We start from the raw sequence: 72,089 nt of genomic DNA, 5'->3' as shown, positions 1-72,089 counted from the left end.
ATATGAACAAAGTGTGTAATCTTATTTTCTGTGGATATTCAACTGTGTATTTGAATATGCTTTTGGATTAAAACGTGCACTACCATGACAATGAATGTTTTTAATGGAGCTATTTCACATTAAAAGTATTGCATTATAATTTAATACATTATGTATTATGTGCAATACTTTGATTGTTTTTAAGTAATGAAATCAGGTCTGTACCTGGAGTCAGTGTTCAGTCTGGTTGGATTCAAGTTGTGTGTCAAGTTGGACCTTCTAGAGGAACATGAAACCAATACACAGATATGTAAAGTCATACATGGGCCAGGTTAAGTAATTAACAGACTTTTAAATGGTAAAAATAAAATATTAGTTCAAAGTTAATCAGAGCATAATCATTTCAGATTAGGAAATAGGTAGTGCATATAAACCCACAACTCTGTATGACACTGTCTGTTCTAGTAAAGTTACAAGGCTATGACTTACTCATATTTAACAAAAGAATTCAGTGAAGTCTGTCTGAGATTAACGATTTAAATACTGAAGGTGGGAGACACGGTTATTTTTCACTGTAACACGTGACAGGACATCAACACCGTTACTCTGAATAAAGAGCCTTAAAAGACGTAGTGCTCCTTTGAACAGCTGCTCTTACAATGTGTAGCAAGTGCTAAATCTCCATTAGTATAATAGTAACAAAAATCACCCTTTACATAATTGAACATATATTTTCCATGTGAACCCCTTTAACACAGTTCAATTCAGGAGCAAAATATAATTTATACAGTATTTATTAGAGCTAGTATTAGTAAACAGATCAAACAAATGCAGTACAACACATCACACATCCACAGTGTCTCTTTTGCTTATCATCACAGTCAGTCAGAAGTGTCCGTTTAACTTACGTAGCAGTTGAGAGATGCTTCGTTGGAGGTAGCAGGAGCTAGCTCATAGCCAGTGCTGCTGTTGAGAGCGGCAGAGTTCACACAGGAAAAGACACGACGGACGGGGGAAAAAAGCTTTGAGTCCCACACTCTAACCTGCTGAGCGAACAACGTCCACAGTGACTCCGCCGCCGTCCTCTCATCCAGACTCGCCAACCGTTCTCCGGTTCTTCGTGATACACAGCTCCGCAGCTTGTGACGACGTAACTCATGAGGCGTTCACTTGCAGCTGTGTTAAATGCAGCTTCGTTTGTCATGGCGAGTTGAAGAAGTCTGCTGCAAAGCTATGAATAATCCGCATGATGAAAACTCACAGCAATGTTATGCCTACATTATCAATATATTGAGACCCATGTGACACAGTTTGACATGGTTTAGCAAAGTGAATGAGGAGAAATACATCCAAGTGTGAGACGTAACAAACCGAAAGCGGTCTCATGCTGCGTTCAGGGTAACTCTGTTAAAATGGGTTTCATAGGTCATGATGAGCTGATGAACTTTGATGCCACGCCATTAACAATCTGCATGATGAAAAGTCACAATAATGTTATGCCTACATTATCAATATCTTGAGACCAATTTGACACAGTTTGACATGGTTTAGTAAAGTGGCTGGAGGGAAATACATCAAAGAGTAAGATGACCAAAACAAGACATTTCCTGATGCCACCAGGGGGCGCTTTCCTTTTAAGTCATGATTTCTAGGTAGATGTCTTCCGGTCGCGACTCTTGTCTTATATGTGTAGTTTGGAGCCGATTGGACAAAATATGTCTAAGTTACAGAAGCTTGCTTATATTGGCGTTTAGTCGAACTTTGAGACCTCACCACGGTCACACGGTGTGATGAAAAGTTTAAATATTGATAACTTTAGATCTTCATCTTGTTTTGTAGAGTCTCATCTAATTTTTAAGTTGATCTGATGAAAGCTCTTCGAGTAGTACATAAAAACATAACACGTCTTAAAAACAAGACATTTCCTGTTGCCCCCAGGGGGCGCTGTGATTGTAAGTCACAATTTCTGCACCGATGTCTTCTGGTCGCGATTCTTGTCGTATGTGTCTAGTTTGGACTCAATTGGACAAAATATGTCTGAAATATGGAAGCTTGTGTTTTGATGGCGTTTCATCAAACTCTAACGCCACACCACGGTCAGACGGTTTTGCTAAAACGTAATCCTTCAATAACTTTAGATCTCCAATTTGTTGTGATGACGATCGTCTAAATTTGAAGTTGATCTGATGAAAGCTGTACGACAAGTACATCAAAGAAAAAATATGGAATATGACCGAAATGGCCACTAAAGTCAAACTGGCGGGCTTCCTGCTGCGTTATTCATAATGCACTGATGGACTTTTTTGTGCATCTTGTCATGAGACACAATAGTCTATGTTTTTTTTGAGGATCGGTGAATGCTAAATGAGGGGCTTTTCCGTAGGTGGCGCTCTTGAGCCATTTTGCCACGCCCTTTTCAAAATACTTCAGAAAACGTAAACTTGCGCACATTTGTAATTTACTGTACACTTTAGAAACTTTTTGAGCATGTTAAAGCCCTCAAAAAGCCAATTCACTGAGCGAAGAAAAATAATAATAACTAGGGCTACGTTGTAGCACTTGCGGGCCCGAGCACCCGCACGTTGAAGCCTGTTGCGGTCGGTGGAGAGAGCGATCGATGACCAAGCGCACATCATCGATCGAGCATGCACTTCTCCACGTTGCATGCGTTTTGCGCTCTGCGGCAGTAGGTTTGCCAGTAGGTGGCGCCATCACTATTATTACGCAAAGACATATATATCTGTTCATGTAGGCGCTCTGATGTAGTGTGAGCAATTTTGTGTCAATTGGACAATGTTAACACAACTTAATTTTCACACTGATCAGTAGGTGGCGCTATGACCCTGAACTAATATTTATATGTGGAGCTGTTCAGATCAGTATTGTGATCATAGGTCAGTAGTTTGGAGCCGGTTGGATAATGCAGAGTGGATTAACAAAGTACTTCCTGTTTCCTGGCGAATCAGTAGGTGGCGCTATGACACTGAGGAAATATTGACACATAGATCTGTTCAGGCTTGGACTCTGACCATGTGACAGAAGTTTTGTAGTGATAGGACAATGCACAGTGGAGTTATGATAACATCGTGTCCTTTGGCGAAGGAAAATCCTTCGCCGCACATCAATGTTTACACGGTTTGAGGAAACGTCACAATTCTGACCATGATCTAATGACTTGACTGATCTGATTTGAGCTGTATATTGTAAATCAGCCAGGAGCAGTTCATCAAAGTATAAAACATGTCACTTCCTGTAGCCACCAGGGGGCGCTGTAATTTCAAGTCATAATTTCTGTGTAGATGTCATCAGGATGGCACCCTTGTCTTACATGTCTAGTTTGGACTCGATTGGACAATGTATGTCCGAGATACAGAACCTCGTGTTTTGATGGCGTTTAATCAAACTCAAGACGCCACGCCACGGTCACACGGTGTGACGAAAGGTCAATCTCTTAATCACTTTTTATCTCCATCTTGTTGTGATGGCACTGATCTTAATTTGAAGTTAATCTGATGAAAGCCCTGGGACAAGTGCATCAAGTAAAAATGTGGAATATGGAAAAAAAATGGCCACTTAATCCAAAATGGCGGCCTCCCTGTTTGGTCAAGCATACCTATCCAAGATATTTTTTTGTTTGTTATGAAACGACACATGTCCCGATAGATTTGTATAAATGTCGGCCATCGTAGTGCCGGGGTTGCCCTATAGGGGGCGCTGGTCAGTTTTTTTGCCACGCCCATTTCTTAATACCATATGAATATCTTCAGGGGGGGGCTGTTGTTACACACATGTAGTTTGAGAGAGATAGAATCATGAACACTGAAGTTACAGCAATTTCGTGTTTCACGGCGAGTTGATGAACTTTAATGCCACGCCATTCATATGGCGTTTGACGAAAAGTCACGGTAATCTTATGTCTTCATTGTCAATGTCTTGGGACCCATTTGATACAGTTTGACATGGTTGAGGTCAGTGGATGAGGAGAAATTCATCCAAGTGTAAGACAAGCAAAAAACAAGACATTTCCTGTTGCCACCAGGGGGCGCTGCGGTTTTAAGTCATCATTTATGCATAGATGTCATCAGGCGGGGACTATTGTCTTACATGTCTAGTTTGGACTTGATTGGAACATGTATGTCCGAGATACAGATGCCCGTGTTTTGATGGCGTGTAACCAATTTTTAACGCCATGCCACGGTCACACGGTGTGATAAAAAAAAAATCCCTCAATCATTTTTTATCTCCATCTTGTTGTGATGACACTCATCTGAATTTGAAGTTGATCTGATGAAAGCCCTGGGACAAGTACGTAAAAGTAAAAATGTGGGATATTGCCAAAATGGCCACTAAAAGCAAAATGGCGGACTTCCTGTTGCGTTTTTCATAATGCTCCTTGAGACTTTTTTTCATGACTGGTCACGATACACCTATATCCAGATTTTGATGAAAATCCGTTATGTGGAAACCTAGGGGCTGGTTCCAGGGGGCGCTGTAGAGCCATTTTGCCACGCCCAATTCCAATTACTCCAGAATACTAAAATATCCGCAGACCTTGAATTTCCTGCAAAGTTTCATAACTTTTTGAGCATGTCTAGACCCTGAAAAAGCCCCCCAAAGGGAAATAATAATAACGAGCACCCGCACGTTGAAGCCTGTTGCGGTCGGTGGAGAGAGCGATCGATGACCAAGCGCACATCATCGATCGAGCATGCACTTCTCCACGTTGCATGCGTTTTGCGCTCTGCGGCAGTAGGTTTGCCAGTAGGTGGCGCCATCACTATTATTACGCACAGACATATAGATCTGTTCAAGTAGGCGCTCTGATGTAGCGTGAGAAATTTTGTGTCAATTGGACAATGTTTCCGCAACTTAATTTTCACACTGATCAATAGGTGGCGCTATGATCCTGAACTAATATTCATATATGGAGCTGTTCTGTTCAGGATTGTGATCATAGGTCAGTAGTTTGGAGCCGGTTGGATAATGCAGAGTGGATTAACAAAGTACTTCCTGTTTCCTGGCGAATCAGTAGGTGGCGCTATGACACTGAGGAAATATTGACACATAGAGCTGTTCAGGCTTGGACTCTTATCATGTGACAGAAGTTTTGTAGTGATAGGACAATGCACAGTGGAGTTATGATAACATCGTGTCCTTTGGCGAAGGAAAATCCTTCGCCGCACATCAATGTTTACACGGTTTGAGGAAACGTCACAATTCTGACCATGATCTAATGACTTGACTGATCTGATTTGAGCTGTATATTGTAAATCAGCCAGGAGCAGTTCATCAAAGTATAAAACATGTCACTTCCTGTAGCCACCAGGGGGCGCTGTAATTTCAAGTCATAATTTCTGTGTAGATGTCATCAGGATGGCACCCTTGTCTTACATGTCTAGTTTGGACTCGATTGGACAATGTATGTCCGAGATACAGAACCTCGTGTTTTGATGGCGTTTAATCAAACTCAAGACGCCACGCCACGGTCACACGGTGTGACGAAAGGTCAATCTCTTAATCACTTTTTATCTCCATCTTGTTGTGATGGCACTGATCTTAATTTGAAGTTAATCTGATGAAAGCCCTGGGACAAGTGCATCAAGTAAAAATGTGGAATATGGGAAAAAAATGGCCACTTAATCCAAAATGGCGGCCTCCCTGTTTGGTCAAGCATACCTATCCAAGATATTTTTTTGTTTGTTATGAAACGACACATGTCCCGATAGATTTGTATAAATGTCGGCCATCGTAGTGCCGGGGTTGCCCTATAGGGGGCGCTGGTCAGTTTTTTTGCCACGCCCATTTCTTAAAACCATATGAATATCTTCAGGGGGGGGCTGTTGTTACACAGATGTAGTTTGAGAGAGATAGAATCATGAACACTGAAGTTACAGCAATTTCGTGTTTCACGGCGAGTTGATGAACTTTAATGCCACGCCATTCATATGGCGTTTGACGAAAAGTCACGGTAATCTTATGTCTTCATTGTCAATGTCTTGGGACCCATTTGATACAGTTTGACATGGTTGAGGTCAGTGGATGAGGAGAAATTCATCCAAGTGTAAGACAAGCAAAAAACAAGACATTTCCTGTTGCCACCAGGGGGCGCTGCGGTTTTAAGTCATCATTTATGCATAGATGTCATCAGGCGGGGACTATTGTCTTACATGTCTAGTTTGGACTTGATTGGAACATGTATGTCCGAGATACAGATGCCCGTGTTTTGATGGCGTGTAACCAATTTTTAACGCCATGCCACGGTCACATGGTGTGATAAAAAAAAAATCCCTCAATCATTTTTTATCTCCATCTTGTTGTGATGACACTCATCTGAATTTGAAGTTGATCTGATGAAAGCCCTGGGACAAGTACGTAAAAGTAAAAATGTGGGATATTGCCAAAATGGCCACTAAAAGCAAAATGGCGGACTTCCTGTTGCGTTTTTCATAATGCTCCATGAGACTTTTTTTCATGACTGGTCACGATACACCTATATCCAGATTTTGATGAAAATCCGTTATGTGGAAACCTAGGGGCTGGTTCCAGGGGGCGCTGTAGAGCCATTTTGCCACGCCCAATTCCAATTACTCCAGAATACTAAAATATCCGCAGACCTTGAATTTCCTGCAAAGTTTCATAACTTTTTGAGCATGTCTAGACCCTGAAAAAGCCCCCCAAAGGGAAATAATAATAACTAGGGCTACGTTGTAGCACTTGCGGGCCCGAGCACCCGCACGTTGAAGCCTGTTGCGGTCGGTGGAGAGAGCGATCGATGAGCAAGCGCACATCATCGATCGAGCATGCACTTCTCCACGTTGCATGCGTTTTGCGCTCTGCGGCAGTAGGTTTGCCAGTAGGTGGCGCCATCACTATTATTACGCACAGACATATATATCTGTTCATGTAGGCGCTCTGATGTAGCGTGAGAAATTTTGTGTCAATTGGACAATGTTTCCGCAACTTAATTTTCACACTGATCAATAGGTGGCGCTATGATCCTGAACTAATATTCATATATGGAGCTGTTCTATTCAGGATTGTGATCATAGGTCAGTAGTTTGGAGCCGGTTGGATAATGCAGAGTGGATTAACAAAGTACTTCCTGTTTCCTGGCGAATCAGTAGGTGGCGCTATGACACTGAGGAAATATTGACACATAGAGCTGTTCAGGCTTGGACTCTGACCGTGTGACAGAAGTTTTGTAGTGATAGGACAATGCACAGTGGAGTTATGATAACATCGTGTCCTTTGGCGAAGGAAAATCCTTCGCCGCACATCAATGTTTACACGGTTTGAGGAAACGTCACAATTCTGACCATGATCTAATGACTTGACTGATCTGATTTGAGCTGTATATTGTAAATCAGCCAGGAGCAGTTCATCAAAGTATAAAACATGTCACTTCCTGTAGCCACCAGGGGGTGCTGTAATTTCAAGTCATAATTTCTGTGTAGATGTCATCAGGATGGCACCCTTGTCTTACATGTCTAGTTTGGACTCGATTGGACAATGTATGTCCGAGATACAGAACCTCGTGTTTTGATGGCGTTTAATCAAACTCAAGACGCCACGCCACGGTCACACGGTGTGACGAAAGGTCAATCTCTTAATCACTTTTTATCTCCATCTTGTTGTGATGGCACTGATCTTAATTTGAAGTTAATCTGATGAAAGCCCTGGGACAAGTGCATCCAGTAAAAATGTGGAATATGGAAAAAAAATGGCCACTTAATCCAAAATGGCGGCCTCCCTGTTTGGTCAAGCATACCTTTCCAAGATATTTTTTTGTTTGTTATGAAACGACACATGTCCCGATAGATTTGTATAAATGTCGGCCATCGTAGTGCCGGGGTTGCCCTATAGGGGGCGCTGGTCAGTTTTTTTGCCACGCCCATTTCTTAAAACCATATGAATATCTTCAGGGGGGGGCTGTTGTTACACACATGTAGTTTAAGAGAGATAGAATCATGAACACTGAAGTTACAGCAATTTCGTGTTTCACGGCGAGTTGATGAACTTTAATGCCACGCCATTCATATGGCGTTTGACGAAAAGTCACGGTAATCTTATGTCTTCATTGTCAATGTCTTGGGACCCATTTGATACAGTTTGACATGGTTGAGGTCAGTGGATGAGGAGAAATTCATCCAAGTGTAAGACAAGCAAAAAACAAGACATTTCCTGTTGCCACCAGGGGGCGCTGCGGTTTTAAGTCATCATTTATGCATAGATGTCATCAGGCGGGGACTATTGTCTTACATGTCTAGTTTGGACTTGATTGGAACATGTATGTCCGAGATACAGATGCCCGTGTTTTGATGGCGTGTAACCAATTTTTAACGCCATGCCACGGTCACACGGTGTGATAAAAAAAAAATCCCTCAATCATTTTTTATCTCCATCTTGTTGTGATGACACTCATCTGAATTTGAAGTTGATCTGATGAAAGCCCTGGGACAAGTACGTAAAAGTAAAAATGTGGGATATTGCCAAAATGGCCACTAAAAGCAAAATGGCGGACTTCCTGTTGCGTTTTTCATAATGCTCCATGAGACTTTTTTTCATGACTGGTCACGATACACCTATATCCAGATTTTGATGAAAATCCGTTATGTGGAAACCTAGGGGCTGGTTCCAGGGGGCGCTGTAGAGCCATTTTGCCACGCCCAATTCCAATTACTCCAGAATACTAAAATATCCGCAGACCTTGAATTTCCTGCAAAGTTTCATAACTTTTTGAGCATGTCTAGACCCTGAAAAAGCCCCCCAAAGGGAAATAATAATAATAATAATAATAAAAATCCTTACAGATTCAATAGGGCCTCTCACCATTCGGTGCTCGGGCCCTAATAATAAAAATCCTTACAGATTCAATAGGGCCTCTCACCATTCGGTGCTCGGGCCCTAACTAGGGCTACGTTGTAGCACTAACGGGCCCGAGCACAGGCAATTTCAAGTCTGTTGCGGTCGGGGAAGAGAGAACGTTCGATGACCAAGCGCTCGTCTCCACATTGCCTGCGTTTGCCCTGTGCGGCAAGGAAGATCGCTCCACTTCTTCTGGCCAGCCGCTGGTGCTGAACTAGAGGTAAGTAACCTTGAAACTATCCAACATAACCTATTGCTTTATCTATCATCATATGCTTACATGCCTCAAGTTTTTTGTAATATGTAATTGTTATAAAAGTTACCGTTTATTTACCACGTCTAATGAACAGATTGAAGCAAGATAACTCGACAGTCTTGTTTTGGTTGTGACATTATTTTTTTTAATGAGTTACTATCAATACGCTACACGTGTACGTTTCATGTGATAGTAACTGTTTCACCAATATTCTGATACAGGATGGTATATCCGCCATTACTATTTTCACATTGTTTATTTAGTCTGTCATGGAGTTGTAGAGTGAATTAGACAGTAGTGATAACATTATAATGTCCACACATCAGTGTTGTAAACACTTCTCCAATTAATTATATAATTATGTTTTCACACTGAGGGAAGTGGAGAGACTTGATGTGGACTGTTATCAACAGCTCTGTGGGAGATCATCACCTTGAATATTACAGATGAGGTAGAAAGACATTTTATCTATGTGTACAATGTTGTATTTCTTTGTCACGTTTTATGAAAAGCGATTTAAAGTATGTGCATTTAACCATTAGGATACAAACCCAGACCCTAGTACATCGGTTCTAGCTGAAATAAGTAGTGCTTCATAAACAACACAAAACATTCATAACAGTACGCTTCTGCTCCTCATTAATGCAGCTCCTGATGTCCCCAGCAGCAACATGGTGGAGATCTGCAGCTTCATGCTGGTCAACTGGAAGACAACTGATTAAGATTAAAAGATTAAGATTAAAATCCATTTATTCATCCCAAACACATGCACAGACATGCAAAGGCACACTCATGCAGGTAGGGAAATTTAATCGCTGCTTTTTACCCATCTGGTGCAGGACACACAGAGCAGTGAGCGACCATGTACGGCGCTCGGGGGAGCAGATGTTGGGGGAGTGAGGTGCCTTGCTCATGGGCACTAGAGAGGGTAGGGAGACTCTTGGATTTTTGGACAGATCAATCCAGGTGCGACTTTTGTTGTCTCTCCATGGAGTCGAACCAAAGACGAACCAGAGACCTTCTCTGCCCATAGTCCAAGTTTCTGCCACTCGACCACCGCCTCTCCTCATGCATCATCAAACTAGTAATCTACACATCACTCCATGCGTTGCTCCCTTAACTACAGATGGCCTGCGAATGTCATGGAGTTTTACAGTGAATTAGACAGTTTAGGTATGATTTTAATCTCCACACATCAGTGTTGTAAACAGTTCTCAAATTAATTATAGAATTATGTTTTCACACTGAGAGAAGTGGAAAGACTTGATTTGGACTGTTATCAATAGGTCTGTGGGAGATTATCACCTTGAATAGTACTGATGAGGTAGAAAGACATTTTATGTATTTGTACAATGTTGTATTTCTTTCAGCACTTTTATCAGAAGGGACTTAAAATATGTACATTTCACCATGAGGATATAAACCAAGACCACAGTACAACAGTTCTATCTGAAATCTGTTGTGCTTTATACACAACACAAAACATTCTTTAACAGTGCGTTTTTTCTCTTCATAGATGAAGAACTGCAGCACACTGATGTCCTCAGCAGCAACATGGTGGAGATCTGATTTGAAACACTTTAGATAAGAACCCAGTGTTTTATATTTCTGCTTTGCCATAAGAGACAGAACATGGTCATCACAGCTGTGTCCTTCAGGCTCGTCTGTCCCTAATAAAATGATAGGAAACATGAAAGTGATCGTCATTATTGTAGAGGAAGAGTTACATATGAACAAAGTGTGTCATCTTATTTTCTGTGGATATTCAACTGTGTATTTGAATATGCTTTTGGATTAAAACGTGCACTACCATGACAATGAATGTTTTTAATGGAGCTATTTCACATTAAAAGTATTGCATTATAATTTAATACATTATGTATTATGTGCAATACTTTGATTGTTTTTAAGTAATGAAATCAGGTCTGTACCTGGAGTCAGTGTTCAGTCTGGTTGGATTCAAGTTGTGTGTCAAGTTGGACCTTCTAGAGGAACATGAAACCAATACACAGATATGTAAAGTCATACATGGGCCAGGTTAAGTAATTAACAGACTTTTAAATGGTAAAAATAAAATATTAGTTCAAAGTTAATCAGAGCATAATCATTTCAGATTAGGAAATAGGTAGTGCATATAAGCCCACAACTCTGTATGACACTGTCTGTTCTAGTAAAGGTACAAGGCTATGACTTACTCATATTTAACAAAAGAATTCAGTGTAGTCAGTCTGAGATTAACGATTTAAATACTGAAGGTGGGAGACACGGTTATTTTTCACTGTAACACGTGACAGGACATCAACACCGTGACTCTGAATAAAGAGCCTTAAAAGACGTAGTGCTCCTTTGAACAGCTGCTCTTACAATGTGTAGCAAGTGCTAAATCTCCATTAGTATAATAGTAACAAAAATCACCCTTTACATAATTGAACATATATTTTCCATGTGAACCCCTTTAACACAGTTCAATTCAGGAGCAAAATATAATTTATACAGTATTTATTAGAGCTAGTATTAGTAAACAGATCAAACAAATGCAGTACAACACATCACACATCCACAGTGTCTCTTTTGCTTATCATCACAGTCAGTCAGAAGTGTCCGTTTAACTTACGTAGCAGTTGAGAGATGCTTCGTTGGAGGTAGCAGGAGCTAGCTCATAGCCAGTGCTGCTGTTGAGAGCGGCAGAGTTCACACAGGAAAAGACACAACGGGAGAGGGGACAAAAACCTTTGAGTCCCACACTCTAACCTGCTGAGCGAACAACGTCCACAGTGACTCCGCCGCCGTCCTCTCATCCAGACTCGCCAACCGTTCTCCGGTTCTTCGTGATACACAGCTCCGCAGCTTGTGACGACGTAACTCATGAGGCGTTCACTTGCAGCTGTGTTAAATGCAGCTTCGTTTGTCATGGCGAGTTGAAGAAGTCTGCTGCAAAGCTATGAATAATCCGCATGATGAAAACTCACAGCAATGTTATGCCTACATTATCAATATATTGAGACCCATGTGACACAGTTTGACATGGTTTAGCAAAGTGAATGAGGAGAAATACATCCAAGTGTGAGACGTAACAAACCGAAAGCGGTCTCATGCTGCGTTCAGGGTAACTCTGTTAAAATGGGTTTCATAGGTCATGATGAGCTGATGAACTTTGATGCCACACCATTAACAATCTGCATGATGAAAAGTCACAATAATGTTATGCCTACATTATCAATATCTTGAGACCAATTTGACACAGTTTGACATGGTTTAGTAAAGTGGCTGGAGGGAAATACATCAAAGAGTAAGATGACCAAAACAAGACATTTCCTGATGCCACCAGGGGGCGCTTTCCTTTTAAGTCATGATTTCTAGGTAGATGTCTTCCGGTCGCGACTCTTGTCTTATATGTGTAGTTTGGAGTCGATTGGACAAAATATGTCTAAGTTACAGAAGCTCGCTTATATTGGCGTTTAGTCGAACTTTGAGACCTCACCACGGTCACACGGTATGATGAAAAGTTTAAATTCTGATAACTTTAGATCTTCATCTTGTTTTGTAGAGTCTCATCTAATTTTTAAGTTGATCTGATGAAAGCTGTCTGAGTAGTACATAAAAACATAACACGTACCAAAATAAGACATTTCGCGTTACCACCAGGGGGCGCTGTGATTGTAAGTCACAATTTCTGCACCCATGTCTTCTGGTGGCGACTCTTGTCGAATGTGTCTAGTTTGGACTCAATTGGACAAAATATGTCTGAAATATGGAAGCTTGTGTTTTGATGGCGTTTCATCAAACTTTAACGCCACACCACGGTCAGACGGTTTTGCTAAAACGTAATCCTTCAATAACTTTAGATCTCCAATTTGTTGTGATGACGATCGTCTAAATTTGAAGTTGATCTGATGAAAGCTGTACGACAAGTACATCAAAGAAAAAATATGGAATATGACCAAAATGGCCACTAAAGTCAAACTGGCGGGCTTCCTGTTGCGTTATTCATAATGCACTGATGGACTTTTTTGTGCATCTAGTCATGATACACAATAATCTTTGTTTTTTTTGAGGATCGGTGAATGCTAAATGAGGGGCTTTTCCGTAGGTGGCGCTCTTGAGCCATTTTGCCACGCCCTTTTCAAAATACTCCAGAATACGTAATTTTACGCCGCCTTCGAATTTACTGCAAACTCCTACAACTTTTTGAGCACATTAAAGCCCTCAAAAAGCCAATTCATTTAAGCTAAGAAAAATAATAATAACTAGGGCTACGTTGTAGCACTAACGGGCCCGAGCACAGGCAATTTCAAGTCTGTTGCGGTCGGGGAAGAGAGAACGTTCGATGACCAAGCGCTCGTCTCCACATTGCCTGCGTTTGCCCTGTGCGGCAAGGAAGATCGCTCCACTTCTTCTGGCCAGCCGCTGGTGCTGAACTAGAGGTAAGTAACCTTGAAACTATCCAACATAACCTATTGCTTTATCTATCATCATATGCTTACATGCCTCAAGTTTTTTGTAATATGTAATTGTTATAAAAGTTACCGTTTATTTATCACGTCTAATGAACAGATTGAAGCAAGATAACTCGACAGTCTTGTTTTGGTTGTGACATTATTTTTTTTAATGAGTTACTATCAATACGCTACACGTGTACGTTTCATGTGATAGTAACTGTTTCACCAATATTCTGATACAGGATGGTATATCCGCCATTACTATTTTCACATCGTTTATTTAGTCTGTCATGGAGTTGTAGAGTGAATTAGACAGTAGTGATAACATTATAATGTCCACACATCAGTGTTGTAAACACTTCTCCAATTAATTATATAATTATGTTTTCACACTGAGGGAAGTGGAGAGACTTGATGTGGACTGTTATCAACAGCTCTGTGGGAGATCATCACCTTGAATATTACAGATGAGGTAGAAAGACATTTTATCTATGTGTACAATGTTGTATTTCTTTGTCACGTTTTATCAAAAGCGATTTAAAGTATGTGCATTTAACCATTAGGATACAAACCCAGACCCTAGTACATCGGTTCTAGCTGAAATAAGTAGTGCTTCATAAACAACACAAAACATTCATAACAGTACGCTTCTGCTCCTCATTAATGCAGCTCCTGATGTCCCCAGCAGCAACATGGTGGAGATCTGCAGCTTCATGCTGGTCAACTGGAAGACAACTGATTAAGATTAAAAGATTAAGATTAAAATCCATGTATTCATCCAAAACACATGCACAGACATGCAAAGGCACACTCATGCAGGTAGGGACATTTAATCGCTGCTTTTTACCCATCTGGTGCAGGACACACAGAGCAGTGAGCGACCATGTACGGCACTCGGGGGAGCAGATGTTGGGGGAGTGAGGTGCCTTGCTCATGGGCACTAGAGAGGGTAGGGAGACTCTTGGATTTTTGGACAGATCAATCCAGGTGCGACTTTTGTTGTCTCTCCATGGAGTCGAACCAAAGACGAACCAGAGACCTTCTCTGCCCATAGTCCAAGTTTCTGCCACTCGACCACCGCCTCTCCTCATGCATCATCAAACTAGTAATCTACACATCACTCCATGCGTTGCTCCCTTAACTACAGATGGCCTGCGAATGTCATGGAGTTTTACAGTGAATTAGACAGTTTAGGTATGATTTTAATCTCCACACATCAGTGTTGTAAACAGTTCTCAAATTAATTATAGAATTATGTTTTCACACTGAGAGAAGTGGAAAGACTTGATTTGGACTGTTATCAATAGGTCTGTGGGAGATTATCACCTTGAATAGTACTGATGAGGTAGAAAGACATTTTATGTATTTGTACAATGTTGTATTTCTTTCAGCACTTTTATCAGAAGGGACTTAAAATATGTACATTTCACCATGAGGATATAAACCAAGACCACAGTACAACAGTTCTATCTGAAATCTGTTGTGCTTTATACACAACACAAAACATTCTTTAACAGTGCGTTTTTTCTCTTCATAGATGAAGAACTGCAGCACCTGATGTCCTCAGCAGCAACATGGTGGAGATCTGATTTGATACACTTTAGATAAGAACCCAGTGTTTTATATTTCTGCTTTGCCATAAGAGACAGAACATGGTCATCACAGCTGTGTCCTTCAGGCTCGTCTGTCCCTAATAAAATGATAGGAAACATGAAAGTGATCGTCATTATTGTAGAGGAAGAGTTACATATGAACAAAGTGTGTAATCTTATTTTCTGTGGATATTCAACTGTGTATTTGAATATGCTTTTGGATTAAAACGTGCACTACCATGACAATGAATGTTTTTAATGGAGCTATTTCACATTAAAAGTATTGCATTATAATTTAATACATTATGTATTATGTGCAATACTTTGATTGTTTTTAAGTAATGAAATCAGGTCTGTACCTGGAGTCAGTGTTCAGTCTGGTTGGATTCAAGTTGTGTGTCAAGTTGGACCTTCTAGAGGAACATGAAACCAATACACAGATATGTAAAGTCATACATGGGCCAGGTTAAGTAATTAACAGACTTTTAAATGGTAAAAATAAAATATTAGTTCAAAGTTAATCAGAGCATAATCATTTCAGATTAGGAAATAGGTAGTGCATATAAACCCACAACTCTGTATGACACTGTCTGTTCTAGTAAAGTTACAAGGCTATGACTTACTCATATTTAACAAAATAATTCAGTGAAGTCTGTCTGAGATTAACGATTTAAATACTGAAGGTGGGAGACACGGTTATTTTTCACTGTAACACGTGACAGGACATCAACACCGTGACTCTGAATAAAGAGCCTTAAAAGACGTAGTGCTCCTTTGAACAGCTGCTCTTACAATGTGTAGCAAGTGCTAAATCTCCATTAGTATAATAGTAACAAAAATCACCCTTTACATAATTGAACATATATTTTCCATGTGAACCCCTTTAACACAGTTCAATTCAGGAGCAAAATATAATTTATACAGTATTTATTAGAGCTAGTATTAGTAAACAGATCAAACAAATGCAGTACAACACATCACACATCCACAGTGTCTCTTTTGCTTATCATCACAGTCAGTCAGAAGTGTCCGTTTAACTTACGTAGCAGTTGAGAGATGCTTCGTTGGAGGTAGCAGGAGCTAGCTCATAGCCAGTGCTGCTGTTGAGAGCGGCAGAGTTCACACAGGAAAAGACACGACGGACGGGGGAAAAAAGCTTTGAGTCCCACACTCTAACCTGCTGAGCGAACAACGTCCACAGTGACTCCGCCGCCGTCCTCTCATCCAGACTCGCCAACCGTTCTCCGGTTCTTCGTGATACACAGCTCCGCAGCTTGTGACGACGTAACTCATGAGGCGTTCACTTGCAGCTGTGTTAAATGCAGCTTCGTTTGTCATGGCGAGTTGAAGAAGTCTGCTGCAAAGCTATGAATAATCCGCATGATGAAAACTCACAGCAATGTTATGCCTACATTATCAATATATTGAGACCCATGTGACACAGTTTGACATGGTTTAGCAAAGTGAATGAGGAGAAATACATCCAAGTGTGAGACGTAACAAACCGAAAGCGGTCTCATGCTGCGTTCAGGGTAACTCTGTTAAAATGGGTTTCATAGGTCATGATGAGCTGATGAACTTTGATGCCACGCCATTAACAATCTGCATGATGAAAAGTCACAATAATGTTATGCCTACATTATCAATATCTTGAGACCAATTTGACACAGTTTGACATGGTTTAGTAAAGTGGCTGGAGGGAAATACATCAAAGAGTAAGATGACCAAAACAAGACATTTCCTGATGCCACCAGGGGGCGCTTTCCTTTTAAGTCATGATTTCTAGGTAGATGTCTTCCGGTCGCGACTCTTGTCTTATATGTGTAGTTTGGAGTCGATTGGACAAAATATGTCTAAGTTACAGAAGCTCGCTTATATTGGCGTTTAGTCGAACTTTGAGACCTCACCACGGTCACACGGTATGATGAAAAGTTTAAATTCTGATAACTTTAGATCTTCATCTTGTTTTGTAGAGTCTCATCTAATTTTTAAGTTGATCTGATGAAAGCTGTCTGAGTAGTACATAAAAACATAACACGTACCAAAATAAGACATTTCGCGTTACCACCAGGGGGCGCTGTGATTGTAAGTCACAATTTCTGCACCCATGTCTTCTGGTGGCGACTCTTGTCGAATGTGTCTAGTTTGGACTCAATTGGACAAAATATGTCTGAAATATGGAAGCTTGTGTTTTGATGGCGTTTCATCAAACTTTAACGCCACACCACGGTCAGACGGTTTTGCTAAAACGTAATCCTTCAATAACTTTAGATCTCCAATTTGTTGTGATGACGATCGTCTAAATTTGAAGTTGATCTGATGAAAGCTGTACGACAAGTACATCAAAGAAAAAATATGGAATATGACCAAAATGGCCACTAAAGTCAAACTGGCGGGCTTCCTGTTGCGTTATTCATAATGCACTGATGGACTTTTTTGTGCATCTAGTCATGATACACAATAATCTTTGTTTTTTTTGAGGATCGGTGAATGCTAAATGAGGGGCTTTTCCGTAGGTGGCGCTCTTGAGCCATTTTGCCACGCCCTTTTCAAAATACTCCAGAATACGTAATTTTACGCCGCCTTCGAATTTACTGCAAACTCCTACAACTTTTTGAGCACATTAAAGCCCTCAAAAAGCCAATTCATTTAAGCTAAGAAAAATAATAATAATAATAATAATAATCATTTCAATTTCAATAGGGCCTCCCACCGATTTCGGTGCTCGGGCCCTAACTAGGGCTACGTTGTAGCACTAACGGGCCCGAGCACAGGCAATTTCAAGTCTGTTGCGGTCGGGGAAGAGAGAACGTTCACTGACCAAGCGCTCGTCTCCACATTGCCTGCGTTTGCCCTGTGCGGCAAGGAAGATCGCTCCACTTCTTCTGGCCAGCCGCTGGTGCTGAACTAGAGGTAAGTAACCTTGAAACTATCCAACATAACATATTGCTTTATCTATCATCATATGCTTACATGCCTCAAGTTTTTTGTAATATGTAATTGTTATAAAAGTTACCGTTTATTTATCACGTCTAATGAACAGATTGAAGCAAGATAACTCGACAGTCTTGTTTTGGTTGTGACATTATTTTTTTTAATGAGTTACTATCAATACGCTACACGTGTACGTTTCATGTGATAGTAACTGTTTCACCAATATTCTGATACAGGATGGTATATCCGCCATTACTATTTTCACATTGTTTATTTAGTCTGTCATGGAGTTGTAGAGTGAATTAGACAGTAGTGATAACATTATAATGTCCACACATCAGTGTTGTAAACACTTCTCCAATTAATTATATAATTATGTTTTCACACTGAGGGAAGTGGAGAGACTTGATGTGGACTGTTATCAACAGCTCTGTGGGAGATCATCACCTTGAATATTACAGATGAGGTAGAAAGACATTTTATCTATGTGTACAATGTTGTATTTCTTTGTCACGTTTTATCAAAAGCGATTTAAAGTATGTGCATTTAACCATTAGGATACAAACCCAGACCCTAGTACATCGGTTCTAGCTGAAATAAGTAGTGCTTCATAAACAACACAAAACATTCATAACAGTACGCTTCTGCTCCTCATTAATGCAGCTCCTGATGTCCCCAGCAGCAACATGGTGGAGATCTGCAGCTTCATGCTGGTCAACTGGAAGACAACTGATTAAGATTAAAAGATTAAGATTAAAATCCATGTATTCATCCAAAACACATGCACAGACATGCAAAGGCACACTCATGCAGGTAGGGACATTTAATCGCTGCTTTTTACCCATCTGGTGCAGGACACACAGAGCAGTGAGCGACCATGTACGGCACTCGGGGGAGCAGATGTTGGGGGAGTGAGGTGCCTTGCTCATGGGCACTAGAGAGGGTAGGGAGACTCTTGGATTTTTGGACAGATCAATCCAGGTGCGACTTTTGTTGTCTCTCCATGGAGTCGAACCAAAGACGAACCAGAGACCTTCTCTGCCCATAGTCCAAGTTTCTGCCACTCGACCACCGCCTCTCCTCATGCATCATCAAACTAGTAATCTACACATCACTCCATGCGTTGCTCCCTTAACTACAGATGGCCTGCGAATGTCATGGAGTTTTACAGTGAATTAGACAGTTTAGGTATGATTTTAATCTCCACACATCAGTGTTGTAAACAGTTCTCAAATTAATTATAGAATTATGTTTTCACACTGAGAGAAGTGGAAAGACTTGATTTGGACTGTTATCAATAGGTCTGTGGGAGATTATCACCTTGAATAGTACTGATGAGGTAGAAAGACATTTTATGTATTTGTACAATGTTGTATTTCTTTCAGCACTTTTATCAGAAGGGACTTAAAATATGTACATTTCACCATGAGGATATAAACCAAGACCACAGTACAACAGTTCTATCTGAAATCTGTTGTGCTTTATACACAACACAAAACATTCTTTAACAGTGCGTTTTTTCTCTTCATAGATGAAGAACTGCAGCACCTGATGTCCTCAGCAGCAACATGGTGGAGATCTGATTTGATACACTTTAGATAAGAACCCAGTGTTTTATATTTCTGCTTTGCCATAAGAGACAGAACATGGTCATCACAGCTGTGTCCTTCAGGCTCGTCTGTCCCTAATAAAATGATAGGAAACATGAAAGTGATCGTCATTATTGTAGAGGAAGAGTTACATATGAACAAAGTGTGTAATCTTATTTTCTGTGGATATTCAACTGTGTATTTGAATATGCTTTTGGATTAAAACGTGCACTACCATGACAATGAATGTTTTTAATGGAGCTATTTCACATTAAAAGTATTGCATTATAATTTAATACATTATGTATTATGTGCAATACTTTGATTGTTTTTAAGTAATGAAATCAGGTCTGTACCTGGAGTCAGTGTTCAGTCTGGTTGGATTCAAGTTGTGTGTCAAGTTGGACCTTCTAGAGGAACATGAAACCAATACACAGATATGTAAAGTCATACATGGGCCAGGTTAAGTAATTAACAGACTTTTAAATGGTAAAAATAAAATATTAGTTCAAAGTTAATCAGAGCATAATCATTTCAGATTAGGAAATAGGTAGTGCATATAAACCCACAACTCTGTATGACACTGTCTGTTCTAGTAAAGTTACAAGGCTATGACTTACTCATATTTAACAAAAGAATTCAGTGAAGTCTGTCTGAGATTAACGATTTAAATACTGAAGGTGGGAGACACGGTTATTTTTCACTGTAACACGTGACAGGACATCAACACCGTGACTCTGAATAAAGAGCCTTAAAAGACGTAGTGCTCCTTTGAACAGCTGCTCTTACAATGTGTAGCAAGTGCTAAATCTCCATTAGTATAATAGTAACAAAAATCACCCTTTACATAATTGAACATATATTTTCCATGTGAACCCCTTTAACACAGTTCAATTCAGGAGCAAAATATAATTTATACAGTATTTATTAGAGCTAGTATTAGTAAACAGATCAAACAAATGCAGTACAACACATCACACATCCACAGTGTCTCTTTTGCTTATCATCACAGTCAGTCAGAAGTGTCCGTTTAACTTACGTAGCAGTTGAGAGATGCTTCGTTGGAGGTAGCAGGAGCTAGCTCATAGCCAGTGCTGCTGTTGAGAGCGGCAGAGTTCACACAGGAAAAGACACGACGGACGGGGGAAAAAACCTTTGAGTCCCACACTCTAACCTGCTGAGCGAACAACGTCCACAGTGACTCCGCCGCCGTCCTCTCATCCAGACTCGCCAACCGTTCTCCGGTTCTTCGTGATACACAGCTCCGCAGCTTGTGACAACGTAACTCATGAGGCGTTCACTTGCAGCTGTGTTAAATGCAGCTTCGTTTGTCATGGCGAGTTGAAGAAGTCTGCTGCAAAGCTATGAATAATCCGCATGATGAAAACTCACAGCAATGTTATGCCTACATTATCAATATATTGAGACCCATGTGACACAGTTTGACATGGTTTAGCAAAGTGAATGAGGAGAAATACATCCAAGTGTGAGACGTAACAAACCGAAAGCGGTCTCATGCTGCGTTCAGGGTAACTCTGTTAAAATGGGTTTCATAGGTCATGATGAGCTGATGAACTTTGATGCCACGCCATTAACAATCTGCATGATGAAAAGTCACAATAATGTTATGCCTACATTATCAATATCTTGAGACCAATTTGACACAGTTTGACATGGTTTAGTAAAGTGGCTGGAGGGAAATACATCAAAGAGTAAGATGACCAAAACAAGACATTTCCTGATGCCACCAGGGGGCGCTTTCCTTTTAAGTCATGATTTCTAGGTAGATGTCTTCCGGTCGCGACTCTTGTCTTATATGTGTAGTTTGGAGTCGATTGGACAAAATATGTCTAAGTTACAGAAGCTCGCTTATATTGGCGTTTAGTCGAACTTTGAGACCTCACCACGGTCACACGGTATGATGAAAAGTTTAAATTCTGATAACTTTAGATCTTCATCTTGTTTTGTAGAGTCTCATCTAATTTTTAAGTTGATCTGATGAAAGCTGTCTGAGTAGTACATAAAAACATAACACGTACCAAAATAAGACATTTCGCGTTACCACCAGGGGGCGCTGTGATTGTAAGTCACAATTTCTGCACCCATGTCTTCTGGTGGCGACTCTTGTCGAATGTGTCTAGTTTGGACTCAATTGGACAAAATATGTCTGAAATATGGAAGCTTGTGTTTTGATGGCGTTTCATCAAACTTTAACGCCACACCACGGTCAGACGGTTTTGCTAAAACGTAATCCTTCAATAACTTTAGATCTCCAATTTGTTGTGATGACGATCGTCTAAATTTGAAGTTGATCTGATGAAAGCTGTACGACAAGTACATCAAAGAAAAAATATGGAATATGACCAAAATGGCCACTAAAGTCAAACTGGCGGGCTTCCTGTTGCGTTATTCATAATGCACTGATGGACTTTTTTGTGCATCTAGTCATGATACACAATAATCTTTGTTTTTTTTGAGGATCGGTGAATGCTAAATGAGGGGCTTTTCCGTAGGTGGCGCTCTTGAGCCATTTTGCCACGCCCTTTTCAAAATACTCCAGAATACGTAATTTTACGCCGCCTTCGAATTTACTGCAAACTCCTACAACTTTTTGAGCACATTAAAGCCCTCAAAAAGCCAATTCATTTAAGCTAAGAAAAATAATAATAATAATAACTAGGGCTACGTTGTAGCACTAACGGGCCCGAGCACAGGCAATTTCAAGTCTGTTGCGGTCGGGGAAGAGAGAACGTTCGATGACCAAGCGCTCGTCTCCACATTGCCTGCGTTTGCCCTGTGCGGCAAGGAAGATCGCTCCACTTCTTCTGGCCAGCCGCTGGTGCTGAACTAGAGGTAAGTAACCTTGAAACTATCCAACATAACCTATTGCTGTATCTATCATCATATGCTTACATGCCTCAAGTTTTTTGTAATATGTAATTGTTATAAAAGTTACCGTTTATTTATCACGTCTAATGAACAGATTGAAGCAAGATAACTCCACAGTCTTGTTTTGGTTGTGACATTATTTTTTTTAATGAGTTACTATCAATACGCTACACGTGTACGTTTCATGTGATAGTAACTGTTTCACCAATATTCTGATACAGGATGGTATATCCGCCATTACTATTTTCACATCGTTTATTTAGTCTGTCATGGAGTTGTAGAGTGAATTAGACAGTAGTGATAACATTATAATGTCCACACATCAGTGTTGTAAACACTTCTCCAATTAATTATATAATTATGTTTTCACACTGAGGGAAGTGGAGAGACTTGATGTGGACGTTATCAACAGCTCTGTGGGAGATCATCACCTTGAATATTACAGATGAGGTAGAAAGACATTTTATCTATGTGTACAATGTTGTATTTCTTTGTCACGTTTTATCAAAAGCGATTTAAAGTATGTGCATTTAACCATTAGGATACAAACCCAGACCCTAGTACATCGGTTCTAGCTGAAATAAGTAGTGCTTCATAAACAACACAAAACATTCATAACAGTACGCTTCTGCTCCTCATTAATGCAGCTCCTGATGTCCCCAGCAGCAACATGGTGGAGATCTGCAGCTTCATGCTGGTCAACTGGAAGACAACTGATTAAGATTAAAAGATTAAGATTAAAATCCATTTATTCATCCCAAACACATGCACAGACATGCAAAGGCAAGGCACACTCATGCAGGTAGGGAAATTTAATCGCTGCTTTTTACCCATCTGGTGCAGGACACACAGAGCAGTGAGCGACCATGTACGGCGCTCGGGGGAGCAGATGTTGGGGGAGTGAGGTGCCTTGCTCATGGGCACTAGAGAGGGTAGGGAGACTCTTGGATTTTTGGACAGATCAATCCAGGTTCGACTTTTGTTGTCTCTCCATGGAGTCGAACCAAAGACGAACCAGAGACCTTCTCTGCCCATAGTCCAAGTTTCTGCCACTCGACCACCGCCTCTCCTCATGCATCATCAAACTAGTAATCTACACATCACTCCATGCGTTGCTCCCTTAACTACAGATGGCCTGCGAATGTCATGGAGTTTTACAGTGAATTAGACAGTTTAGGTATGATTTTAATCTCCACACATCAGTGTTGTAAACAGTTCTCAAATTAATTATAGAATTATGTTTTCACACTGAGAGAAGTGGAAAGACTTGATTTGGACTGTTATCAATAGGTCTGTGGGAGATTATCACCTTGAATAGTACTGATGAGGTAGAAAGACATTTTATGTATTTGTACAATGTTGTATTTCTTTCAGCACTTTTATCAGAAGGGACTTAAAATATGTACATTTCACCATGAGGATATAAACCAAGACCACAGTACAACAGTTCTATCTGAAATCTGTTGTGCTTTATACACAACACAAAACATTCTTTAACAGTGCGTTTTTTCTCTTCATAGATGAAGAACTGCAGCACCTGATGTCCTCAGCAGCAACATGGTGGAGATCTGATTTGAAACACTTTAGATAAGAACCCAGTGTTTTATATTTCTGCTTTGCCATAAGAGACAGAACATGGTCATCACAGCTGTGTCCTTCAGGCTCGTCTGTCCCTAATAAAATGATAGGAAACATGAAAGTGATCGTCATTATTGTAGAGGAAGAGTTACATATGAACAAAGTGTGTAATCTTATTTTCTGTGGATATTCAACTGTGTATTTGAATATGCTTTTGGATTAAAACGTGCACTACCATGACAATGAATGTTTTTAATGGAGCTATTTCACATTAAAAGTATTGCATTATAATTTAATACATTATGTATTATGTGCAATACTTTGATTGTTTTTAAGTAATGAAATCAGGTCTGTACCTGGAGTCAGTGTTCAGTCTGGTTGGATTCAAGTTGTGTGTCAAGTTGGACCTTCTAGAGGAACATGAAACCAATACACAGATATGTAAAGTCATACATGGGCCAGGTTAAGTAATTAACAGACTTTTAAATGGTAAAAATAAAATATTAGTTCAAAGTTAATCAGAGCATAATCATTTCAGATTAGGAAATAGGTAGTGCATATAAGCCCACAACTCTGTATGACACTGTCTGTTCTAGTAAAGGTACAAGGCTATGACTTACTCATATTTAACAAAAGAATTCAGTGAAGTCAGTCTGAGATTAACGATTTAAATACTGAAGGTGGGAGACACGGTTATTTTTCACTGTAACACGTGACAGGACATCAACACCGTGACTCTGAATAAAGAGCCTTAAAAGACGTAGTGCTCCTTTGAACAGCTGCTCTTACAATGTGTAGCAAGTGCTAAATCTCCATTAGTATAATAGTAACAAAAATCACCCTTTACATAATTGAACATATATTTTCCATGTGAACCCCTTTAACACAGTTCAATTCAGGAGCAAAATATAATTTATACAGTATTTATTAGAGCTAGTATTAGTAAACAGATCAAACAAATGCAGTACAACACATCACACATCCACAGTGTCTCTTTTGCTTATCATCACAGTCAGTCAGAAGTGTCCGTTTAACTTACGTAGCAGTTGAGAGATGCTTCGTTTGAGCTAGCAGGAGCTAGCTCATAGCCAGTGCTGCTGTTGAGAGCGGCAGAGTTCACACAGGAAAAGACACGACGGACGGGGGAAAAAAGCTTTGAGTGCGTCCCACACTCTAACCTGCTGAGCTAACAACGTCCACAGTGACTCCGCCGCCGTCCTCTCATCCAGACTCGCCAACCGTTCTCCGGTTCTTCGTGATACACAGCTCCGCAGCTTGTGACGACGTAACTTCTTTCAGAGTCTCATGAGGCGTTCACTTGCAGCTGTGTTAAATGCAGCTTCGTTTGTCATGGCGAGTTGAAGAAGTCTGCTGCAAAGCTATGAATAATCCGCATGATGAAAACTCACAGCAATGTTATGCCTACATTATCAATATATTGAGACCCATGTGACACAGTTTGACATGGTTTAGCAAAGTGAATGAGGAGAAATTCATCCAAGTGTGAGACGTAACAAACCGAAAGCGGTCTCATGCTGCGTTCAGGGTAACTCTGTTAAAATGGGATTCATTGGTCATGGTGAGCTGATGAACTTTGATGCCACGCCATTAACAATCTGCATGATGAAAAGTCACAATAATGTTATGCCTACATTATCAATATCTTGAGACCAATTTGACACAGTTTGACATGGTTTAGTAAAGTGGCTGGAGGGAAATACATCAAAGAGTAAGATGACCAAAACAAGACATTTCCTGATGCCACCAGGGGGCGCTTTCCTTTTAAGTCATGATTTCTAGGTAGATGTCTTCCGGTCGCGACTCTTGTCTTATATGTGTAGTTTGGAGTCGATTGGACAAAATATGTCTAAGTTACAGAAGCTCGCTTATATTGGCGTTTAGTCGAACTTTAAGACCTCACCACGGTCACACGGTATGATGAAAAGTTTAAATTCTGATAACTTTAGATCTTCATCTTGTTTTGTAGAGTCTCATCTAATTTTTAAGTTGATCTGATGAAAGCTGTCTGAGTAGTACATAAAAACATAACACGTACCAAAACAAGACATTTCGCGTTACCACCAGGGGGCGCTGTGATTGTAAGTCACAATTTCTGCACCCATGTCTTCTGGTGGCGACTCTTGTCGAATGTGTCTAGTTTGGACTCAATTGGACAAAATATGTCTGAAATATGGAAGCTTGTGTTTTGATGGCGTTTCATCAAACTTTAACGCCACACCACGGTCAGACGGTTTTGCTAAAACGTAATCCTTCAATAACTTTAGATCTCCAATTTGTTGTGATGACGATCGTCTAAATTTGAAGTTGATCTGATGAAAGCTGTACGACAAGTACATCAAAGAAAAAATATGGAATATGACCAAAATGGCCACTAAAGTCAAACTGGCGGGCTTCCTGTTGCGTTATTCATAATGCACTGATGGACTTTTTTGTGCATCTAGTCATGATACACAATAATCTTTGTTTTTTTTGAGGATCGGTGAATGCTAAATGAGGGGCTTTTCCGTAGGTGGCGCTCTTGAGCCATTTTGCCACGCCCTTTTCAAAATACTCCAGAATACGTAATTTTACGCCGCCTTCGAATTTACTGCAAACTCCTACAACTTTTTGAGCACATTAAAGCCCTCAAAAAGCCAATTCATTTAAGCTAAGAAAAATAATAATAACTAGGGCTACGTTGTAGCACTAACGGGCCCGAGCACAGGCAATTTCAAGTCTGTTGCGGTCGGGGAAGAGAGAACGTTCGATGACCAAGCGCTCGTCTCCACATTGCCTGCGTTTGCCCTGTGCGGCAAGGAAGATCGCTCCACTTCTTCTGGCCAGCCGCTGGTGCTGAACTAGAGGTAAGTAACCTTGAAACTATCCAACATAACCTATTGCTTTATCTATCATCATATGCTTACATGCCTCAAGTTTTTTGTAATATGTAATTGTTATAAAAGTTACCGTTTATTTATCACGTCTAATGAACAGATTGAAGCAAGATAACTCGACAGTCTTGTTTTGGTTTTGACATTATTTTTTTTAATGAGTTACTATCAATACGCTACACGTTTACGTTTCATGTGATAGTAACTGTTTCACCAATATTCTGATACAGGATGGTATATCCGCCATTACTATTTTCACATCGTTTATTTAGTCTGTCATGGAGTTGTAGAGTGAATTAGACAGTAGTGATAACATTATAATGTCCACACATCAGTGTTGTAAACACTTCTCCAATTAATTATATAATTATGTTTTCACACTGAGGGAAGTGGAGAGACTTGATGTGGACTGTTATCAACAGCTCTGTGGGAGATCATCACCTTGAATATTACAGATGAGGTAGAAAGACATTTTATCTATGTGTACAATGTTGTATTTCTTTGTCACGTTTTATCAAAAGCGATTTAAAGTATGTGCATTTAACCATTAGGATACAAACCCAGACCCTAGTACATCGGTTCTAGCTGAAATAAGTAGTGCTTCATAAACAACACAAAACATTCATAACAGTACGCTTCTGCTCCTCATTAATGCAGCTCCTGATGTCCCCAGCAGCAACATGGTGGAGATCTGCAGCTTCATGCTGGTCAACTGGAAGACAACTGATTAAGATTAAAAGATTAAGATTAAAATCCATTTATTCATCCCAAACACATGCACAGACATGCAAAGGCACACTCATGCAGGTAGGGAAATTTAATCGCTGCTTTTTACCCATCTGGTGCAGGACACACAGAGCAGTGAGCGACCATGTACGGCGCTCGGGGGAGCAGATGTTGGGGGAGTGAGGTGCCTTGCTCATGGGCACTAGAGAGGGTAGGGAGACTCTTGGATTTTTGGACAGATCAATCCAGGTTCGACTTTTGTTGTCTCTCCATGGAGTCGAACCAAAGACGAACCAGAGACCTTCTCTGCCCATAGTCCAAGTTTCTGCCACTCGACCACCGCCTCTCCTCATGCATCATCAAACTAGTAATCTACACATCATTCCATGCGTTGCTCCCTTAACTACAGATGGCCTGCGAATGTCATGGAGTTTTACAGTGAATTAGACAGTTTAGGTATGATTTTAATCTCCACACATCAGTGTTGTAAACAGTTCTCAAATTAATTATAGAATTATGTTTTCACACTGAGAGAAGTGGAAAGACTTGATTTGGACTGTTATCAATAGGTCTGTGGGAGATTATCACCTTGAATAGTACTGATGAGGTAGAAAGACATTTTATGTATTTGTACAATGTTGTATTTCTTTCAGCACTTTTATCAGAAGGGACTTAAAATATGTACATTTCACCATGAGGATATAAACCAAGACCACAGTACAACAGTTCTATCAGAAATCTGTTGTGCTTTATACACAACACAAAACATTCTTTAACAGTGCGTTTTTTCTCTTCATAGATGAAGAACTGCAGCACCTGATGTCCTCAGCAGCAACATGGTGGAGATCTGATTTGATACACTTTAGATAAGAACCCAGTGTTTTATATTTCTGCTTTGCCATAAGAGACAGAACATGGTCATCACAGCTGTGTCCTTCAGGCTCGTCTGTCCCTAATAAAATGATAGGAAACATGAAAGTGATCGTCATTATTGTAGAGGAAGAGTTACATATGAACAAAGTGTGTAATCTTATTTTCTGTGGATATTCAACTGTGTATTTGAATATGCTTTTGGATTAAAACGTGCACTACCATGACAATGAATGTACAGTATGGAGTTATTTCACATTCAAAGTATTGCATATATTATTTAATACACAATGTATTATGTGCAGTACTTTGCCATGGTTGTTTGTAATTAATGAAAAGAGGTCTGTACCTGAAGTCGGTGTTCAATGTGGTTGAATTCCAGTTGTCTCATGCTGGACATGCTAGAGAAAATTTCAACATAAATATACAAATGTGTAAAGTCATACATGTGCCAGGTTAAGTCCTTAACACACTTTAAATGGTAAAAAAGGAAGTGTATTACTTCAAAGTTAAACAGATCATAATCATTTCAGCTTAGGAAATAGTTAGTGTACATCAGCATCAAATTCTCTATTACACTGTCTGTTCTAATAAAGATACAAGGCTATAATTTATTTATATTTAACAGAACAATTCAGTGAAATCTGCCTGAGATTACAATGTAAACAGTGCAGGCAGCAGAACGTTTAGCTTTCTCTGTAAGACATCATAACAATACTCTGAATAAAGAGCTTTGGAAGTTGAATTCCCCTTTAAACATCTGCTCTTAAAATACAGATGTGACTTTAAATACGCACGTTTCAATTGATCACTGTAAGTCTGTTTCAGTAGAATAACTAACTGTGTAACATTGTCAAGTCAAATGCCTTGGCGAGTGAAACCATTTTATAGCAATAGATATCCTGATGGAGCTAATTCACCGGACACACACAGTCTCCTGTCTCAGATTTAACCTCATAAACTAACGCATGCCACTGCTGGGCGGACCTACTCATGTCGGTTCATATCGGTGTGTGTCTGTAAAAGTGCCGTTCGCATTAAACAGGAGTTAATGCCCCAGATCGGAGTTCGTATTTAGCCTCCATGCTAACGGACGTTAGCTCGAATGCATGGTACTAAAACACCCTGCGAATCACTTCTACACATCTAAATAAAATACTGAGCTTGACTTACCACAGAAACGGGAGCGCAGACGTCTTTAACGTGTCCGTCAGCAGAACAAGCAAAACATCAAACTGTGTTATTCATCCGATACTGAGTGGGAGGTTTCGAAAGTCTCGAGTTGTGTTCAATGACACAGGAAAAAGTAAGGAGAAGGGAGGGCGCAGCTCACTGTGACGTCACGTAAATTTCAAACCACTATATCGCTTATTATAGCGATATAGAGGTAGTTACGAAAAAGTTCACCCCCTCAGAGTTTTAATGAAGGAAGAACATAGCGATTGAGACTAAAACCAAAGTTTGAATAATGCTGTAAACAGGTTTAATTCTACTCTAAAATTGGGCATTTTAACATGGGATTCAATGGGACTCTCTCCGACGAGCTGATGAACTTTCAAGCCATGCCATTAATAAACCGCATGATAAAAAGTCACAATAATCTTATGGCTACATTATCAATGTCTTGAGACCCATTAAACAAAGTTTGACATGGTTTTGCATATTGGATGAGCAGGAATACATCAGAGTGTCAGCTATACATTTCCTGCTGCCACCAGGGGGCGCTGTCATTTTAAGTCACGATTTCTGTATAGATGTCTTCATATCGCAACTATTGTCTTATGTGTCTAGTTTGGACTTGATTAGACAAAATATGTCCAAGATACAGAAGCTCGTGTTTTAGTGCGTTTCACCGAAGTCTCATCAAACTTTAGCGCCACGCCACAATCACACGGTTTGACGAAAAGTCGATCTTTCAATAACTTTAGATCTTCATTTTGTTGTGATGACAGTCGTCTAAATATTAAGTTGATTTGATAAAAGCTGTACGACTAGTATATAAAAACATAAAACGTGACAAAAACAAGACTTTTCCTGCTGTCACCAGGGGGCGCTGTCACTTTAAGTCACGATTTCTGTATAGATGTCTTCATATCTCTACTCTTGTCTTATGTGTGTAGTTTGGACTCGATAGGACAAAATAAGTCTGAGATATAGAAGCCTGTGTTTTGATGGCGTTTAATCAAACTTTAACGCCACACCACGGTCAGACGGTTTTGCTAAAACGTAATCCTTCAATAACTTTAGATCTCCAATTTGTTGTGATGACGATCGTCTAAATTTGAAGTTGATCTGATGAAAGCTGTACGACAAGTACATCAAAGAAAAAATATGGAATATGACCAAAATGGCCACTAAAGTCAAACTGGCGGGCTTCCTGTTGCGTTATTCATAATGCACTGATGGACTTTTTTGTGCATCTAGTCATGATACACAATAATCTTTGTTTTTTTTGAGGATCGGTGAATGCTAAATGAGGGGCTTTTCCGTAGGTGGCGCTCTTTAGCCATTTTGCCACGCCCTTTTCAAAATACTCCAGAATACGTAATTTTACGCCGCCTTCGAATTTACTGCAAACTCCTACAACTTTTTGAGCACATTAAAGCCCTCAAAAAGCCAATTCATTTAAGCTAAGAAAAATAATAATAATAATAATAATAATCATTTCAATTTCAATAGGGCCTCCCACCGATTTCGGTGCTCGGGCCCTAATAATAATAACTAGGGCTACGTTGTAGCACTAACGGGCCCGAGCACAGGCAATTTCAAGTCTGTTGCGGTCGGGGAAGAGAGAACGTTCGATGACCAAGCGCTCGTCTCCACATTGCCTGCGTTTGCCCTGTGCGGCAAGGAAGATCGCTCCACTTCTTCTGGCCAGCCGCTGGTGCTGAACTAGAGGTAAGTAACCTTGAAACTATCCAACATAACCTATTGCTTTATCTATCATCATATGCTTACATGCCTCAAGTTTTTTGTAACATGTAATTGTTATAAAAGTTACCGTTTATTTATCACGTCTAATGAACAGATTGAAGCAAGATAACTCGACAGTCTTGTTTTGGTTTTGACATTATTTTTTTTAATGAGTTACTATCAATACGCTACACGTTTACGTTTCATGTGATAGTAACTGTTTCACCAATATTCTGATACAGGATGGTATATCCGCCATTACTATTTTCACATTGTTTATTTAGTCTGTCATGGAGTTGTAGAGTGAATTAGACAGTAGTGATAACATTATAATGTCCACACATCAGTGTTGTAAACACTTCTCCAATTAATTATATAATTATGTTTTCACACTGAGGGAAGTGGAGAGACTTGATGTGGACTGTTATCAACAGCTCTGTGGGAGATCATCACCTTGAATATTACAGATGAGGTAGAAAGACATTTTATCTATGTGTACAATGTTGTATTTCTTTGTCACGTTTTATCAAAAGCGATTTAAAGTATGTGCATTTAACCATTAGGATACAAACCCAGACCCTAGTACATCGGTTCTAGCTGAAATAAGTAGTGCTTCATAAACAACACAAAACATTCATAACAGTACGCTTCTGCTCCTCATTAATGCAGCTCCTGATGTCCCCAGCAGCAACATGGTGGAGATCTGCAGCTTCATGCTGGTCAACTGGAAGACAACTGATTAAGATTAAAAGATTAAAATTAAAATCCATTTATTCATCCCAAACACATGCACAGACATGCAAAGGCACACTCATGCAGGTAGGGAAATTTAATCGCTGCTTTTTACCCATCTGGTGCAGGACACACAGAGCAGTGAGCGACCATGTACGGCGCTCGGGGGAGCAGATGTTGGGGGAGTGAGGTGCCTTGCTCATGGGCACTAGAGAGGGTAGGGAGACTCTTGGATTTTTGGACAGATCAATCCAGGTTCGACTTTTGTTGTCTCTCCATGGAGTCGAACCAAAGACGAACCAGAGACCTTCTCTGCCCATAGTCCAAGTTTCTGCCACTCGACCACCGCCTCTCCTCATGCATCATCAAACTAGTAATCTACACATCATTCCATGCGTTGCTCCCTTAACTACAGATGGCCTGCGAATGTCATGGAGTTTTACAGTGAATTAGACAGTTTAGGTATGATTTTAATCTCCACACATCAGTGTTGTAAACAGTTCTCAAATTAATTATAGAATTATGTTTTCACACTGAGAGAAGTGGAAAGACTTGATTTGGACTGTTATCAATAGGTCTGTGGGAGATTATCACCTTGAATAGTACTGATGAGGTAGAAAGACATTTTATGTATTTGTACAATGTTGTATTTCTTTCAGCACTTTTATCAGAAGGGACTTAAAATATGTACATTTCACCATGAGGATATAAACCAAGACCACAGTACAACAGTTCTATCAGAAATCTGTTGTGCTTTATACACAACACAAAACATTCTTTAACAGTGCGTTTTTTCTCTTCATAGATGAAGAACTGCAGCACCTGATGTCCTCAGCAGCAACATGGTGGAGATCTGATTTGATACACTTTAGATAAGAACCCAGTGTTTTATATTTCTGCTTTGCCATAAGAGACAGAACATGGTCATCACAGCTGTGTCCTTCAGGCTCGTCTGTCCCTAATAAAATGATAGGAAACATGAAAGTGATCGTCATTATTGTAGAGGAAGAGTTACATATGAACAAAGTGTGTAATCTTATTTTCTGTGGATATTCAACTGTGTATTTGAATATGCTTTTGGATTAAAACGTGCACTACCATGACAATGAATGTACAGTATGGAGTTATTTCACATTCAAAGTATTGCATATATTATTTAATACACAATGTATTATGTGCAGTACTTTGCCATGGTTGTTTGTAATTAATGAAAAGAGGTCTGTACCTGAAGTCGGTGTTCAATGTGGTTGAATTCCAGTTGTCTCATGCTGGACATGCTAGAGAAAATTTCAACATAAATATACAAATGTGTAAAGTCATACATGTGCCAGGTTAAGTCCTTAACACACTTTAAATGGTAAAAAAGGAAGTGTATTACTTCAAAGTTAAACAGATCATAATCATTTCAGCTTAGGAAATAGTTAGTGTACATCAGCATCAAATTCTCTATTACACTGTCTGTTCTAATAAAGATACAAGGCTATAATTTATTTATATTTAACAGAACAATTCAGTGAAATCTGCCTGAGATTACAATGTAAACAGTGCAGGCAGCAGAACGTTTAGCTTTCTCTGTAAGACATCATAACAATACTCTGAATAAAGAGCTTTGGAAGTTGAATTCCCCTTTAAACATCTGCTCTTAAAATACAGATGTGACTTTAAATACGCACGTTTCAATTGATCACTGTAAGTCTGTTTCAGTAGAATAACTAACTGTGTAACATTGTCAAGTCAAATGCCTTGGCGAGTGAAACCATTTTATAGCAATAGATATCCTGATGGAGCTAATTCACCGGACACACACAGTCTCCTGTCTCAGATTTAACCTCATAAACTAACGCATGCCACTGCTGGGCGGGCCTACTCATGTCGGTTCATATCGGTGTGTGTCGGTAATAGTGCCGTTCGCATTAAACAGGAGTTAATGCCCCAGATCGGAGTTCGTATTTAGCCTCCATGCTAACGGACGTTAGCTCGAATGCATGGTACTAAAACACCCTGCGAATCACTTCTACACATCTAAATAAAATACTGAGCTTGACTTACCACAGAAACGGGAGCGCAGACGTCTTTAACGTGTCCGTCAGCAGAACAAGCAAAACATCAAACTGTGTTATTCATCCGATACTGAGTGGGAGGTTTCGAAAGTCTCGAGTTGTGTTCAATGACACAGGAAAAAGTAAGGAGAAGGGAGGGCGCAGCTCACTGTGACGTCACGTAAATTTCAAACCACTATATCGCTTATTATAGCGATATAGAGGTAGTTACGAAAAAGTTCACCCCCTCAGAGTTTTAATGAAGGAAGAACATAGCGATTGAGACTAAAACCAAAGTTTGAATAATGCTGTAAACAGGTTTAATTCTACTCTAAAATTGGGCATTTTAACATGGGATTCAATGGGACTCTCTCCGACGAGCTGATGAACTTTCAAGCCATGCCATTAATAAACCGCATGATAAAAAGTCACAATAATCTTATGGCTACATTATCAATGTCTTGAGACCCATTAAACAAAGTTTGACATGGTTTTGCATATTGGATGAGCAGGAATACATCAGAGTGTCAGCTATACATTTCCTGCTGCCACCAGGGGGCGCTGTCATTTTAAGTCACGATTTCTGTATAGATGTCTTCATATCGCAACTATTGTCTTATGTGTCTAGTTTGGACTTGATTAGACAAAATATGTCCAAGATACAGAAGCTCGTGTTTTAGTGCGTTTCACCGAAGTCTCATCAAACTTTAGCGCCACGCCACAATCACACGGTTTGACGAAAAGTCGATCTTTCAATAACTTTAGATCTTCATTTTGTTGTGATGACAGTCGTCTAAATATTAAGTTGATTTGATAAAAGCTGTACGACTAGTATATAAAAACATAAAACGTGACAAAAACAAGACTTTTCCTGCTGTCACCAGGGGGCGCTGTCACTTTAAGTCACGATTTCTGTATAGATGTCTTCATATCTCTACTCTTGTCTTATGTGTGTAGTTTGGACTCGATAGGACAAAATAAGTCTGAGATATAGAAGCCCGTGTTTTGATGGCGTTTAATCAAACTTTAACGCCACACCACGGTCAGACGGTTTTGCTAAAACGTAATCCTTCAATAACTTTAGATCTCCAATTTGTTGTGATGACGATCGTCTAAATTTGAAGTTGATCTGATGAAAGCTGTACGACAAGTACATCAAAGAAAAAATATGGAATATGACCAAAATGGCCACTAAAGTCAAACTGGCGGGCTTCCTGTTGCGTTATTCATAATGCACTGATGGACTTTTTTGTGCATCTAGTCATGATACACAATAATCTTTGTTTTTTTTGAGGATCGGTGAATGCTAAATGAGGGGCTTTTCCGTAGGTGGCGCTCTTTAGCCATTTTGCCACGCCTTTTTCAAAATACTCCAGAATACGTAATTTTACGCCGCCTTCGAATTTACTGCAAACTCCTACAACTTTTTGAGCACATTAAAGCCCTCAAAAAGCCAATTCATTTAAGCTAAGAAAAATAATAATAATAATAATAATAATAATCATTTCAATTTCAATAGGGCCTCCCACCGATTTCGGTGCTCGGGCCCTAATAATAATCATTTCAATTTCAATAGGGCCTCCCACCGATTTCGGTGCTCGGGCCCTAACTAGGGCTACGTTGTAGCACTAACGGGCCCGAGCACAGGCAATTTCAAGTCTGTTGCGGTCGGGGAAGAGAGAACGTTCGATGACCAAGCGCTCGTCTCCACATTGCCTGCGTTTACCCTGTGCGGCAAGGAAGATCGCTCCACTTCTTCTGGCCAGCCGCTGGTGCTGAACTAGAGGTAAGTAACCTTGAAACTATCCAACATAACCTATTGCTTTATCTATCATCATATGCTTACATGCCTCAAGTTTTTTGAAATATGTAATTGTTATAAAAGTTACCGTTTATTTATCACGTCTAATGAACAGATTGAAGCAAGATAACTCGACAGCCTTGTTTTGGTTGTGACATTATTTTTTTTAATGAGTTACTATCAATACGCTACACGTGTACGTTTCATGTGATAGTAACTGTTTCACCAATATTCTGATACAGGATGGTATATCCGCCATTACTATTTTCACATCGTTTATTTAGTCTGTCATGGAGTTGTAGAGTGAATTAGACAGTAGTGATAACATTATAATGTCCACACATCAGTGTTGTAAACACTTCTCCAATTAATTATATAATTATGTTTTCACACTGAGGGAAGTGGAGAGACTTGATGTGGACTGTTATCAACAGCTCTGTGGGAGATCATCACCTTGAATATTACAGATGAGGTAGAAAGACATTTTATCTATGTGTACAATGTTGTATTTCTTTGTCACGTTTTATCAAAAGCGATTTAAAGTATGTGCATTTAACCATTAGGATACAAACCCAGACCCTAGTACATCGGTTCTAGCTGAAATAAGTAGTGCTTCATAAACAACACAAAACATTCATAACAGTACGCTTCTGCTCCTCATTAATGCAGCTCCTGATGTCCCCAGCAGCAACATGGTGGAGATCTGCAGCTTCATGCTGGTCAACTGGAAGACAACTGATTAAGATTAAAAGATTAAGATTAAAATCCATTTATTCATCCCAAACACATGCACAGACATGCAAAGGCACACTCATGCAGGTAGGGAAATTTAATCGCTGCTTTTTACCCATCTGGTGCAGGACACACAGAGCAGTGAGCGACCATGTACGGCGCTCGGGGGAGCAGATGTTGGGGGAGTGAGGTGCCTTGCTCATGGGCACTAGAGAGGGTAGGGAGACTCTTGGATTTTTGGACAGATCAATCCAGGTTCGACTTTTGTTGTCTCTCCATGGAGTCGAACCAAAGACGAACCAGAGACCTTCTCTGCCCATAGTCCAAGTTTCTGCCACTCGACCACCGCCTCTCCTCATGCATCATCAAACTAGTAATCTACACATCACTCCATGCGTTGCTCCCTTAACTACAGATGGCCTGCGAATGTCATGGAGTTTTACAGTGAATTAGACAGTTTAGGTATGATTTTAATCTCCACACATCAGTGTTGTAAACAGTTCTCAAATTAATTATAGAATTATGTTTTCACACTGAGAGAAGTGGAAAGACTTGATTTGGACTGTTATCAATAGGTCTGTGGGAGATTATCACCTTGAATAGTACTGATGAGGTAGAAAGACATTTTATGTATTTGTACAATGTTGTATTTCTTTCAGCACTTTTATCAGAAGGGACTTAAAATATGTACATTTCACCATGAGGATATAAACCAAGACCACAGTACAACAGTTCTATCTGAAATCTGTTGTGCTTTATACACAACACAAAACATTCTTTAACAGTGCGTTTTTTCTCTTCATAGATGAAGAACTGCAGCACCTGATGTCCTCAGCAGCAACATGGTGGAGATCTGATTTGATACACTTTAGATAAGAACCCAGTGTTTTATATTTCTGCTTTGCCATAAGAGACAGAACATGGTCATCACAGCTGTGTCCTTCAGGCTCGTCTGTCCCTAATAAAATGATAGGAAACATGAAAGTGATCGTCATTATTGTAGAGGAAGAGTTACATATGAACAAAGTGTGTAATCTTATTTTCTGTGGATATTCAACTGTGTATTTGAATATGCTTTTGGATTAAAACGTGCACTACCATGACAATGAATGTACAGTATGGAGTTATTTCACATTCAAAGTATTGCATATATTATTTAATACACAATGTATTATGTGCAGTACTTTGCCATGGTTGTTTGTAATTAATGAAAAGAGGTCTGTACCTGAAGTCGGTGTTCAATGTGGTTGAATTCCAGTTGTCTCATGCTGGACATGCTAGAGAAAATTTCAACATAAATATACAAATGTGTAAAGTCATACATGTGCCAGGTTAAGTCCTTAACACACTTTAAATGGTAAAAAAGGAAGTGTATTACTTCAAAGTTAAACAGATCATAATCATTTCAGCTTAGGAAATAGTTAGTGTACATCAGCATCAAATTCTCTATTACACTGTCTGTTCTAATAAAGATACAAGGCTATAATTTATTTATATTTAACAGAACAATTCAGTGAAATCTGCCTGAGATTACAATGTAAACAGTGCAGGCAGCAGAACGTTTAGCTTTCTCTGTAAGACATCATAACAATACTCTGAATAAAGAGCTTTGGAAGTTGAATTCCCCTTTAAACATCTGCTCTTAAAATACAGATGTGACTTTAAATACGCACGTTTCAATTGATCACTGTAAGTCTGTTTCAGTAGAATAACTAACTGTGTAACATTGTCAAGTCAAATGCCTTGGCGAGTGAAACCATTTTATAGCAATAGATATCCTGATGGAGCTAATTCACCGGACACACACAGTCTCCTGTCTCAGATTTAACCTCATAAACTAACGCATGCCACTGCTGGGCGGACCTACTCATGTCGGTTCATATCGGTGTGTGTCGGTAATAGTGCCGTTCGCATTAAACAGGAGTTAATGCCCCAGATCGGAGTTCGTATTTAGCCTCCATGCTAACGGACGTTAGCTCGAATGCATGGTACTAAAACACCCTGCGAATCACTTCTACACATCTAAATAAAATACTGAGCTTGACTTACCACAGAAACGGGAGCGCAGACGTCTTTAACGTGTCCGTCAGCAGAACAAGCAAAACATCAAACTGTGTTATTCATCCGATACTGAGTGGGAGGTTTCGAAAGTCTCGAGTTGTGTTCAATGACACAGGAAAAAGTAAGGAGAAGGGAGGGCGCAGCTCACTGTGACGTCACGTAAATTTCAAACCACTATATCGCTTATTATAGCGATATAGAGGTAGTTACGAAAAAGTTCACCCCCTCAGAGTTTTAATGAAGGAAGAACATAGCGATTGAGACTAAAACCAAAGTTTGAATAATGCTGTAAACAGGTTTAATTCTACTCTAAAATTGGGCATTTTAACATGGGATTCAATGGGACTCTCTCCGACGAGCTGATGAACTTTCAAGCCATGCCATTAATAAACCGCATGATAAAAAGTCACAATAATCTTATGGCTACATTATCAATGTCTTGAGACCCATTAAACAAAGTTTGACATGGTTTTGCATATTGGATGAGCAGGAATACATCAGAGTGTCAGCTATACATTTCCTGCTGCCACCAGGGGGCGCTGTCATTTTAAGTCACGATTTCTGTATAGATGTCTTCATATCGCAACTATTGTCTTATGTGTCTAGTTTGGACTTGATTAGACAAAATATGTCCAAGATACAGAAGCTCGTGTTTTAGTGCGTTTCACCGAAGTCTCATCAAACTTTAGCGCCACGCCACAATCACACGGTTTGACGAAAAGTCGATCTTTCAATAACTTTAGATCTTCATTTTGTTGTGATGACAGTCGTCTAAATATTAAGTTGATTTGATAAAAGCTGTACGACTAGTATATAAAAACATAAAACGTGACAAAAACAAGACTTTTCCTGCTGTCACCAGGGGGCGCTGTCACTTTAAGTCACGATTTCTGTATAGATGTCTTCATATCTCTACTCTTGTCTTATGTGTGTAGTTTGGACTCGATAGGACAAAATAAGTCTGAGATATAGAAGCCCGTGTTTTGATGGCGTTTAATCAAACTTTAACGCCACACCACGGTCAGACGGTTTTGCTAAAACGTAATCCTTCAATAACTTTAGATCTCCAATTTGTTGTGATGACGATCGTCTAAATTTGAAGTTGATCTGATGAAAGCTGTACGACAAGTACATCAAAGAAAAAATATGGAATATGACCAAAATGGCCACTAAAGTCAAACTGGCGGGCTTCCTGTTGCGTTATTCATAATGCACTGATGGACTTTTTTGTGCATCTAGTCATGATACACAATAATCTTTGTTTTTTTTGAGGATCGGTGAATGCTAAATGAGGGGCTTTTCCGTAGGTGGCGCTCTTTAGCCATTTTGCCACGCCCTTTTCAAAATACTCCAGAATACGTAATTTTACGCCGCCTTCGAATTTACTGCAAACTCCTACAACTTTTTGAGCACATTAAAGCCCTCAAAAAGCCAATTCATTTAAGCTAAGAAAAATAATAATAATAATAATAATAATAATCATTTCAATTTCAATAGGGCCTCCCACCGATTTCGGTGCTCGGGCCCTAACTAGGGCTACGTTGTAGCACTAACGGGCCCGAGCACAGGCAATTTCAAGTCTGTTGCGGTCGGGGAAGAGAGAACGTTCGATGACCAAGCGCTCGTCTCCACATTGCCTGCGTTTGCCCTGTGCGGCAAGGAAGATCGCTCCACTTCTTCTGGCCAGCCGCTGGTGCTGAACTAGAGGTAAGTAACCTTGAAACTATCCAACATAACCTATTGCTTTATCTATCATCATATGCTTACATGCCTCAAGTTTTTTGTAATATGTAATTGTTATAAAAGTTACCGTTTATTTATCACGTCTAATGAACAGATTGAAGCAAGATAACTCGACAGTCTTGTTTTGGTTGTGACATTATTTTTTTTAATGAGTTACTATCAATACGCTACACGTGTACGTTTCATGTGATAGTAACTGTTTCACCAATATTCTGATACAGGATGGTATATCCGCCATTACTATTTTCACATTGTTTATTTAGTCTGTCATGGAGTTGTAGAGTGAATTAGACAGTAGTGATAACATTATAATGTCCACACATCAGTGTTGTAAACACTTCTCCAATTAATTATATAATTATGTTTTCACACTGAGGGAAGTGGAGACTTGATGTGGACTGTTATCAACAGCTCTGTGGGAGATCATCACCTTGAATATTACAGATGAGGTAGAAAGACATTTTATCTATGTGTACAATGTTGTATTTCTTTGTCACGTTTTATCAAAAGCGATTTAAAGTATGTGCATTTAACCATTAGGATACAAACCCAGACCCTAGTACATCGGTTCTAGCTGAAATAAGTAGTGCTTCATAAACAACACAAAACATTCATAACAGTACGCTTCTGCTCCTCATTAATGCAGCTCCTGATGTCCCCAGCAGCAACATGGTGGAGATCTGCAGCTTCATGCTGGTCAACTGGAAGACAACTGATTAAGATTAAAAGATTAAGATTAAAATCCATTTATTCATCCCAAACACATGCACAGACATGCAAAGGCACACTCATGCAGGTAGGGAAATTTAATCGCTGCTTTTTACCCATCTGGTGCAGGACACACAGAGCAGTGAGCGACCATGTACGGCGCTCGGGGGAGCAGATGTTGGGGGAGTGAGGTGCCTTGCTCATGGGCACTAGAGAGGGTAGGGAGACTCTTGGATTTTTGGACAGATCAATCCAGGTTCGACTTTTGTTGTCTCTCCATGGAGTCGAACCAAAGACGAACCAGAGACCTTCTCTGCCCATAGTCCAAGTTTCTGCCACTCGACCACCGCCTCTCCTCATGCATCATCAAACTAGTAATCTACACATCACTCCATGCGTTGCTCCCTTAACTACAGATGGCCTGCGAATGTCATGGAGTTTTACAGTGAATTAGACAGTTTAGGTATGATTTTAATCTCCACACATCAGTGTTGTAAACAGTTCTCAAATTAATTATAGAATTATGTTTTCACACTGAGAGAAGTGGAAATACTTGATTTGGACTGTTATCAATAGGTCTGTGGGAGATTATCACCTTGAATAGTACTGATGAGGTAGAAAGACATTTTATGTATTTGTACAATGTTGTATTTCTTTCAGCACTTTTATCAGAAGGGACTTAAAATATGTACATTTCACCATGAGGATATAAACCAAGACCACAGTACAACAGTTCTATCTGAAATCTGTTGTGCTTTATACACAACACAAAACATTCTTTAACAGTGCGTTTTTTCTCTTCATAGATGAAGAACTGCAGCACCTGATGTCCTCAGCAGCAACATGGTGGAGATCTGATTTGATACACTTTAGATAAGAACCCAGTGTTTTATATTTCTGCTTTGCCATAAGAGACAGAACATGGTCATCACAGCTGTGTCCTTCAGGCTCGTCTGTCCCTAATAAAATGATAGGAAACATGAAAGTGATCGTCATTATTGTAGAGGAAGAGTTACATATGAACAAAGTGTGTAATCTTATTTTCTGTGGATATTCAACTGTGTATTTGAATATGCTTTTGGATTAAAACGTGCACTACCATGACAATGAATGTTTTTAATGGAGCTATTTCACATTAAAAGTATTGCATTATAATTTAATACATTATGTATTATGTGCAATACTTTGATTGTTTTTAAGTAATGAAATCAGGTCTGTACCTGGAGTCAGTGTTCAGTCTGGTTGGATTCAAGTTGTGTGTCAAGTTGGACCTTCTAGAGGAACATGAAACCAATACACAGATATGTAAAGTCATACATGGGCCAGGTTAAGTAATTAACAGACTTTTAAATGGTAAAAATAAAATATTAGTTCAAAGTTAATCAGAGCATAATCATTTCAGATTAGGAAATAGGTAGTGCATATAAACCCACAACTCTGTATGACACTGTCTGTTCTAGTAAAGTTACAAGGCTATGACTTACTCATATTTAACAAAAGAATTCAGTGAAGTCTGTCTGAGATTAACGATTTAAATACTGAAGGTGGGAGACACGGTTATTTTTCACTGTAACACGTGACAGGACATCAACACCGTGACTCTGAATAAAGAGCCTTAAAAGACGTAGTGCTCCTTTGAACAGCTGCTCTTACAATGTGTAGCAAGTGCTAAATCTCCATTAGTATAATAGTAACAAAAATCACCCTTTACATAATTGAACATATATTTTCCATGTGAACCCCTTTAACACAGTTCAATTCAGGAGCAAAATATAATTTATACAGTATTTATTAGAGCTAGTATTAGTAAACAGATCAAACAAATGCAGTACAACACATCACACATCCACAGTGTCTCTTTTGCTTATCATCACAGTCAGTCAGAAGTGTCCGTTTAACTTACGTAGCAGTTGAGAGATGCTTCGTTGGAGGTAGCAGGAGCTAGCTCATAGCCAGTGCTGCTGTTGAGAGCGGCAGAGTTCACACAGGAAAAGACACGACGGACGGGGGAAAAAAGCTTTGAGTCCCACACTCTAACCTGCTGAGCGAACAACGTCCACAGTGACTCCGCCGCCGTCCTCTCATCCAGACTCGCCAACCGTTCTCCGGTTCTTCGTGATACACAGCTCCGCAGCTTGTGACGACGTAACTCATGAGGCGTTCACTTGCAGCTGTGTTAAATGCAGCTTCGTTTGTCATGGCGAGTTGAAGAAGTCTGCTGCAAAGCTATGAATAATCCGCATGATGAAAACTCACAGCAATGTTATGCCTACATTATCAATATATTGAGACCCATGTGACACAGTTTGACATGGTTTAGCAAAGTGAATGAGGAGAAATACATCCAAGTGTGAGACGTAACAAACCGAAAGCGGTCTCATGCTGCGTTCAGGGTAACTCTGTTAAAATGGGTTTCATAGGTCATGATGAGCTGATGAACTTTGATGCCACGCCATTAACAATCTGCATGATGAAAAGTCACAATAATGTTATGCCTACATTATCAATATCTTGAGACCAATTTGACACAGTTTGACATGGTTTAGTAAAGTGGCTGGAGGGAAATACATCAAAGAGTAAGATGACCAAAACAAGACATTTCCTGATGCCACCAGGGGGCGCTTTCCTTTTAAGTCATGATTTCTAGGTAGATGTCTTCCGGTCGCGACTCTTGTCTTATATGTGTAGTTTGGAGTCGATTGGACAAAATATGTCTAAGTTACAGAAGCTCGCTTATATTGGCGTTTAGTCGAACTTTGAGACCTCACCACGGTCACACGGTATGATGAAAAGTTTAAATTCTGATAACTTTAGATCTTCATCTTGTTTTGTAGAGTCTCATCTAATTTTTAAGTTGATCTGATGAAAGCTGTCTGAGTAGTACATAAAAACATAACACGTACCAAAATAAGACATTTCGCGTTACCACCAGGGGGCGCTGTGATTGTAAGTCACAATTTCTGCACCCATGTCTTCTGGTGGCGACTCTTGTCGAATGTGTCTAGTTTGGACTCAATTGGACAAAATATGTCTGAAATATGGAAGCTTGTGTTTTGATGGCGTTTCATCAAACTTTAACGCCACACCACGGTCAGACGGTTTTGCTAAAACGTAATCCTTCAATAACTTTAGATCTCCAATTTGTTGTGATGACGATCGTCTAAATTTGAAGTTGATCTGATGAAAGCTGTACGACAAGTACATCAAAGAAAAAATATGGAATATGACGAAAATGGCCACTAAAGTCAAACTGGCGGGCTTCCTGTTGCGTTATTCATAATGCACTGATGGACTTTTTTGTGCATCTAGTCATGATACACAATAATCTTTGTTTTTTTTGAGGATCGGTGAATGCTAAATGAGGGGCTTTTCCGTAGGTGGCGCTCTTGAGCCATTTTGCCACGCCCTTTTCAAAATACTCCAGAATACGTAAACTTGCACACATTTGTAATTTACTGTACACTTTAGAAACTTTTTGAGCACGTTAAAGCCCTCAAAAAGCCAATTCACTGAGCGAAGAAAAATAATAATAACTAGGGCTACGTTGTAGCACTTGCGGGCCCGAGCACCCGCACGTTGAAGCCTGTTGCGGTCGGTGGAGAGAGCGATCGATGACCAAGCGCACATCATCGATCGAGCATGCACTTCTCCACGTTGCATGCGTTTTGCGCTCTGCGGCAGTAGGTTTGCCAGTAGGTGGCGCCATCACTATTATTACGCACAGACATATAGATCTGTTCAAGTAGGCGCTCTGATGTAGCGTGAGAAATTTTGTGTCAATTGGACAATGTTTCCGCAACTTAATTTTCACACTGATCAGTAGGTGGCGCTATGACCCTGAACTAATATTTATATGTGGAGCTGTTCAGATCAGTATTGTGATCATAGGTCAGTAGTTTGGAGCCGGTTGGATAATGCAGAGTGGATTTACAAAGTACTTTCTGTTTCCTGGCGAATCAGTAGGTGGCGCTATGACACTGAGGAAATATTGACACATAGAGCTGTTCAGGCTTGGACTCTGACCATGTGACAGAAGTTTTGTAGTGATAGGACAATGCACAGTGGAGTTATGATAACATCGTTTCCTTTGGCGAAGGAAAATCCTTCGCCGCACATCAATGTTTACACGGTTTGAGGAAACGTCACAATTCTGACCATGATCTAATGACTTGACTGATCTGATTTGAGCTGTATATTGTAAATCACACAGGAGCAGTTCATCAAAGTATAAAACATGTCACTTCCTGTAGCCACCAGGGGGCGCTGTAATTTCAAGTCATAATTTCTGTGTAGATGTCATCAGGATGGCACCCTTGTCTTACATGTCTAGTTTGGACTCGATTGGACAATGTATGTCCGAGATACAGAACCTCGTGTTTTGATGGCGTTTAATCAAACTCAAGACGCCACGCCACGGTCACACGGTGTGACGAAAGGTCAATCTCTTAATCACTTTTTATCTCCATCTTGTTGTGATGGCACTGATCTTAATTTGAAGTTAATCTGATGAAAGCCCTGGGACAAGTGCATCAAGAAAAAATGTGGAATATGGAAAAAAAATGGCCACTTAATCCAAAATGGCGGCCTCCCTGTTTGGTCAAGCATACCTATCCAAGATATTTTTTTGTTTGTTATGAAACGACACATGTCCCGATAGATTTGTATAAATGTCGGCCATCGTAGTGCCGGGGTTGCCCTATAGGGGGCGCTGGTCAGTTTTTTTGCCACGCCCATTTCTTAAAACCATATGAATATCTTCAGGGGGGGGCTGTTGTTACACACATGTAGTTTGAGAGAGATAGAATCATGAACACTGAAGTTACAGCAATTTCGTGTTTCACGGCGAGTTGATGAACTTTAATGCCATGCCATTCATATGGCGTTTGACGAAAAGTCACGGTAATCTTATGTCTTCATTGTCAATGTCTCGGGACCCATTTGATACAGTTTGACATGGTTGAGGTCAGTGGATGAGGAGAAATTCATCCAAGTGTAAGACAAGCAAAAAACAAGACATTTCCTGTTGCCACCAGGGGGCACTGCGGTTTTAAGTCATCATTTATGCATAGATGTCATCAGGCGGGGACTATTGTCTTACATGTCTAGTTTGGACTTGATTGGAACATGTATGTCCGAGATACAGATGTCCGTGTTTTGATGGCGTGTAACCAATTTTTAACGCCATGCCACGGTCACACGGTGTGATAAAAAAAAAATCCCTCAATCATTTTTTATCTCCATCTTGTTGTGATGACACTCATCTGAATTTGAAGTTGATCTGATGAAAGCCCTGGGACAAGTACGTAAAAGTAAAAATGTGGGATATTGCCAAAATGGCCACTAAAAGCAAAATGGCGGACTTCCTGTTAAGTTTTTCATAATGCTCCATGAGACTTTTTTTCATGACTGGTCACGATACACCTATATCCAGATTTTGATGAAAATCCGTTATGTGGAAACCTAGGGGCTGGTTCCAGGGGGCGCTGTAGAGCCATTTTGCCACGCCCAATTCCAATTACTCCAGAATACTAAAATATCCGCAGACCTTGAATTTCCTGCAAAGTTTCATAACTTTTTGAGCATGTCTAGACCCTGAAAAAGCCCCCCAAAGGGAAATAATAATAACTAGGGCTACGTTGTAGCACTAACGGGCCCGAGCACAGGCAATTTCAAGTCTGTTGCGGTCGGGGAAGAGAGAACGTTCGATGACCAAGCGCTCGTCTCCACATTGCCTGCGTTTGCCCTGTGCGGCAAGGAAGATCGCTCCACTTCTTCTGGCCAGCCGCTGGTGCTGAACTAGAGGTAAGTAACCTTGAAACTATCCAACATAACATATTGCTTTATCTATCATCATATGCTTACATGCCTCAAGTTTTTTGTAATATGTAATTGTTATAAAAGTTACCGTTTATTTATCACGTCTAATGAACAGATTGAAGCAAGATAACTCGACAGTCTTGTTTTGGTTGTGACATTATTTTTTTTAATGAGTTACTATCAATACGCTACACGTGTACGTTTCATGTGATAGTAACTGTTTCACCAATATTCTGATACAGGATGGTATATCCGCCATTACTATTTTCACATCGTTTATTTAGTCTGTCATGGAGTTGTAGAGTGAATTAGACAGTAGTGATAACATTATAATGTCCACACATCAGTGTTGTAAACACTTCTCCAATTAATTATATAATTATGTTTTCACACTGAGGGAAGTGGAGAGACTTGATGTGGACTGTTATCAACAGCTCTGTGGGAGATCATCACCTTGAATATTACAGATGAGGTAGAAAGACATTTTATCTATGTGTACAATGTTGTATTTCTTTGTCACGTTTTATCAAAAGCGATTTAAAGTATGTGCATTTAACCATTAGGATACAAACCCAGACCCTATTACATCGGTTCTAGCTGAAATAAGTAGTGCTTCATAAACAACACAAAACATTCATAACAGTACGCTTCTGCTCCTCATTAATGCAGCTCCTGATGTCCCCAGCAGCAACATGGTGGAGATCTGCAGCTTCATGCTGGTCAACTGGAAGACAACTGATTAAGATTAAAAGATTAAGATTAAAATCCATTTATTCATCCCAAACACATGCACAGACATGCAAAGGCACACTCATGCAGGTAGGGAAATTTCATCGCTGCTTTTTACCCATCTGGTGCAGGACACACAGAGCAGTGAGCGACCATGTACGGCGCTCGGGGGAGCAGATGTTGGGGGAGTGAGGTGCCTTGCTCATGGGCACTAGAGAGGGTAGGGAGACTCTTGGATTTTTGGACAGATCAATCCAGGTGCGACTTTTGTTGTCTCTCCATGGAGTCGAACCAAAGACGAACCAGAGACCTTCTCTGCCCATAGTCCAAGTTTCTGCCACTCGACCACCGCCTCTCCTCATGCATCATCAAACTAGTAATCTACACATCACTCCATGCGTTGCTCCCTTAACTACAGATGGCCTGCGAATGTCATGGAGTTTTACAGTGAATTAGACAGTTTAGGTATGATTTTAATCTCCACACATCAGTGTTGTAAACAGTTCTCAAATTAATTATAGAATTATGTTTTCACACTGAGAGAAGTGGAAAGACTTGATTTGGACTGTTATCAATAGGTCTGTGGGAGATTATCACCTTGAATAGTACTGATGAGGTAGAAAGACATTTTATGTATTTGTACAATGTTGTATTTCTTTCAGCACTTTTATCAGAAGGGACTTAAAATATGTACATTTCACCATGAGGATATAAACCAAGACCACAGTACAACAGTTCTATCTGAAATCTGTTGTGCTTTATACACAACACAAAACATTCTTTAACAGTGCGTTTTTTCTCTTCATAGATGAAGAACTGCAGCACCTGATGTCCTCAGCAGCAACATGGTGGAGATCTGATTTGATACACTTTAGATAAGAACCCAGTGTTTTATATTTCTGCTTTGCCATAAGAGACAGAACATGGTCATCACAGCTGTGTCCTTCAGGCTCGTCTGTCCCTAATAAAATGATAGGAAACATGAAAGTGATCGTCATTATTGTAGAGGAAGAGTTACATATGAACAAAGTGTGTAATCTTATTTTCTGTGGATATTCAACTGTGTATTTGAATATGCTTTTGGATTAAAACGTGCACTACCATGACAATGAATGTTTTTAATGGAGCTATTTCACATTAAAAGTATTGCATTATAATTTAATACATTATGTATTATGTGCAATACTTTGATTGTTTTTAAGTAATGAAATCAGGTCTGTACCTGGAGTCAGTGTTCAGTCTGGTTGGATTCAAGTTGTGTGTCAAGTTGGACCTTCTAGAGGAACATGAAACCAATACACAGATATGTAAAGTCATACATGGGCCAGGTTAAGTAATTAACAGACTTTTAAATGGTAAAAATAAAATATTAGTTCAAAGTTAATCAGAGCATAATCATTTCAGATTAGGAAATAGGTAGTGCATATAAACCCACAACTCTGTATGACACTGTCTGTTCTAGTAAAGTTACAAGGCTATGACTTACTCATATTTAACAAAAGAATTCAGTGAAGTCTGTCTGAGATTAACGATTTAAATACTGAAGGTGGGAGACACGGTTATTTTTCACTGTAACACGTGACAGGACATCAACACCGTGACTCTGAATAAAGAGCCTTAAAAGACGTAGTGCTCCTTTGAACAGCTGCTCTTACAATGTGTAGCAAGTGCTAAATCTCCATTAGTATAATAGTAACAAAAATCACCCTTTACATAATTGAACATATATTTTCCATGTGAACCCCTTTAACACAGTTCAATTCAGGAGCAAAACATAATTTATACAGTATTTATTAGAGCTAGTATTAGTAAACAGATCAAACAAATGCAGTACAACACATCACACATCCACAGTGTCTCTTTTGCTTATCATCACAGTCAGTCAGAAGTGTCCGTTTAACTTACGTAGCAGTTGAGAGATGCTTCGTTGGAGGTAGCAGGAGCTAGCTCATAGCCAGTGCTGCTGTTGAGAGCGGCAGAGTTCACACAGGAAAAGACACGACGGACGGGGGAAAAAAGCTTTGAGTCCCACACTCTAACCTGCTGAGCGAACAACGTCCACAGTGACTCCGCCGCCGTCCTCTCATCCAGACTCGCCAACCGTTCTCCGGTTCTTCGTGATACACAGCTCCGCAGCTTGTGACGACGTAACTCATGAGGCGTTCACTTGCAGCTGTGTTAAATGCAGCTTCGTTTGTCATGGCGAGTTGAAGAAGTCTGCTGCAAAGCTATGAATAATCCGCATGATGAAAACTCACAGCAATGTTATGCCTACATTATCAATATATTGAGACCCATGTGACACAGTTTGACATGGTTTAGCAAAGTGAATGAGGAGAAATACATCCAAGTGTGAGACGTAACAAACCGAAAGCGGTCTCATGCTGCGTTCAGGGTAACTCTGTTAAAATGGGTTTCATAGGTCATGATGAGCTGATGAACTTTGATGCCACGCCATTAACAATCTGCATGATGAAAAGTCACAATAATGTTATGCCTACATTATCAATATCTTGAGACCAATTTGACACAGTTTGACATGGTTTAGTAAAGTGGCTGGAGGGAAATACATCAAAGAGTAAGATGACCAAAACAAGACATTTCCTGATGCCACCAGGGGGCGCTTTCCTTTTAAGTCATGATTTCTAGGTAGATGTCTTCCGGTCGCGACTCTTGTCTTATATGTGTAGTTTGGAGTCGATTGGACAAAATATGTCTAAGTTACAGAAGCTCGCTTATATTGGCGTTTAGTCGAACTTTGAGACCTCACCACGGTCACACGGTATGATGAAAAGTTTAAATTCTGATAACTTTAGATCTTCATCTTGTTTTGTAGAGTCTCATCTAATTTTTAAGTTGATCTGATGAAAGCTGTCTGAGTAGTACATAAAAACATAACACGTACCAAAATAAGACATTTCGCGTTACCACCAGGGGGCGCTGTGATTGTAAGTCACAATTTCTGCACCCATGTCTTCTGGTGGCGACTCTTGTCGAATGTGTCTAGTTTGGACTCAATTGGACAAAATATGTCTGAAATATGGAAGCTTGTGTTTTGATGGCGTTTCATCAAACTTTAACGCCACACCACGGTCAGACGGTTTTGCTAAAACGTAATCCTTCAATAACTTTAGATCTCCAATTTGTTGTGATGACGATCGTCTAAATTTGAAGTTGATCTGATGAAAGCTGTACGACAAGTACATCAAAGAAAAAATATGGAATATGACCAAAATGGCCACTAAAGTCAAACTGGCGGGCTTCCTGTTGCGTTATTCATAATGCACTGATGGACTTTTTTGTGCATCTAGTCATGATACACAATAATCTTTGTTTTTTTTGAGGATCGGTGAATGCTAAATGAGGGGCTTTTCCGTAGGTGGCGCTCTTGAGCCATTTTGCCACGCCCTTTTCAAAATACTCCAGAATACGTAATTTTACGCCGCCTTCGAATTTACTGCAAACTCCTACAACTTTTTGAGCACATTAAAGCCCTCAAAAAGCCAATTCATTTAAGCTAAGAAAAATAATAATAATAATAATAATAACTAGGGCTACGTTGTAGCACTAACGGGCCCGAGCACAGGCAATTTCAAGTCTGTTGCGGTCGGGGAAGAGAGAACGTTCGATGACCAAGCGCTCGTCTCCACATTGCCTGCGTTTGCCCTGTGCGGCAAGGAAGATCGCTCCACTTCTTCTGGCCAGCCGCTGGTGCTGAACTAGAGGTAAGTAACCTTGAAACTATCCAACATAACCTATTGCTTTATCTATCATCATATGCTTACATGCCTCAAGTTTTTTGTAATATGTAATTGTTATAAAAGTTACTGTTTATTTATCACGTCTAATGAACAGATTGAAGCAAGATAACTCGACAGTCTTGTTTTGGTTGTGACATTATTTTTTTTAATGAGTTACTATCAATACGCTACACGTGTACGTTTCATGTGATAGTAACTGTTTCACCAATATTCTGATACAGGATGGTATATCCGCCATTACTATTTTCACATCGTTTATTTAGTCTGTCATGGAGTTGTAGAGTGAATTAGACAGTAGTGATAACATTATAATGTCCACACATCAGTGTTGTAAACACTTCTCCAATTAATTATATAATTATGTTTTCACACTGAGGGAAGTGGAGAGACTTGATGTGGACTGTTATCAACAGCTCTGTGGGAGATCATCACCTTGAATATTACAGATGAGGTAGAAAGACATTTTATCTATGTGTACAATGTTGTATTTCTTTGTCACGTTTTATCAAAAGCGATTTAAAGTATGTGCATTTAACCATTAGGATACAAACCCAGACCCTAGTACATCGGTTCTAGCTGAAATAAGTAGTGCTTCATAAACAACACAAAACATTCATAACAGTACGCTTCTGCTCCTCATTAATGCAGCTCCTGATGTCCCCAGCAGCAACATGGTGGAGATCTGCAGCTTCATGCTGGTCAACTGGAAGACAACTGATTAAGATTAAAAGATTAAGATTAAAATCCATTTATTCATCCCAAACACATGCACAGACATGCAAAGGCACACTCATGCAGGTAGGGAAATTTAATCGCTGCTTTTTACCCATCTGGTGCAGGACACACAGAGCAGTGAGCGACCATGTACGGCGCTCGGGGGAGCAGATGTTGGGGGAGTGAGGTGCCTTGCTCATGGGCACTAGAGAGGGTAGGGAGACTCTTGGATTTTTGGACAGATCAATCCAGGTTCGACTTTTGTTGTCTCTCCATGGAGTCGAACCAAAGACGAACCAGAGACCTTCTCTGCCCATAGTCCAAGTTTCTGCCACTCGACCACCGCCTCTCCTCATGCATCATCAAACTAGTAATCTACACATCACTCCATGCGTTGCTCCCTTAACTACAGATGGCCTGCGAATGTCATGGAGTTTTACAGTGAATTAGACAGTTTAGGTATGATTTTAATCTCCACACATCAGTGTTGTAAACAGTTCTCAAATTAATTATAGAATTATGTTTTCACACTGAGAGAAGTGGAAAGACTTGATTTGGACTGTTATCAATAGGTCTGTGGGAGATTATCACCTTGAATAGTACTGATGAGGTAGAAAGACATTTTATGTATTTGTACAATGTTGTATTTCTTTCAGCACTTTTATCAGAAGGGACTTAAAATATGTACATTTCACCATGAGGATATAAACCAAGACCACAGTACAACAGTTCTATCTGAAATCTGTTGTGCTTTATACACAACACAAAACATTCTTTAACAGTGCGTTTTTTCTCTTCATAGATGAAGAACTGCAGCACCTGATGTCCTCAGCAGCAACATGGTGGAGATCTGATTTAATACACTTTAGATAAGAACCCAGTGTTTTATATTTCTGCTTTGCCATAAGAGACAGAACATGGTCATCACAGCTGTGTCCTTCAGGCTCGTCTGTCCCTAATAAAATGATAGGAAACATGAAAGTGATCGTCATTATTGTAGAGGAAGAGTTACATATGAACAAAGTGTGTAATCTTATTTTCTGTGGATATTCAACTGTGTATTTGAATATGCTTTTGGATTAAAACGTGCACTACCATGACAATGAATGTTTTTAATGGAGCTATTTCACATTAAAAGTATTGCATTATAATTTAATACATTATGTATTATGTGCAATACTTTGATTGTTTTTAAGTAATGAAATCAGGTCTGTACCTGGAGTCAGTGTTCAGTCTGGTTGGATTCAAGTTGTGTGTCAAGTTGGACCTTCTAGAGGAACATGAAACCAATACACAGATATGTAAAGTCATACATGGGCCAGGTTAAGTAATTAACAGACTTTTAAATGGTAAAAATAAAATATTAGTTCAAAGTTAATCAGAGCATAATCATTTCAGATTAGGAAATAGGTAGTGCATATAAGCCCACAACTCTGTATGACACTGTCTGTTCTAGTAAAGTTACAAGGCTATGACTTACTCATATTTAACAAAAGAATTCAGTGAAGTCTGTCTGAGATTAACGATTTAAATACTGAAGGTGGGAGACACGGTTATTTTTCACTGTAACACGTGACAGGACATCAACACCGTGACTCTGAATAAAGAGCCTTAAAAGACGTAGTGCTCCTTTGAACAGCTGCTCTTACAATGTGTAGCAAGTGCTAAATCTCCATTAGTATAATAGTAACAAAAATCACCCTTTACATAATTGAACATATATTTTCCATGTGAACCCCTTTAACACAGTTCAATTCAGGAGCAAAATATAATTTATACAGTATTTATTAGAGCTAGTATTAGTAAACAGATCAAACAAATGCAGTACAACACATCACACATCCACAGTGTCTCTTTTGCTTATCATCACAGTCAGTCAGAAGTGTCCGTTTAACTTACGTAGCAGTTGAGAGATGCTTCGTTAGAGCTAGCAGGAGCTAGCTCATAGCCAGTGCTGCTGTTGAGAGCGGCAGAGTTCACACAGGAAAAGACACGACGGACGGGGGAAAAAAGCTTTGAGTGCGTCCCACACTCTAACCTGCTGAGCTAACAACGTCCACAGTGACTCCGCCGCCGTCCTCTCATCCAGACTCGCCAACCGTTCTCCGGTTCTTCGTGATACACAGCTCCGCAGCTTGTGACGACGTAACTTTTTCCAGAGTCTCATGAGGCGTTCACTTGCAGCTGTGTTAAATGCAGCTTCGTTTGTCATGGCGAGTTGAAGAAGTCTGCTGCAAAGCTATGAATAATCCGCATGATGAAAACTCACAGCAATGTTATGCCTACATTATCAATATATTGAGACCCATGTGACACAGTTTGACATGGTTTAGCAAAGTGAATGAGGAGAAATACATCCAAGTGTGAGACGTAACAAACCGAAAGCGGTCTCATGCTGCGTTCAGGGTAACTCTGTTAAAATGAGTTTCATTGGTCATGGTGAGCTGATGAACTTTGATGCCACGCCATTAACAATCTGCATGATGAAAAGTCACAATAATGTTATGCCTACATTATCAATATCTTGAGACCAATTTGACACAGTTTGACATGGTTTAGTAAAGTGGCTGGAGGGAAATACATCAAAGAGTAAGATGACCAAAACAAGACATTTCCTGATGCCACCAGGGGGCGCTTTCCTTTTAAGTCATGATTTCTAGGTAGATGTCTTCCGGTCGCGACTCTTGTCTTATATGTGTAGTTTGGAGTCGATTGGACAAAATATGTCTAAGTTACAGAAGCTCGCTTATATTGGCGTTTAGTCGAACTTTGAGACCTCACCACGGTCACACGGTATGATGAAAAGTTTAAATTCTGATAACTTTAGATCTTCATCTTGTTTTGTAGAGTCTCATCTAATTTTTAAGTTGATCTGATGAAAGCTGTCTGAGTAGTACATAAAAACATAACACGTACCAAAACAAGACATTTCGTGTTACCACCAGGGGGCGCTGTGATTGTAAGTCACAATTTCTGCACCCATGTCTTCTGGTGGCGACTCTTGTCGAATGTGTCTAGTTTGGACTCAATTGGACAAAATATGTCTGAAATATGGAAGCTTGTGTTTTGATGGCGTTTCATCAAACTTTAACGCCACACCACGGTCAGACGGTTTTGCTAAAACGTAATCCTTCAATAACTTTAGATCTCCAATTTGTTGTGATGACGATCGTCTAAATTTGAAGTTGATCTGATGAAAGCTGTACGACAAGTACATCAAAGAAAAAATATGGAATATGACCAAAATGGCCACTAAAGTCAAACTGGCGGGCTTCCTGTTGCGTTATTCATAATGCACTGATGGACTTTTTTGTGCATCTAGTCATGATACACAATAATCTTTGTTTTTTTTGAGGATCGGTGAATGCTAAATGAGGGGCTTTTCCGTAGGTGGCGCTCTTGAGCCATTTTGCCACGCCCTTTTCAAAATACTCCAGAATACGTAATTTTACGCCGCCTTCGAATTTACTGCAAACTCCTACAACTTTTTGAGCACATTAAAGCCCTCAAAAAGCCAATTCATTTAAGCTAAGAAAAATAATAATAACTAGGGCTACGTTGTAGCACTAACGGGCCCGAGCACAGGCAATTTCAAGTCTGTTGCGGTCGGGGAAGAGAGAACGTTCGATGACCAAGCGCTCGTCTCCACATTGCCTGCGTTTGCCCTGTGCGGCAAGGAAGATCGCTCCACTTCTTCTGGCCAGCCGCTGGTGCTGAACTAGAGGTAAGTAACCTTGAAACTATCCAACATAACATATTGCTTTATCTATCATCATATGCTTACATGCCTCAAGTTTTTTGTAATATGTAATTGTTATAAAAGTTACCGTTTATTTATCACGTCTAATGAACAGATTGAAGCAAGATAACTCGACAGTCTTGTTTTGGTTGTGACATTATTTTTTTTAATGAGTTACTATCAATACGCTACACGTGTACGTTTCATGTGATAGTAACTGTTTCACCAATATTCTGATACAGGATGGTATATCCGCCATTACTATTTTCACATCGTTTATTTAGTCTGTCATGGAGTTGTAGAGTGAATTAGACAGTAGTGATAACATTATAATGTCCACACATCAGTGTTGTAAACACTTCTCCAATTAATTATATAATTATGTTTTCACACTGAGGGAAGTGGAGAGACTTGATGTGGACTGTTATCAACAGCTCTGTGGGAGATCATCACCTTGAATATTACAGATGAGGTAGAAAGACATTTTATCTATGTGTACAATGTTGTATTTCTTTGTCACGTTTTATCAAAAGCGATTTAAAGTATGTGCATTTAACCATTAGGATACAAACCCAGACCCTAGTACATCGGTTCTAGCTGAAATAAGTAGTGCTTCATAAACAACACAAAACATTCATAACAGTACGCTTCTGCTCCTCATTAATGCAGCTCCTGATGTCCCCAGCAGCAACATGGTGGAGATCTGCAGCTTCATGCTGGTCAACTGGAAGACAACTGATTAAGATTAAAAGATTAAGATTAAAATCCATGTATTCATCCAAAACACATGCACAGACATGCAAAGGCACACTCATGCAGGTAGGGACATTTAATCGCTGCTTTTTACCCATCTGGTGCAGGACACACAGAGCAGTGAGCGACCATGTACGGCACTCGGGGGAGCAGATGTTGGGGGAGTGAGGTGCCTTGCTCATGGGCACTAGAGAGGGTAGGGAGACTCTTGGATTTTTGGACAGATCAATCCAGGTGCGACTTTTGTTGTCTCTCCATGGAGTCGAACCAAAGACGAACCAGAGACCTTCTCTGCCCATAGTCCAAGTTTCTGCCACTCGACCACCGCCTCTCCTCATGCATCATCAAACTAGTAATCTACACATCACTCCATGCGTTGCTCCCTTAACTACAGATGGCCTGCGAATGTCATGGAGTTTTACAGTGAATTAGACAGTTTAGGTATGATTTTAATCTCCACACATCAGTGTTGTAAACAGTTCTCAAATTAATTATAGAATTATGTTTTCACACTGAGAGAAGTGGAAAGACTTGATTTGGACTGTTATCAATAGGTCTGTGGGAGATTATCACCTTGAATAGTACTGATGAGGTAGAAAGACATTTTATGTATTTGTACAATGTTGTATTTCTTTCAGCACTTTTATCAGAAGGGACTTAAAATATGTACATTTCACCATGAGGATATAAACCAAGACCACAGTACAACAGTTCTATCTGAAATCTGTTGTGCTTTATACACAACACAAAACATTCTTTAACAGTGCGTTTTTTCTCTTCATAGATGAAGAACTGCAGCACCTGATGTCCTCAGCAGCAACATGGTGGAGATCTGATTTGATACACTTTAGATAAGAACCCAGTGTTTTATATTTCTGCTTTGCCATAAGAGACAGAACATGGTCATCACAGCTGTGTCCTTCAGGCTCGTCTGTCCCTAATAAAATGATAGGAAACATGAAAGTGATCGTCATTATTGTAGAGGAAGAGTTACATATGAACAAAGTGTGTAATCTTATTTTCTGTGGATATTCAACTGTGTATTTGAATATGCTTTTGGATTAAAACGTGCACTACCATGACAATGAATGTTTTTAATGGAGCTATTTCACATTAAAAGTATTGCATTATAATTTAATACATTATGTATTATGTGCAATACTTTGATTGTTTTTAAGTAATGAAATCAGGTCTGTACCTGGAGTCAGTGTTCAGTCTGGTTGGATTCAAGTTGTGTGTCAAGTTGGACCTTCTAGAGGAACATGAAACCAATACACAGATATGTAAAGTCATACATGGGCCAGGTTAAGTAATTAACAGACTTTTAAATGGTAAAAATAAAATATTAGTTCAAAGTTAATCAGAGCATAATCATTTCAGATTAGGAAATAGGTAGTGCATATAAACCCACAACTCTGTATGACACTGTCTGTTCTAGTAAAGTTACAAGGCTATGACTTACTCATATTTAACAAAAGAATTCAGTGAAGTCTGTCTGAGATTAACGATTTAAATACTGAAGGTGGGAGACACGGTTATTTTTCACTGTAACACGTGACAGGACATCAACACCGTGACTCTGAATAAAGAGCCTTAAAAGACGTAGTGCTCCTTTGAACAGCTGCTCTTACAATGTGTAGCAAGTGCTAAATCTCCATTAGTATAATAGTAACAAAAATCACCCTTTACATAATTGAACATATATTTTCCATGTGAACCCCTTTAACACAGTTCAATTCAGGAGCAAAATATAATTTATACAGTATTTATTAGAGCTAGTATTAGTAAACAGATCAAACAAATGCAGTACAACACATCACACATCCACAGTGTCTCTTTTGCTTATCATCACAGTCAGTCAGAAGTGTCCGTTTAACTTACGTAGCAGTTGAGAGATGCTTCGTTGGAGGTAGCAGGAGCTAGCTCATAGCCAGTGCTGCTGTTGAGAGCGGCAGAGTTCACACAGGAAAAGACACGACGGACGGGGGAAAAAAGCTTTGAGTCCCACACTCTAACCTGCTGAGCGAACAACGTCCACAGTGACTCCGCCGCCGTCCTCTCATCCAGACTCGCCAACCGTTCTCCGGTTCTTCGTGATACACAGCTCCGCAGCTTGTGACGACGTAACTCATGAGGCGTTCACTTGCAGCTGTGTTAAATGCAGCTTCGTTTGTCATGGCGAGTTGAAGAAGTCTGCTGCAAAGCTATGAATAATCCGCATGATGAAAACTCACAGCAATGTTATGCCTACATTATCAATATATTGAGACCCATGTGACACAGTTTGACATGGTTTAGCAAAGTGAATGAGGAGAAATACATCCAAGTGTGAGACGTAACAAACCGAAAGCGGTCTCATGCTGCGTTCAGGGTAACTCTGTTAAAATGGGTTTCATAGGTCATGATGAGCTGATGAACTTTGATGCCACGCCATTAACAATCTGCATGATGAAAAGTCACAATAATGTTATGCCTACATTATCAATATCTTGAGACCAATTTGACACAGTTTGACATGGTTTAGTAAAGTGGCTGGAGGGAAATACATCAAAGAGTAAGATGACCAAAACAAGACATTTCCTGATGCCACCAGGGGGCGCTTTCCTTTTAAGTCATGATTTCTAGGTAGATGTCTTCCGGTCGCGACTCTTGTCTTATATGTGTAGTTTGGAGTCGATTGGACAAAATATGTCTAAGTTACAGAAGCTCGCTTATATTGGCGTTTAGTCGAACTTTGAGACCTCACCACGGTCACACGGTATGATGAAAAGTTTAAATTCTGATAACTTTAGATCTTCATCTTGTTTTGTAGAGTCTCATCTAATTTTTAAGTTGATCTGATGAAAGCTGTCTGAGTAGTACATAAAAACATAACACGTACCAAAATAAGACATTTCGCGTTACCACCAGGGGGCGCTGTGATTGTAAGTCACAATTTCTGCACCCATGTCTTCTGGTGGCGACTCTTGTCGAATGTGTCTAGTTTGGACTCAATTGGACAAAATATGTCTGAAATATGGAAGCTTGTGTTTTGATGGCGTTTCATCAAACTTTAACGCCACACCACGGTCAGACGGTTTTGCTAAAACGTAATCCTTCAATAACTTTAGATCTCCAATTTGTTGTGATGACGATCGTCTAAATTTGAAGTTGATCTGATGAAAGCTGTACGACAAGTACATCAAAGAAAAAATATGGAATATGACCAAAATGGCCACTAAAGTCAAACTGGCGGGCTTCCTGTTGCGTTATTCATAATGCACTGATGGACTTTTTTGTGCATCTAGTCATGATACACAATAATCTTTGTTTTTTTTGAGGATCGGTGAATGCTAAATGAGGGGCTTTTCCGTAGGTGGCGCTCTTGAGCCATTTTGCCACGCCCTTTTCAAAATACTCCAGAATACGTAATTTTACGCCGCCTTCGAATTTACTGCAAACTCCTACAACTTTTTGAGCACATTAAAGCCCTCAAAAAGCCAATTCATTTAAGCTAAGAAAAATAATAATAATAATAATAATAATCATTTCAATTTCAATAGGGCCTCCCACCGATTTCGGTGCTCGGGCCCTAACTAGGGCTACGTTGTAGCACTAACGGGCCCGAGCACAGGCAATTTCAAGTCTGTTGCGGTCGGGGAAGAGAGAACGTTCGATGACCAAGCGCTCGTCTCCACATTGCCTGCGTTTGCCCTGTGCGGCAAGGAAGATCGCTCCACTTCTTCTGGCCAGCCGCTGGTGCTGAACTAGAGGTAAGTAACCTTGAAACTATCCAACATAACCTATTGCTTTATCTATCATCATATGCTTACATGCCTCAAGTTTTTTGTAATATGTAATTGTTATAAAAGTTACCGTTTATTTATCACGTCTAATGAACAGATTGAAGCAAGATAACTCGACAGTCTTGTTTTGGTTTTGACATTATTTTTTTTAATGAGTTACTATCAATACGCTACACGTTTACGTTTCATGTGATAGTAACTGTTTCACCAATATTCTGATACAGGATGGTATATCCGCCATTACTATTTTCACATTGTTTATTTAGTCTGTCATGGAGTTGTAGAGTGAATTAGACAGTAGTGATAACATTATAATGTCCACACATCAGTGTTGTAAACACTTCTCCAATTAATTATATAATTATGTTTTCACACTGAGGGAAGTGGAGAGACTTGATGTGGACTGTTATCAACAGCTCTGTGGGAGATCATCACCTTGAATATTACAGATGAGGTAGAAAGACATTTTATCTATGTGTACAATGTTGTATTTCTTTGTCACGTTTTATCAAAAGCGATTTAAAGTATGTGCATTTAACCATTAGGATACAAACCCAGACCCTAGTACATCGGTTCTAGCTGAAATAAGTAGTGCTTCATAAACAACACAAAACATTCATAACAGTACGCTTCTGCTCCTCATTAATGCAGCTCCTGATGTCCCCAGCAGCAACATGGTGGAGATCTGCAGCTTCATGCTGGTCAACTGGAAGACAACTGATTAAGATTAAAAGATTAAGATTAAAATCCATTTATTCATCCCAAACACATGCACAGACATGCAAAGGCACACTCATGCAGGTAGGGAAATTTAATCGCTGCTTTTTACCCATCTGGTGCAGGACACACAGAGCAGTGAGCGACCATGTACAGCGCTCGGGGGAGCAGATGTTGGGGGAGTGAGGTGCCTTGCTCATGGGCACTAGAGAGGGTAGGGAGACTCTTGGATTTTTGGACAGATCAATCCAGGTTCGACTTTTGTTGTCTCTCCATGGAGTCGAACCAAAGACGAACCAGAGACCTTCTCTGCCCATAGTCCAAGTTTCTGCCACTCGACCACCGCCTCTCCTCATGCATCATCAAACTAGTAATCTACACATCATTCCATGCGTTGCTCCCTTAACTACAGATGGCCTGCGAATGTCATGGAGTTTTACAGTGAATTAGACAGTTTAGGTATGATTTTAATCTCCACACATCAGTGTTGTAAACACTTCTCCAATTAATTATATAATTATGTTTTCACACTGAGGGAAGTGGAGAGACTTGATGTGGACTGTTATCAACAGCTCTGTGGGAGATCATCACCTTGAATATTACAGATGAGGTAGAAAGACATTTTATCTATGTGTACAATGTTGTATTTCTTTGTCACGTTTTATCAAAAGCGATTTAAAGTATGTGCATTTAACCATTAGGATACAAACCCAGACCCTAGTACATCGGTTCTAGCTGAAATAAGTAGTGCTTCATAAACAACACAAAACATTCATAACAGTACGCTTCTGCTCCTCATTAATGCAGCTCCTGATGTCCCCAGCAGCAACATGGTGGAGATCTGCAGCTTCATGCTGGTCAACTGGAAGACAACTGATTAAGATTAAAAGATTAAGATTAAAATCCATGTCTTCATCCAAAACACATGCACAGACATGCAAAGGCACACTCATGCAGGTAGGGACATTTAATCGCTGCTTTTTACCCATCTGGTGCAGGACACACAGAGCAGTGAGCGACCATGTACGGCACTCGGGGGAGCAGATGTTGGGGGAGTGAGGTGCCTTGCTCATGGGCACTAGAGAGGGTAGGGAGACTCTTGGATTTTTGGACAGATCAATCCAGGTGCGACTTTTGTTGTCTCTCCATGGAGTCGAACCAAAGACGAACCAGAGACCTTCTCTGCCCATAGTCCAAGTTTCTGCCACTCGACCACCGCCTCTCCTCATGCATCATCAAACTAGTAATCTACACATCACTCCATGCGTTGCTCCCTTAACTACAGATGGCCTGCGAATGTCATGGAGTTTTACAGTGAATTAGACAGTTTAGGTATGATTTTAATCTCCACACATCAGTGTTGTAAACAGTTCTCAAATTAATTATAGAATTATGTTTTCACACTGAGAGAAGTGGAAAGACTTGATTTGGACTGTTATCAATAGGTCTGTGGGAGATTATCACCTTGAATAGTACTGATGAGGTAGAAAGACATTTTATGTATTTGTACAATGTTGTATTTCTTTCAGCACTTTTATCAGAAGGGACTTAAAATATGTACATTTCACCATGAGGATATAAACCAAGACCACAGTACAACAGTTCTATCTGAAATCTGTTGTGCTTTATACACAACACAAAACATTCTTTAACAGTGCGTTTTTTCTCTTCATAGATGAAGAACTGCAGCACCTGATGTCCTCAGCAGCAACATGGTGGAGATCTGATTTGATACACTTTAGATAAGAACCCAGTGTTTTATATTTCTGCTTTGCCATAAGAGACAGAACATGGTCATCACAGCTGTGTCCTTCAGGCTCGTCTGTCCCTAATAAAATGATAGGAAACATGAAAGTGATCGTCATTATTGTAGAGGAAGAGTTACATATGAACAAAGTGTGTAATCTTATTTTCTGTGGATATTCAACTGTGTATTTGAATATGCTTTTGGATTAAAACGTGCACTACCATGACAATGAATGTTTTTAATGGAGCTATTTCACATTAAAAGTATTGCATTATAATTTAATACATTATGTATTATGTGCAATACTTTGATTGTTTTTAAGTAATGAAATCAGGTCTGTACCTGGAGTCAGTGTTCAGTCTGGTTGGATTCAAGTTGTGTGTCAAGTTGGACCTTCTAGAGGAACATGAAACCAATACACAGATATGTAAAGTCATACATGGGCCAGGTTAAGTAATTAACAGACTTTTAAATGGTAAAAATAAAATATTAGTTCAAAGTTAATCAGAGCATAATCATTTCAGATTAGGAAATAGGTAGTGCATATAAACCCACAACTCTGTATGACACTGTCTGTTCTAGTAAAGTTACAAGGCTATGACTTACTCATATTTAACAAAAGAATTCAGTGAAGTCTGTCTGAGATTAACGATTTAAATACTGAAGGTGGGAGACACGGTTATTTTTCACTGTAACACGTGACAGGACATCAACACCGTGACTCTGAATAAAGAGCCTTAAAAGACGTAGTGCTCCTTTGAACAGCTGCTCTTACAATGTGTAGCAAGTGCTAAATCTCCATTAGTATAATAGTAACAAATCACCCTTTACATAATTGAACATATATTTTCCATGTGAACCCCTTTAACACAGTTCAATTCAGGAGCAAAATATAATTTATACAGTATTTATTAGAGCTAGTATTAGTAAACAGATCAAACAAATGCAGTACAACACATCACACATCCACAGTGTCTCTTTTGCTTATCATCACAGTCAGTCAGAAGTGTCCGTTTAACTTACGTAGCAGTTGAGAGATGCTTCGTTGGAGGTAGCAGGAGCTAGCTCATAGCCAGTGCTGCTGTTGAGAGCGGCAGAGTTCACACAGGAAAAGACACGACGGACGGGGGAAAAAAGCTTTGAGTCCCACACTCTAACCTGCTGAGCGAACAACGTCCACAGTGACTCCGCCGCCGTCCTCTCATCCAGACTCGCCAACCGTTCTCCGGTTCTTCGTGATACACAGCTCCGCAGCTTGTGACGACGTAACTCATGAGGCGTTCACTTGCAGCTGTGTTAAATGCAGCTTCGTTTGTCATGGCGAGTTGAAGAAGTCTGCTGCAAAGCTATGAATAATCCGCATGATGAAAACTCACAGCAATGTTATGCCTACATTATCAATATATTGAGACCCATGTGACACAGTTTGACATGGTTTAGCAAAGTGAATGAGGAGAAATACATCCAAGTGTGAGACGTAACAAACCGAAAGCGGTCTCATGCTGCGTTCAGGGTAACTCTGTTAAAATGGGTTTCATAGGTCATGATGAGCTGATGAACTTTGATGCCACGCCATTAACAATCTGCATGATGAAAAGTCACAATAATGTTATGCCTACATTATCAATATCTTGAGACCAATTTGACACAGTTTGACATGGTTTAGTAAAGTGGCTGGAGGGAAATACATCAAAGAGTAAGATGACCAAAAAAAGACATTTCCTGATGCCACCAGGGGGCGCTTTCCTTTTAAGTCATGATTTCTAGGTAGATGTCTTCCGGTCGCGACTCTTGTCTTATATGTGTAGTTTGGAGTCGATTGGACAAAATATGTCTAAGTTACAGAAGCTCGCTTATATTGGCGTTTAGTCGAACTTTGAGACCTCACCACGGTCACACGGTATGATGAAAAGTTTAAATTCTGATAACTTTAGATCTTCATCTTGTTTTGTAGAGTCTCATCTAATTTTTAAGTTGATCTGATGAAAGCTGTCTGAGTAGTACATAAAAACATAACACGTACCAAAATAAGACATTTCGCGTTACCACCAGGGGGCGCTGTGATTGTAAGTCACAATTTCTGCACCCATGTCTTCTGGTGGCGACTCTTGTCGAATGTGTCTAGTTTGGACTCAATTGGACAAAATATGTCTGAAATATGGAAGCTTGTGTTTTGATGGCGTTTCATCAAACTTTAACGCCACACCACGGTCAGACGGTTTTGCTAAAACGTAATCCTTCAATAACTTTAGATCTCCAATTTGTTGTGATGACGATCGTCTAAATTTGAAGTTGATCTGATGAAAGCTGTACGACAAGTACATCAAAGAAAAAATATGGAATATGACCAAAATGGCCACTAAAGTCAAACTGGCGGGCTTCCTGTTGCGTTATTCATAATGCACTGATGGACTTTTTTGTGCATCTAGTCATGATACACAATAATCTTTGTTTTTTTTGAGGACCGGTGAATGCTAAATGAGGGGCTTTTCCGTAGGTGGCGCTCTTGAGCCATTTTGCCACGCCCTTTTCAAAATACTCCAGAATACGTAATTTTACGCCGCCTTCGAATTTACTGCAAACTCCTACAACTTTTTGAGCACATTAAAGCCCTCAAAAAGCCAATTCATTTAAGCTAAGAAAAATAATAATAATAATAATAATAATAATCATTTCAATTTCAATAGGGCCTCCCACCGATTTCGGTGCTCGGGCCCTAATAATAATAATAATAATCATTTCAATTTCAATAGGGCCTCCCACCGATTTCGGTGCTCGGGCCCTAATAATCATTTCAATTTCAATAGGGCCTCCCACCGATTTCGGTGCTCGGGCCCTAACTAGGGCTACGTTGTAGCACTAACGGGCCCGAGCACAGGCAATTTCAAGTCTGTTGCGGTCGGGGAAGAGAGAACGTTCGATGACCAAGCGCTCGTCTCCACATTGCCTGCGTTTGCCCTGTGCGGCAAGGAAGATCGCTCCACTTCTTCTGGCCAGCCGCTGGTGCTGAACTAGAGGTAAGTAACCTTGAAACTATCCAACATAACCTATTGCTTTATCTATCATCATATGCTTACATGCCTCAAGTTTTTTGTAATATGTAATTGTTATAAAAGTTACCGTTTATTTATCACGTCTAATGAACAGATTGAAGCAAGATAACTCGACAGTCTTGTTTTGGTTGTGACATTATTTTTTTTAATGAGTTACTATCAATACGCTACACGTGTACGTTTCATGTGATAGTAACTGTTTCACCAATATTCTGATACAGGATGGTATATCCGCCATTACTATGTTCACATCGTTTATTTAGTCTGTCATGGAGTTGTAGAGTGAATTAGACAGTAGTGATAACATTATAATGTCCACACATCAGTGTTGTAAACACTTCTCCAATTAATTATATAATTATGTTTTCACACTGAGGGAAGTGGAGAGACTTGATGTGGACTGTTATCAACAGCTCTGTGGGAGATCATCACCTTGAATATTACAGATGAGGTAGAAAGACATTTTATCTATGTGTACAATGTTGTATTTCTTTGTCACGTTTTATCAAAAGCGATTTAAAGTATGTGCATTTAACCATTAGGATACAAACCCAGACCCTAGTACATCGGTTCTAGCTGAAATAAGTAGTGCTTCATAAACAACACAAAACATTCATAACAGTACGCTTCTGATCCTCATTAATGCAGCTCCTGATGTCCCCAGCAGCAACATGGTGGAGATCTGCAGCTTCATGCTGGTCAACTGGAAGACAACTGATTAAGATTAAAATCCATTTATTCATCCCAAACACATGCACAGACATGCAAAGGCACACTCATGCAGGTAGGGAAATTTAATCGCTGCTTTTAACCATCTGGTGCAGGACACACAGAGCAGTGAGCGACCATGTACGGCGCTCGGGGGAGCAGATGTTGGGGGAGTGAGGTGCCTTGCTCATGGGCACTAGAGAGGGTAGGGAGACTCTTGGATTTTTGGACAGATCAATCCAGGTTCGACTTTTGTTGTCTCTCCATGGAGTCGAACCAAAGACGAACCAGAGACCTTCTCTGCCCATAGTCCAAGTTTCTGCCACTCGACCACCGCCTCTCCTCATGCATCATCAAACTAGTAATCTACACATCACTCCATGCGTTGCTCCCTTAACTACAGATGGCCTGCGAATGTCATGGAGTTTTACAGTGAATTAGACAGTTTAGGTATGATTTTAATCTCCACACATCAGTGTTGTAAACAGTTCTCAAATTAATTATAGAATTATGTTTTCACACTGAGAGAAGTGGAAAGACTTGATTTGGACTGTTATCAATAGGTCTGTGGGAGATTATCACCTTGAATAGTACTGATGAGGTAGAAAGACATTTTATGTATTTGTACAATGTTGTATTTCTTTCAGCACTTTTATCAGAAGGGACTTAAAATATGTACATTTCACCATGAGGATATAAACCAAGACCACAGTACAACAGTTCTATCTGAAATCTGTTGTGCTTTATACACAACACAAAACATTCTTTAACAGTGCGTTTTTTCTCTTCATAGATGAAGAACTGCAGCACCTGATGTCCTCAGCAGCAACATGGTGGAGATCTGATTTGAAACACTTTAGATAAGAACCCAGTGTTTTATATTTCTGCTTTGCCATAAGAGACAGAACATGGTCATCACAGCTGTGTCCTTCAGGCTCGTCTGTCCCTAATAAAATGATAGGAAACATGAAAGTGATCGTCATTATTGTAGAGGAAGAGTTACATATGAACAAAGTGTGTAATCTTATTTTCTGTGGATATTCAACTGTGTATTTGAATATGCTTTTGGATTAAAACGTGCACTACCATGACAATGAATGTTTTTAATGGAGCTATTTCACATTAAAAGTATTGCATTATAATTTAATACATTATGTATTATGTGCAATACTTTGATTGTTTTTAAGTAATGAAATCAGGTCTGTACCTGGAGTCAGTGTTCAGTCTGGTTGGATTCAAGTTGTGTGTCAAGTTGGACCTTCTAGAGGAACATCAAACCAATACACAGATATGTAAAGTCATACATGGGCCAGGTTAAGTAATTAACAGACTTTTAAATGGTAAAAATAAAATATTAGTTCAAAGTTAATCAGAGCATAATCATTTCAGATTAGGAAATAGGTAGTGCATATAAGCCCACAACTCTGTATGACACTGTCTGTTCTAGTAAAGGTACAAGGCTATGACTTACTCATATTTAACAAAAGAATTCAGTGAAGTCTGTCTGAGATTAACGATTTAAATACTGAAGGTGGGAGACACGGTTATTTTTCACTGTAACACGTGACAGGACATCAACACCGTGACTCTGAATAAAGAGCCTTAAAAGACGTAGTGCTCCTTTGAACAGCTGCTCTTACAATGTGTAGCAAGTGCTAAATCTCCATTAGTATAATAGTAACAAAAATCACCCTTTACATAATTGAACATATATTTTCCATGTGAACCCCTTTAACACAGTTCAATTCAGGAGCAAAATATAATTTATACAGTATTTATTAGAGCTAGTATTAGTAAACAGATCAAACAAATGCAGTACAACACATCACACATCCACAGTGTCTCTTTTGCTTATCATCACAGTCAGTCAGAAGTGTCCGTTTAACTTACGTAGCAGTTGAGAGATGCTTCGTTTGAGCTAGCAGGAGCTAGCTCATAGCCAGTGCTGCTGTTGAGAGCGGCAGAGTTCACACAGGAAAAGACACAACGGGAGAGGGGACAAAAACCTTTGAGTCCCACACTCTAACCTGCTGAGCGAACAACGTCCACAGTGACTCCGCCGCCGTCCTCTCATCCAGACTCGCCAACCGTTCTCCGGTTCTTCGTGATACACAGCTCCGCAGCTTGTGACGACGTAACTCATGAGGCGTTCACTTGCAGCTGTGTTAAATGCAGCTTCGTTTGTCATGGCGAGTTGAAGAAGTCTGCTGCAAAGCTATGAATAATCCGCATGATGAAAACTCACAGCAATGTTATGCCTACATTATCAATATATTGAGACCCATGTGACACAGTTTGACATGGTTTAGCAAAGTGAATGAGGAGAAATACATCCAAGTGTGAGACGTAACAAACCGAAAGCGGTCTCATGCTGCGTTCAGGGTAACTCTGTTAAAATGGGTTTCATAGGTCATGATGAGCTGATGAACTTTGATGCCACGCCATTAACAATCTGCATGATGAAAAGTCACAATAATGTTATGCCTACATTATCAATATCTTGAGACCAATTTGACACAGTTTGACATGGTTTAGTAAAGTGGCTGGAGGGAAATACATCAAAGAGTAAGATGACCAAAACAAGACATTTCCTGATGCCACCAGGGGGCGCTTTCCTTTTAAGTCATGATTTCTAGGTAGATGTCTTCCGGTCGCGACTCTTGTCTTATATGTGTAGTTTGGAGTCGATTGGACAAAATATGTCTAAGTTACAGAAGCACGCTTATATTGGCGTTTAGTCGAACTTTGAGACCTCACCACGGTCACACGGTATGATGAAAAGTTTAAATTCTGATAACTTTAGATCTTCATCTTGTTTTGTAGAGTCTCATCTAATTTTTAAGTTGATCTGATGAAAGCTGTCTGAGTAGTACATAAAAACATAACACGTACCAAAATAAGACATTTCGCGTTACCACCAGGGGGCGCTGTGATTGTAAGTCACAATTTCTGCACCCATGTCTTCTGGTGGCGACTCTTGTCGAATGTGTCTAGTTTGGACTCAATTGGACAAAATATGTCTGAAATATGGAAGCTTGTGTTTTGATGGCGTTTCATCAAACTTTAACGCCACACCACGGTCAGACGGTTTTGCTAAAACGTAATCCTTCAATAACTTTAGATCTCCAATTTGTTGTGATGACGATCGTCTAAATTTGAAGTTGATCTGATGAAAGCTGTACGACAAGTACATCAAAGAAAAAATATGGAATATGACCAAAATGGCCACTAAAGTCAAACTGGCGGGCTTCCTGTTGCGTTATTCATAATGCACTGATGGACTTTTTTGTGCATCTAGTCATGATACACAATAATCTTTGTTTTTTTTGAGGATCGGTGAATGCTAAATGAGGGGCTTTTCCGTAGGTGGCGCTCTTGAGCCATTTTGCCACGCCCTTTTCAAAATACTCCAGAATACGTAATTTTACGCCGCCTTCGAATTTACTGCAAACTCCTACAACTTTTTGAGCACATTAAAGCCCTCAAAAAGCCAATTCATTTAAGCTAAGAAAAATAATAATAACTAGGGCTACGTTGTAGCACTAACGGGCCCGAGCACAGGCAATTTCAAGTCTGTTGCGGTCGGGGAAGAGAGAACGTTCGATGACCAAGCGCTCGTCTCCACATTGCCTGCGTTTGCCCTGTGCGGCAAGGAAGATCGCTCCACGTCTTCTGGCCAGCCGCTGGTGCTGAACTAGAGGTAAGTAACCTTGAAACTATCCAACATAACCTATTGCTTTATCTATCATCATATGCTGACATGCCTCAAGTTTTTTGTAATATGTAATTGTTATAAAAGTTACCGTTTATTTATCACGTCTAATGAACAGATTGAAGCAAGATAACTCGACAGTCTTGTTTTGGTTGTGACATTATTTTTTTTAATGAGTTACTATCAATACGCTACACGTGTACGTTTCATGTGATAGTAACTGTTTCACCAATATTCTGATACAGGATGGTATATCCGCCATTACTATTTTCACATCGTTTATTTAGTCTGTCATGGAGTTGTAGAGTGAATTAGACAGTAGTGATAACATTATAATGTCCACACATCAGTGTTGTAAACACTTCTCCAATTAATTATATAATTATGTTTTCACACTGAGGGAAGTGGAGAGACTTGATGTGGACTGTTATCAACAGCTCTGTGGGAGATCATCACCTTGAATATTACAGATGAGGTAGAAAGACATTTTATCTATGTGTACAATGTTGTATTTCTTTGTCACGTTTTATCAAAAGCGATTTAAAGTATGTGCATTTAACCATTAGGATACAAACCCAGACCCTAGTACATCGGTTCTAGCTGAAATAAGTAGTGCTTCATAAACAACACAAAACATTCATAACAGTACGCTTCTGCTCCTCATTAATGCAGCTCCTGATGTCCCCAGCAGCAACATGGTGGAGATCTGCAGCTTCATGCTGGTCAACTGGAAGACAACTGATTAAGATTAAAAGATTAAGATTAAAATCCATTTATTCATCCCAAACACATGCACAGACATGCAAAGGCACACTCATGCAGGTAGGGAAATTTAATCGCTGCTTTTTACCCATCTGGTGCAGGACACACAGAGCAGTGAGCGACCATGTACGGCGCTCGGGGGAGCAGATGTTGGGGGAGTGAGGTGCCTTGCTCATGGGCACTAGAGAGGGTAGGGAGACTCTTGGATTTTTGGACAGATCAATCCAGGTTCGACTTTTGTTGTCTCTCCATGGAGTCGAACCAAAGATGAACCAGAGACCTTCTCTGCCCATAGTCCAAGTTTCTGCCACTCGACCACCGCCTCTCCTCATGCATCATCAAACTAGTAATCTACACATCACTCCATGCGTTGCTCCCTTAACTACAGATGGCCTGCGAATGTCATGGAGTTTTACAGTGAATTAGACAGTTTAGGTATGATTTTAATCTCCACACATCAGTGTTGTAAACAGTTCTCAAATTAATTATAGAATTATGTTTTCACACTGAGAGAAGTGGAAAGACTTGATTTGGACTGTTATCAATAGGTCTGTGGGAGATTATCACCTTGAATAGTACTGATGAGGTAGAAAGACATTCTATGTATTTGTACAATGTTGTATTTCTTTCAGCACTTTTATCAGAAGGGACTTAAAATATGTACATTTCACCATGAGGATATAAACCAAGACCACAGTACAACAGTTCTATCTGAAATCTGTTGTGCTTTATACACAACACAAAACATTCTTTAA

Source organism: Platichthys flesus, chromosome 13 (assembly GCF_949316205.1).
Source record: "Platichthys flesus chromosome 13, fPlaFle2.1, whole genome shotgun sequence".
Taxonomy (NCBI): Eukaryota; Metazoa; Chordata; class Actinopteri; order Pleuronectiformes; family Pleuronectidae; genus Platichthys; species Platichthys flesus.
This window is presented reverse-complemented; position numbering follows the sequence as displayed.